At 34.0% G+C, this 72,089-nt stretch overlaps 2 protein-coding genes and 3 pseudogenes across 2 annotated transcripts; 4 read left to right on the top strand and 1 right to left on the bottom strand.

The window, feature by feature from the left end:
• The first annotated feature begins 2,558 nt into the window (after nt 1-2,558).
• LOC116131692 (probable UDP-3-O-acyl-N-acetylglucosamine deacetylase 2, mitochondrial) lies at nt 2,559-6,726 on the top strand. Its single transcript, XM_031417358.1, has 7 exons — nt 2,559-2,618; nt 3,031-3,339; nt 4,026-4,232; nt 4,515-4,616; nt 5,351-5,415; nt 6,097-6,241; nt 6,607-6,726. The coding sequence occupies exons 1-7, from the start codon at nt 2,559-2,561 to the stop codon at nt 6,658-6,660; spliced, it is 942 nt and encodes a 313-aa protein (XP_031273218.1). The 3' UTR covers nt 6,661-6,726.
• A 10,096-nt stretch (nt 6,727-16,822) lies between these two features.
• Nucleotides 16,823-28,003, top strand: LOC116131691 (annotated as a pseudogene).
• A 12,266-nt stretch (nt 28,004-40,269) lies between these two features.
• On the top strand, nt 40,270-45,430 carry LOC116131690 (annotated as a pseudogene).
• Nucleotides 45,431-46,213: 783 nt separating this feature from the next.
• LOC116131693 (E3 ubiquitin protein ligase RIE1-like) lies at nt 46,214-51,161 on the bottom strand. Its single transcript, XM_031417359.1, has 7 exons — nt 50,651-51,161; nt 50,180-50,359; nt 48,302-48,421; nt 47,681-47,813; nt 47,427-47,585; nt 46,680-46,835; nt 46,214-46,495 (listed from the first exon to the last, which is right to left on the bottom strand). Exons 1-7 carry the CDS (start codon nt 50,998-51,000, stop codon nt 46,454-46,456), a joined length of 1,140 nt encoding a protein of 379 aa, XP_031273219.1. The 5' UTR covers nt 51,001-51,161; the 3' UTR covers nt 46,214-46,453.
• A 4,971-nt stretch (nt 51,162-56,132) lies between these two features.
• LOC116131687 lies at nt 56,133-58,755 on the top strand (annotated as a pseudogene).
• The last annotated feature ends 13,334 nt before the right edge of the window (nt 58,756-72,089 follow it).

Here is a 72,089-nt window from a genome sequence, read left to right as displayed (position 1 = left end):
ACACCTACGGAAGGAGCAACATACTCTCTAAGATACTCAACCTCCCCACTCAAATGGGTCGAGCGAACATTCATATTCCTCCCAACTCAAGTTGGTCGAGCATTCACCTCCCAACTCAAGTTGGTCGAACAAATACCTCCAAACTCAGGTTGGTCGAGCAAACTCCTCCCAACTCAAGTTGGTCGAACAAATACCTCCCAACTCAGGGTGGTCGAACAAACTCCTCCCAACTCAGGATTGGTCGAGTGAACTTTCTCCAAATAACGGTCCATCCGACCTAACAAGCTGCTAGCATTGATCTGCTTAGTCTGCACTCATTCAATTAAATCTACTCTCTAAGCTAAATACCCTTTAACTTAGAGAGTGTGGGGCTAACTGTTAGGGCCAAAATCGTCTTGAGCCTGACAGGGCCCAATAATGAAATAAACATGTCACGACCCAAGGTCTCAGCCCAATCCCGATTGGGCCTACGCTTAAAATCACCTTGTGAACTACCCACTCTATGAGTTAGGCTATCCTATAAGTTAAGCTAAACTGGGTTTCAGCCCATTAGCCAGCAACAATCCATAAATAGGAAATCAGAATCCCATTCTATTTCCTCTTCTACTAAGATTTCAAATCTTACTCAAACTATTAAACTTAATCTGATAAAGTCTAGAAATCATATTTCTTTCCTGATAGGGATTATCCCCCAAAATAGGACTTAGTATCCTACTAGAATTCCAACCCCTTGGGTTCACTATAAAAACAGAGGTATGCCCTCTCATTAGAGGATGAATCTCCCATAGTCAATCTATACTACTCAAAACCATCTATTTGCTCCTAAAGTTCTTGTTCCCAAGAACCCAACGCCTCCGCTGTAGTCCTAGCCGTCGACAAGACTCCTGGTCTAGTAGATTGTCAGTAGCCTCAACCTCACGGGATCAGACCCTATTTTCATGACGGTAGATTTGTTGCATCCACAATTATTATTATGTGTTGTATCTACCGACCGATATTATACAATTGTAGTTAATAAAAGGAATTTATGAATAATAAAAAAAGGTTTCCTTTTCTGTTGGTTACTATATCCATTTTCTCAATTAAAGGAAATTATAATTGAGTAATGCTACCTTCACACCAGTTTTTTACACCATTCTCTTACTTTATGACAATTTTACTAAGAGTAAACAACATATTCACACCCAAGGTTTGACAAAATTTCAAGTTGGTACCCCAAGTTACATTTATTCTAGATTTCCACCCTTAAAGTGAAAAAAAAATGTTTGATGTAACAATAAAGGGGTAAATTGGTCATTTTACATGGGCGGCGCACGTTAGCAGACCACTGCCTCTAACAGTCCTTCGACACACGTTAGCAGACGGTGTCCCCAACGTTTTTTGCTCTTTTTCCGACGATTTTTTCACCCAAAATCACCCTTGTCACCACCATTTGAACCCCCATCTTCCCCTCTACAAAACCATACCCTTTACAACCCCTCATCACTCGCCGATCGCCAGCCACGGCAGGTGACTGCTTTTTGCCGATTTTTGGCCATTTTGAACGATGACAACCCCAACCACCACCACCACCACCACCATTTGACTCCTCACATCCTCCCCTACAAAACCCTTAACCTTTTCAACCACGACAGCTTAACGTTTGTCATCCACCACTTCACCAAAAAAGGGTCGATGAACACGAACTCTTGGCCGGCGAATGGCGACGAAACGGTTACTGGGGACATAGGGGTTTTTATAGATTTGGAGATGGTGGTTGCAATGATAGTGTCCAATTGGATTTCCGCCGTCAGAATCCGGTGAAGAACACCAAAACCCTAAGCTTAATGACACCGATGATTGGAAGGGGCAATGAGTCCGGAACTAAAGGGGTTTTGGATGGCGGACTACAGGGAAGGTGATGGAGGTGACCAGGCGGTTCAACGCCGTTGGAAACAGCCCATATCAGGCTGTTTCTGACGAGGGTGTGTAGTGACCGAGGGTGGTTTTGACATAATTTGAAAAAAAATGGTAAGTTTTATAATTCTACTAATTTAGGGGTTAAAACATAATTTTTTAATTTAGGGTTAAAGGCATTATGGTAATTGCACCCTCTAAACCCTAAAAATTGATAACACTGTTATTTTAAGGGTGAGAATCTGGAATAAATGTAACCTGGTGTATTAACTTGGGATTTCGTCAAACCTTGGGTGGGAATATGTCGTTTACTCTTTTACTAATAATAATTCTATTATAATATTAAAAATTCATAATAATTAAAAATTTGTTTGGATATGGCATATGCCATGTCATGATATGATAAAAATGGTGTAAAGGGTGGTGTAAAGGTAGCATTCCTCGTTATAATTTACCTTGGTTTGGTAAGAAGAAGGTTATTGAGACAAATTTGGGACAAAATAGTCATTGGAGGGAGTCTTTGTACAAATCAAATTAGGGTAAAGTACAGGGATCAAATGGTAATTACTGATTGCTTCCACTAGAGCTTCAACTTTCTCTTCTCAAGCATTCAAAGCAACGAACCTTCTTGTTAACAAAAGCAGTTGGAGTTACTCTCACGAATGACTGTGTTTGGCATCTTCAACGCACTCAAGTCCTCCAATCTCATCTCCTGGAAATCCGTACGCCCATTTACAAACACCCCCTCTTTTATGTATTTGTCTATCTGTTGGCTTCTGTTAAAATTTCTTATTGTGTTTTTCTGTTTGTTTGAAAAGAAAATTTTGAGGAAACGATATGATTAAACTCTTAAACCATTTCATAACTCAGTTGGGTATGCTTCGTTTTTGTGTTTCATTCAAACGCAGACGAAGAATTTTTACTAATTTTTCTCAGAATTGGAGACAGGGGATCTTGGTCATTGTAAAAGCATTCACAAAATACAAATTGTAACATAGATTGATAGTAGTTATAAGAGTATCAATCATGCCTTGAGAAGTTGTCACTGTAATTTTTGTAAGAATCTTTTAGTTACATAAAATTACTTTGTGCAGAAATTTATGATTGTCTGTACATCATTGTGTTTCATGACAGACGGGTAGGCTTCAGCAAACCATAGCTGGATGCATAGAGAGGAGTGGCAAGACTTTGCATTCGGGTGAGGTTTCAAGGGTGAAAATATGCCCGGGGTATGCTGGTGAAGGGAGGTACTTCGAATTTCAATCGAAATTGGTTTCTGCATCCATTGATTTCGCCAAAGTATCGCCCTTGTGTACCACGCTTTGTAAGGATGGAATTAGCGTCCGGACTGTTGAGCATTTGCTGTCTGCTTTGGAGGCTAAGGGTGTTGATAATTGCAAGATTGAGATTGAAAATTTGGACTGTGGCAGTCAAGAGGTTGAGGTTAGTGTTTTGAATTATTTTTCAGGCTCACAAATTTCTTGGGCTAAATGTAAGTTTGGACTGGTGGAATACGTAAAATTTGTAACCTTGTAATTTACTGTCTTGCCGGAATTGTCAACTTGGTCATCTTTGGTTTGACTTGAGAATGTGTTATTGAATTGTCGGTGTGTATGAATGGCAAGGCATGCACAATTATTTTGAACTCTTTTTCCAAATTTATGAGTCTCATCTCACACTTATTACTAAAATATGGACATGCTTTTCTGGTATATTGTTTAGAAGGGCATTAGGTTTATTAACTTTCTTCAACATGGTGACTAGATTTTCATCTGGCACTTGAAATTTCACTTATAGTTGCTGTAGAGGACCACCAGAGTCTCTTTTGCTACCTCATTAAGTTTTTATTTTGACTTCACCTTTGAAAGAGGGTGTAATTTGTCAGTGATATGACTGCTGTGTCATTTTCAGGAGTTTACTTTGCATCAGCTTGTTATAACTTGTGCTGTCTAAACCAAGGGAGCGAATTTTATTGGAATAAATTTGAATAATCTATTAATGTTCAATAGGAACAATTTATCCTTATATTGTTCTACATTAGCAAATTTTTGGAGTTGCATGAAGGCCAAGTGTTTTTATTCTTGAACATTGCATAGGAAGATTGATGATTTCCAACAAAACTGACACAGGTTCCTATTTTTGATGGGTCAGCACGTGCATGGGTGGAGGCAATAGAACAAGTTGGTCTAAAGGAAGCCTTGGATCAGCATGGAAACAATGGCGAAAAAGTTGCTCCGTATTTGAATGAACCGGTACATGTATGGAGGAATGATTCTTTTATAGTTGCTTTCCCTTCCACGAAGGTTCACATCACTTGTGGAATTGACTTTCCCCAGGTATGCAGCTATATTGACTGACTTGGTAGTGTACAACATTAAATATAATTGTGTAAAGTGGGTTTGAAGGTTTTGTTGAACTGCGTTGCTTATTTGAATTACATATTTTTGTTTCTGGATTTTCTGTTTGATATATTGTTTTGCCTGTAATTGCTAAAATTGTTTGCTGCTGGTAACACAATAGGTTTATGCTGACATTGAAATCTTCAAATGGTAGCACTTAACATCATATCTTAGGTAACAAGACTTGTTTTTATACAATTTTCCTTTCTGTTGTTTTAGGTGCCTGCTATTGGCTGCCAATGGTTTTCCTCAGCACCATTGGATGACTCTTTCTATGCAATGCAGATTGCATCTTCAAGAACCTTTTGCATTTATGAGGAGGTATTTTTCCATTCTCTCTAGCAGTAGCATTGTTATTGTTCCATATCAATAGTGTTTTGCTCATTATCTGGTTTGACATTTGCTCTTTTCTTTTTATATGCTATGAGTTATACTTTGTTGCTAATTGATGTACTGTCAAGCTTTATGTGACCGAAAAGCTGAGATGTTAATTTTTATTCGATTATTTTCTAGAATTGGTAGTTCTTGTAAATCACATAAGGACCCTTTTATCAGAGATGTTAGGTGTTTCCAGATGACTTGAACTGATGTGTTGGCAAGGTGGCATATAAACTTAAATTTGATAACTATTTTTATACATTTTTATGTCTTAATATATTTTGCTTTTCTTCTCAAGTATCAGACGAGATGTGTTAAATTTTTAAATACTATGGGTTGGTATTTTGCTGATTTTTCCGATTAGCTTAAGCTTTTGATATAAATGATAGTTTAACAGAACTGGGTACATAGTAATGAAGTATTCACCAGAATTATGGCTATATGATGTACTATGATGAAGGCAGATCTTATAGCTATTTTTATTTTTCCCCAGTACAACTAGCTGCTACTTGTATGAATTTGGAAGAAAGTTATTACTATTTCTAATTGAGCTATAAAATTCACTGAGATTTAAGCTGTAGAATATTTGTCACTAAATTTGATGAAGGTATTTTTAACTGTCCCTATACTATTTATTTACACTGCTGATACTTAATCTCTGGGGAATATTCTTTCAGGTGGAGTCTATGCGTGCTGCAGGACTAATAAAAGGGGGTTCATTAGAAAATGCCCTGGTTTGTAGGTGAGATTCTTCATTTATCTATGAATTATGAGGCTTTATGGATGAAAAATCAGTTGGATTGAAGTATGATAGTTTCCAAAATAATCATGGGATCGGCCACCTATGGCACTAAAGAATGCACATTTTTAGTGATGAACAGTAACGTCTAGGTCTCCCATAAAATTGTGAGAAACACAGAATATACCATCATGTTGACGTTAACACTAGTGACTTGGAAATAAAACAGTGATTTGGAAAATCTTTCATTTTGCCACGAACAAGATAATCGCATCTGTATTAATGGGCAGACTTTGAAATTGCAAACTTGCAGTGGATTTAAATCTAATTGATCTATTTAATATAAGTAACAACATTAATGCATATGATGTTTAAAATGTAGATAGTGGCAGGCTGGAGTGACACTGAAACTTGGATTCAGTTTATACATATACATCTGATGAGAGCTAACATAACATGATTCTTAAAGCATGTTGAATCTCTATCTGTTTCTCATCTTTCTATTTTGATCAAAGGAGCATCGTGTTTCTACTAGTTTCAATATAAACAAAAGAAAATTGTATAGAATTGTGCAAACTTCAATAGAATTCATCTTCTTGAAATGAACTTACATTACATTGTCAAAATCATACTAGTTGTCTTTCTCGTGCTCCTGGTGATATGCTTGTTCATCTTTTTCTGCAGTGCCAGTGAAGGTTGGTTAAATCCACCATTGCGATTCCCAAATGAACCTTGTCGGCATAAGGTCTTAGATCTTGTAGGTGACCTATCCCTATTTGCACGGAATGGTAGTCAAGGGCTTCCAATGGCTCACATAGTAGCTTTCAAGGCAAGTGTCTTTGCTTTCCCAATTGTCCACAATTTTAGTCATTAAGGCTGCTTAATTGTTCATACAGTTCTTCTAGCAGATTGAGTATGTAGATGATCTATCATGTGTGAACTTGAACATAATCATTATGCTATCATTATGAATCGGGCAGTTTGACATTAGTTTATGATTGTCCAAATCCAGAGATAGTACATGACCAATCTCCATCGTGACTTAAAAGATGACGCGAAAGAAATAAAAACTTGATTATAGTTGTATGATATTGCATGATCTTGAAGATTGTGTGATTGTCAAAAGCACTCTAGTTATTTCAATTATGGGGCTTCCAGTCAAGTTGCTGATTCTAATTTGTACTTGCAATTCAGGGAGGGCATGCACTGCATGCTGATTTTGCTCGTTGCTTATCGGGAATTATTTAGGAGGAAACGTTCTACTGTTGAGTTCTGTTCCTGGAGACTATAGGTGTACATATGATTCAATGTGGCTCAATCCTAGTAAGCATCTTGTAACTCAATGAAAACCGATATAAGAGGTGGGTACATCATCTGACATCTGTAACATTTTATGCTTCAAATTTTGAATAAGCACTAATATTAAAATCATGTTGAGCATGACTATTTCCCATTTGCCTAGCCCTTTATAAACATCAAATAGAATCTACAGCTATGGGAGTTTTGCATTATCAGATACTGCGCTTTTGTGTCTTGGAAAGACTATTTCCAGTTTGTTTCCAAAGGGTGTTCTACTAAGGTACTGGGGAGTAACCACTTGAGGGGTAGATCCAATGAAACATATAGATGGTAACATTATCCAATGTACCGTACTTAGTGTTACCGTATGAATTGATAAGTACCCACTTCAGCTTTCTTAAATGACCAGAGAGTAGATACTAAAAGTCAGTTTAGTTCAAGGCATTCCGAAATTCCTGGCAGCAAATTAAATATACCACAGCTTGTTTTCCTGCTCTATATGCAGTCGGAGTTCCTCAATACATTGTCAGTACATATCTCTAGCAATCAGATTCAGAGTACAATGCAAAGAAAAGCGAAGTTTCTGTTCATACCATACAACTACAAAACCAAAAAAGAAATAGAGAATAAACAAAGGCATAAAATAAAATCTGCAAATCAGTGGCTTCAGGTTTTGCACAAGTGCCTGAAATAATTCATATAGAGTCAAGAAGGAAATACAACTCCACAAGGCCAGTGAAGTGAATACTGAATATAAAACGAAGCGCAAACGCCAGTTGTATTTGTGGCAACTAGTTCTTTGAAAAAAAAAAAAAAAATTCTAGAATAATGGAAAACTTTTAGAATAAACCTAGCCTGACAAACGCGTCTCAACAACTTTCTCCCTACACATGGTAGTTGAGTTGACAACTTCTACTAAAACGATCGCAAAATAATTTCAACTAGACCTGAGAAACGGCTATTCCTTAGATGAGGAACAATCATTCCTTGGATGAGGAATGGTTGTTCCTTGGATGGAACAGTTGTTCCATGAGATGGAACCGGTGTTCCATCTTATGGAACAAGCCGTTCCATGAGATGGAACGAGTGTTCCATCTTATAGAACACCCATTCCATATTGATGGAATGGAACCCCCATTCCATCTCATGGAATGGCTCGTTCCATATAAGGAACAAACATTTCTCATCCAAAGAATTGTCATTTCTTATGAATGAACGGTCGTTTCTCTCTAAGGAACATTTATTCATATCTAATAAAAGTCATGATTTCACATGGTAAAGCCAACTTAGTGTCACGTCTGTGTTTGTGAGAGAAAGTTGTAAGATTCGTTTGTCAGCGTAGTATTACTCAAAGTTTTATCTGTTTACGGTTCTGAAAATTACACTTTGGTCTAATATTCTCGGCCTAATCAAAGGCAAAATAACTATTTATTTGTTTCCTTATTATAATTTCGGAAATTATTACATTCATCAATATTCTCAAATTTCACTCAATAATTGCCCAATTAATTTATTTTTTTTAACAAATAAAGATTAACCAACTGTATAATTATAAAAAAACATGGTTATATAAGCTATTAGTTTTTTTTTTTTAAATACAGAAATGGTCTTAATTAGTTGATTACAAATTAAATTAATTACAATAGTGTATAGTATCCTTTTATCTATTATTAGTTCAACTTGATTTTTTAATTAAACAATAAATGTACTGCAAAAAGTTCAATTTAACGTTGCCTAATATGTATAACTAAATTAATTAAAATACTAATGTTAATTGCATGGAGAATATACACAAACTCTCTCGTAAAAATTAACGTAATAAGTATTTTAAGATGATTGAATTACTTTAAATTAAAAATAAATCAAATAATTAAAGAAAAGTACATAAAAAACATATAAAAAAGTGAAATTAATTATAAATGTCATATATATATAATTTTATATAGTTTTGAGTGAGCTTGCGACCGAGTCTCCTGTAGTTTCATTGACTTTTCATGAAATTAATTATATTTAAAAATTTTCGATATGTGACTGTATGGATCGTTTCTTTTGACACTTTGCTTATAAAGGAAGAAAGTGGTAGAATGTGAACCAATCTCAAGTTCTTATAATTTTATAACATAATTTGACCAAAACGAAACTGGTCTTCCTGTTTGATATTTCCAGGGTGCAATCACTAATTAAAGTTAATACAATCAATGCAACCCTAATTGACACTAATTTATTTTAATGAATATTTGAATATTCATTAAACAAATATTTTTTTGGATAGAAACAAATGCACCCAAAAAATTGATTACTTTACTAATACTCTTTGTTTAATAATTCTTCGTTTTTTATTTTAACTATATAGATAATAATATTTATTAACCACTTTTATATAACAAATTATAATTAAATTAGATATGTGAATAGTTAAATGATTATTTAATTTTATATAATAAACTAAAAAAAACCTATGTTTAATTAAATTACATACTAAAAAATGAATAAAATAAATAATAATATTACTCATATAAATATACACAGACTAATATACAAAGTGATGTGTTACATCATGATTAAGAGAGTGAAAATATAAAGTCAACTTATTAAATTAAAGAAAATGAGTGGTTAATTATTTAATAATGTCACATCTAGGGCTACAAACGAACCGAGCTGTTCGTGAACAACTCGATGTTCGTTCGATAATAGCTCGATTAGACTTGATAACAAATGGTTCGCGAATAATTCGATGTTCGTTCGATAAGGTGTTTGATTCGAGTTCAAGCAAAGGGTGTTCGTTTGATTATGTTTGCAAACATAACTCCATTCGAGTGATCTATCCATTCGCGAACACTTTGTTCGCTTATTTATGTTTGAAAACATAGTATATAATATTATATATATTTATGTGGTGCTAAGTTTATCAATGATTTTATATGACTTAGTGTTAAAAATGCAATTCTTTTGACTTTAAGGTCTATAGTTCGAGTTGCATTAATATCATATTTATATTTTTTTCATTTTTTTTTAATAGTAATCAATAATGAAATATTATGATGCTTTTGTTTTTTTTTTTTTTTTATATATAATATGTTTGGATGGTTTTTTTTTTTTTTCAAATGTCATCAATAATTAAATATATAACATTTCAATTAATAAAGAATAAATTATCATGATATATAGTATGACAAATATAATAATATAATAGATTGTATAATCAAGTAATATACAACATAACAAATCTAATAACATAATAGCTTCATATTTTATCCAAATGCAATCAATAATTAAATATTATGATATAGCATTTCAATTAATAAATAATAAATATAGTATGGCAAATTGATGAATATAACATATTGTATAATCAAACTAATAACATAATATTTTAATTAAATATAGTATGACAAATTTATGAACATAACATATTGTATAATCAAGTGATATATAGCATGACAAATTTAATAATATAATAGTTTAATTAAACCTAAGTTATATATATATATAACAAATTAATCACACATATATATTGATCATATATAACAATAGACCCTCATTTCACTATAAATTTATAGGTATTGGTATTGATACAAAATATATATGGAGACATCTAAAATATTAATGATAATTTATGTAATGATAATATATACATGATAATCTATTATTTTGATAATTTAATAACATATTAAACACATTTAATCTATGATTAATATATATATATATATATATATAACAAATTAATCACATATATGTATTGATCATATATAACAATAGACCTTCATTCCACTATAAATTTATAGGTATTGATACAAAATATATATGTAGACATCTAAAATATTAATGATAATTTATGTAATGATAATCTATTATTTTGATAATTTAATAATATGATTAATATATTATTATATACACAATTACAAATTATATATATATAAACTCAATAACTAACCAGCTAACTCGGTCCAGCCCAAATTTTAAAACAAAAATCCAAAACTCAATTCCACATTTTCCCTTTTGCAAATTGCGATGGCCCTAATTTTCCCTTTTGCAATTTTGCTCAGCCCCCATTTTGCCTTTTTCCATTTTGCGCCAGACTCTAGAGGCCAAAAGAGATCAACGTAGCGTCACAACATCAAGAGCAAATCGATAAGGTTGAGAGAATGGTGTTTCGCTTATGCATTTTCAACATCCACATTTTCCCTTTTGCAAATTGCAACAGCCCTAATTTTCCCTTTTGCAATTTTGTTCAGCCCCTATTTTCCCTTTTACCGTTTTGGGCCAGACTCAGAGGCCAAAAGAGATCAACGCAGCACTCTGACATCTAGATCAAATTGAGAAGGCCAAGAGGAGGGTGTTTCGCTTGTGCATTTTCAACATTTTGAACATTTCGAATAGGAATTCACAAGTTATTTGAACGACTTATTCAAACGATTTCGAAATTTTTTGAACAACTCGTTTTGTTAATCGAACGATTTCAAACAATGATTTTGTATTCGTTTAAGTTCAAACACGATTTCAAACAACCCATTATACTTATCAAACGATTTTTGAATGAGGGTGTTCGTTCATGTTTGGTTCGTTTGCAGCCACATCACTTTGTAAACTTGACTTTATAAACAAATTTTGTAAGAATAGTACTAATCTAAAATAAGATGCAAGATGAAAGTATAATAAGGTAACGGATACTAAACTATTTTCAAAACAAAGTTTCATGCTCTTTTCCGTTTTTATTTCTGTAATTTTAGTATAATTAAAATAAAAAGTTAAAAAATATATATAATTAAACAAAGAGTATTTTAATATGTATTGGTAAACTATTCTAATTTTTTTTTAAATATATTTGTTCAATGTTTTAAAACCCAACCCAAGGTGAAACGCAACAAAGTTGTTGGGTCCCAGGTTGACCGGTTTGATCAGTCGATCAAACCGAGTGACAAAAATTCTAAAATTCAGCAAATACACCTCTAAAAATTCCAATTAAGTCCATAGAGGTTTGAAATTTAGCAAATACAACCCAAATACAAATCGGTCGTCGACACCCCAAATGCAACCCCAAACATCCTTTAAGCCTATTCCCCAAAAAATCTACCCAAGATCTGGCCAAAATCAGTTCAATTTCAACTAGATCTCACCGATGCTAGCGCCAACAACTCTCCCCATCACCCCGAAAATACTCCCTTCTGCCTCCCAACAAAAACCCACCTCACCCCACCCCCATTAGCCTCGCCAATCGCCAACAAAAGCCGACTGTTGCCGCTAGCTTTTTTTCGATTTTTGGTCGATTCACTCACCGAAAATCAACTCCGTCACCACCATTGCACTCACCGAAACTTTCTCTTCAAAAGCCCCAACCTTCCGGCCTTCAATTGTTTGTCGATCATTATCCCAATTTTTAGGGTTTTTGGTGAATAGTGAAACAAGTAATCCAGCTCAATGAAAGCCTCGGGTCCCAGTTGAACCAGGCCAGGTTTTAAAACAATGTATTTTTTACTCTATGAATCCTTCTTACTTTCCTCAAACCTTGAGGAGAAAATTCTTCTAGACCCCGATAGAATATGCATCCAATAGGAACTTTTTCCCACCCAAGGTTTGCCTTAATGACATTTCCCCACCCAAAAAGTTTCAAAATACTATTTTTCACCCAAAGACCAAAGTTTATATTTTGGGAACACCCAAAATACACTTTACTTTCTCAGTTGGCGTTTGATGAGTTATTAAGAGCCAGTGTAAGAGGGGTTTTGTAGAGTGGAGGTCGGTGGATCGAATGGTGGTGACTGATTGAATATTTGCACCAGGAATCAGTCAAAAATTAGCTAAGAACAAAAAGCCCTAGCTTTGCAGTCACTGGTAATTGGTGAGAAATCAAATGCCAGAGTGAGAGAGGTTTTGTATAGAGGAGACCAAAGATTCAAATGGTAGTGACAAAGAGAATTTTTGCCAATGAAATATTAATTTTGGGTGGTAAAGTGGTATTTTGAAACTTTTGAGTGGAAAATGGTCATTAAGGCAAACCTTCAGTGGGAAAAAGTAGTTTACTCTGTCCATAATCCATACAACAGGAACTTTCTCCCTCTTTCTTCCATTTATCTTCCTCTTTTTCTTTTCTTAACAAGTGAACTTAAAAGTAAAACAGAAACTCACACACGTCAAACATGACCTTCTTATACAAAGCATTTTAGTAGAATAAACATTTATAAGTTTGTTATGCCTAAAAAATGAGGGTTGATGTAAGTTTGCATCAGCTAGCTCCAATCAGAGTTCAGAAAGGTTTTGCGCTGTCCAAGAGTTGTCACGTCGCCCCAAGACAAAAAGAATACCGCTGTCACCAACTTGGCAAATTCAGGTTTTGTCTATGAGTGAATGGGAGCCGCACACTTGTCCAAGCCCCAGGTAATTTAAGGATATATCCTCAGTTATTAGCCAATGGGAGGAAAGGAAGGACTTGCACGGCACTTACCCACTTGTAGATTTGTAATCATTACCTTGAATTCCTCTACTATAAATAGAGGACTCCCCCTCTCATTTTCGGGATTTTTGATACAAAAACCCTCATTCTGATTGTAATCTATATTCTCATAGCAAAGATAACCTACGAGAAAGAGACTGACTTAATATTCTATCTGAATAATCAGTTATTGTACCTTTGCTCGTTGTTCGCTATACGCGACCTCTTGTAATATTTCATATATAAAAAAACAGTGGACGTAGGACTTGCGTTAAGCATCCAAACCACTTTAAAAATTGTCTTTCATTTATTATTCAGTTTTTGCATTAGATTATCTGCAATCATTCACGTGTAACTTCTAAGAGCAACTTAGCACTTGGACTTGCGTTAAGCATTCGAACCACTTTAAAAATTGTCTTTCATTTATTATTCAGTTTTTGCATTAAATTATCTGCAATCATTCATGTATAACTTCTAAGAGTAGCTTAGCACTTTGCACGTGCAAGTTGTTGGTGTCAAAATCAAGTATCAACGAAGTGCATTGATATTTTACCAAAATCTTAGTTTCATGGTCTTTCACATTTTCAATAGATTGTCTTATTGCTGGAATAAGATTATTTATAACATAGTAAAAGAGGTTGGAATGTTTTTTTTTTCTTTTTCTTTTTGGTGATTAGAAGAGTTCAGGCCAGCTTGTATGCACCTCGATTAGTCTTTCAAGGTTATGAAGCTAACAACAGGATAAATACATCTAAGAGTCTCTATCGGACCACCCGATCACCCAAGATGCTTAGGTTGGAATGTTGATGAAAGTTTTTGGGTTAAGATTTTTTGAAAAGAGTTTAAATGTGTTGTGTGCCTGTGTCCCTCAACTAGTAATGCATCTGCCCTTAGTGTGTATCTTTTAACATGGTAATAGCAAAGTAGGTGTTCTAAGTTGTCTTGGGTCACGTGGTTGCCTGATAAAACGTGTTATGATAATATTTATTTAATGATACTAGGAGTAAAGGACTTTTTCCCATCCAAGGTTTGCCTTAATGGCCTTCTCTCACCCAAAAAATTTTCAAAAGATCACTTTCCCACCCAAAGTTTATATTATGTTACTATCTAAAGCCGATTTAGGCTGCAAAAATTCTCTTCATCACCACCATTTGAATCTCTAGTCTCCTCTTTACAAAACCGCTCACACTCTGACGCCTAATTTCTCTTCGATTGTTGGCCATCGCAAAACTAGAGTTTCTTATTCTTAGCTAATTTTCGGTTGATTCCAGCGGTGAATATTCAATTTGTCACCACCATTGGATCCATCGGCCCCCCTCTTACATGACTCCTGGTAACTAGCTGAATGCCAGTTGAGAAAGTGAAGTGTGTTTTGAGTATTAATGGAATATAAGCTTTGGGTGAAAAAGTGGTATTTTGAAACTTTTTGGGTGGGAAAAAGTCGTTTGCTCTTATACTAGACAATAATATTGGTGACATACTTTAATATATGTTGAAGTGAATGCTCAAAACGACGACATATTGGTGATTAGTGGAACGGTGTCGTTTTGGACAGTTTTGAGTTGGATCAATGGTCCCTGACCATTGATCCAACTCTAATCCGATGGCTGAGATTACTCTACAAGTCAACACTATAAAAAGGCAGAAAAATTTCAGTTACACCCCAAGCCTTCTCAATCAAAAGCATTGCATTTTCTGTGTAAAAGGTTCACCGTTATTGTTTATGTTTTGGTATCTGATTTCTTGTGTAATCTGTGTGATTCTTGAGTGGTTTGGCTTAATCATTTGAGGAAGAGTAAGATTGTTCTTATTCTAGGGATTCCGTGGGTTAGAGTGTTCCTAGGGTCAGATTATGGGTTAGATTTCTGAGGTGTGATTTGGACGTATTCTTGATTAGGGCTGTAATTGTTTGATTCCTTAATAATAGTAGTACAACGAACTCCCCTTTTCCGGAGTTCAACGTAGATGTAGCTTGCTCAAAATTGGAGCAAGTGAACTACGGTAAATAGTTGGTGTTGTTTGTGTTTGTTTTCTTTGATTATGTGTATTGTGGTTCTTGGGTGCTTTTGGATTACAGCATAACAATATATTTATAAAATAATCATTGGAATTGAAGTACTTTCATATACAATATATTTATAAAGTAATCATTGGAATTGAAGTTCTTTCATATACAACACATTTTTTAAATAATCATTGGAATTGAATATTGTAAACAAGCAAGTAACCAACAAATTCCTGGCCATCCCAAGCAATTTCTGCGCCTATCCTATTTCTCTATATACATTTCCTCTATTCCCAGGTACAAACACATTCCAAATCTACAATAAGATTTGCTCAGAAAGAAAAAATGCAGTTGTTTGTAGACTTGAGATATCTCTTACCACCATTGGTGAACCTATTCTTCTCTGTGTTCCGAACATCCCAATTCAATATTTGGATAATACTTGAGTTCGATCAATACCCCTTTCTGAAACTCTCATTCTTGCTTCTTGCAATTCTCATGTTAACTCTATTCCTCTTTACATCCATCACCATCGAGCTTTGTTTCGCTCCCACTGCTTATCCAATCCCTTTTCAGTTCACTTTCGCTGCTCGTCCAATCGCAGTTAGAACTAGATACTTCTCAGGAGCCTTGACTGTATCATTGATGGCTTCAATCTGGGTACCGCCATAACTCTTCTGGATTGCATATTTGACTATAATAATCTTATGTCCGTGGCATGGCATGCTGTGGCATGTGGTCAACTACATTTTTAACTGGTTTTTTATCGGCCTACGTCCATGTTCTACTCTTGTCATCACTTGCAGCAGCACCCAAGACCAAGAGAACAACACTGAAGAAACAACAACTCCTGGACTTGCGGTTGAGTTTGTTACTTTGAAGCAAACCCCCCGCAAAATTAGCCCAGTTGGGAACATGACCTCCAAGTTTTATTTCCATTAAATAATGTAGATCCCTGTTAAAATAATTTTAGGTGTTATTACAGAGAGTCATAATCAATATTTGTATCTTCACATATGTATTGTGTTGCATTACATTATTGCAATCTTTTCGCTTGGTCTAACTGATCAAGATTCTGCAATGATAGTTGATAAAAATAATTAGTTATTGAAAGAATTTATGTACTAAAAATAGACACTAAAATCATAAATTCTGGATAATTCCAAGGGATTCAACTCATTATTCAGACAGGTTTGGGACAATATAGTCATTGAGGAAGCTGTGATTGGCACCTTCAAAGCACTTAAGTCCTGCAATCTCATCCTGGATATCCGTACGCTTACACACACACTCTCTCTCTATAGTCTATATGTATTTGTGTATCTGTAAGCTTTTGTTGGGGTTACTTCTAGTGTTTCTCTGTTTCTTTCACAGAAAAAAAAAACGAGGGAAAAATATGATTAATCTCTTAGACCCTTCCAAACTCAGTTGGGTATGCTTCATTTTTGTGTTTCATTCGAACCCAAATGATTTTACTAAATTTTCTCAGAATTGGAGACAAAGGGTTTTGGTCAATGCAAAAGTAGTAACAGGATATGAATTTTAACTTAGTACTGTGATATTAGTAATATGAGTACCAATCATGCCTTGAGAAGTTGTCTCTCTAACTTTAGTATGAATGTTTTAGTTAGATTTATGATTATGTATGCACCATTGTGCTTTGGTGACGGACGGGTAGGCTTCAACAAACCGTAGCTGGATGCATAGACAGGAGCGATAAGACTTTGAATTCGGGTGAGGTTTCAAGGGTGAAAATTATGCCCGGGTTTTACTGTTGAAGGGAGGTACTTTGAGTTTCGATCAAAATTGATTCCTGCATCCATTGATTTCGCCAAAGAATCACCTTATGTAAAGATGGAATTAGAGTCCGGACTGTTGAGCATTTAGTTGTCTGCTTTGGAGGCTAAAGGAGTTGATAATTGCAAGATTGAGATTGAAAATTTGGACTGCGCCAGTCAAGAGGTTGAGGTTAGTGCTTTGGATTAGTTTTCAGGCTCAAAGTTTGGACTGGTGGAATACATGAAATTTTTAAACTTGCAATAGTATGTTGCTGGAATTGTCAGCTTTGTAATCTTCGGTTTGACATGTAAATGTGTATGAATAGCAAGAAATGCACAATTATTATTTTGAATTGTTGGTGAATATGAACAGGAAAAACTGAATTTGGTCTTCATCATCTGTCTCAATTCTCTCCCCCTTCTCTTCTAATTTTTGTTCTTCATCTTAATTATGTTGGTGTCTTCCTCCTAAATCTCTTTCCTTCCCTTCCCTTCCCTTCCCTTCCAATCTTTTTCTTCCCTTCCATTCTTATCTTTTTCTTAATTCTTTTCTACCTCTCTTAATTCTTCTAGTCTTTCTATCTCTCTGTTTTTTGTCTGTTATCCTACATCAGAATGCTTTACAAAATTGATGAGGGTATAGTAAAGTCTAGATCTCCCATAAAATTGTGAGAAACACAGAATAGACCATCATGTTGACGTTGACACTAGTGACTTGGACATAAAACAGTGATTTGGAAAATCTTTTCATTTTGCCACGAACAAGATAATCACATCTGTATTATGGGCAGACTTTGAAATTGCAAACTTGCAGTGGGTTTAAATCTAATCCATCTATTTAATATAAGTAACAACATTGATACATTTGATGTTTAAATTGTAGGCTGGAGTGATGCTGAAACTTGGATTCAGTTTATATATTTTTTTAATCTAGAATATTTGTTTCCTTATCTCTTTCCTTATTATAATTTTGGAAATTATTATATTAATCAGTGTTATCAAATTTCACTCAATAATGCCCAATTAATTTAGTTTTTTAACAAATAAAGATTCGCCAACTATAGCTATAAAAAAAAAACATGGTTATATAAGGTCTTAATTAGTATATAATTAATCGATTACAAATTTAATTAATTACAATTGTGTATAGTATCCTTTTATCTATTATTAGTTCAGCTTGATTTCTTAATTAAACAATAAATTTACAGCAAAAAGTTTAATTTAATTTTGCCTAACTCAATTGATTAAAATACTAATGTTAATTGCATGGATAATACTTTCTAGAGTAAACGACATGTTTCCACCAAGGTTTAGTGAAATGGCAAGTTCGCATCCTAGTTTCATAAATTCTATATTCTCACCCTTAAATTAACAAAAAAAAATACATTTAATATAACGGTTAAAGAGTATTTAGGTTTTTTTTATCCCAAATTTTCTCAACCCAAACCAACCCTTCCTCAACTCCACCACCACCACCCACACCAACCGACCACCATCTCCCAGCCGTCGCAAAACGCACACCATCTCCCAGTCACCGCAAAACCCCATCTTTGCGACTTTTCGCCTTCTACAACCGCGCGACATTCCAGCCAGCCTTCAGTGCCAACCTGCCGATACACCCCGCCACCCACACCATAATTCCAGAACCTGTACCTCTTGTTGACCACCCCAACACCGTACGACAGTCGCGTGCGCTTTGGGGATGGAGGTCACTGACTATGACCTTTTGTCGAACACATTGTGTGCGTGCTAAAAAACGTCGAAGAAGGGAACCTTGAGAGTGCCTACGACCGAGAAAAAACCAACAAGCCCCAAACACTTCTAAAGTAACCTCAATCGGCTTCCAAACAACACAAACCTCCAACAATTTAAAACTCCAATCATCATTTAACTTAACGAAACCCTAGGGAGAGGGCCTTCAATCAACGGTGAAAAGAGGGTGAATAGGGTTAGGAAATATGGGGGTTTTGGAGAGGGAGGCTCAGTGAGTCGAATGGCTGGGTGGAGGATGATTTCCGGTGGAGAGGGTGGTCGAAAAAAGGCTGGGACGTTGTGGCAAAAAATGCAAAACCAAAATAGGAATGGGGTGGTTTGGAAAGTGTTGTGGTGATTGTTTGGAATTGGATGGTATAAGGACAGTTTGTAATAGCACTTGTAAAAGCTCCATAATCACTAAAAAGTCATTTTAAGGGTGAGAATCTGGAATAAATGAAACTAATAGTGAAAACTTGTCATTTCGCTAATCTTTGGGTGGAAACATGTCGTTTGCTTTACTTTACAAACTCTCTCATATAAATTTATGTATTTTAAAATGATTGGATAACTTTAAAATAAATTAAATAATTAAAAGAGATTATACAACAAACATGCAAGAGTGAAATTAATTATAAATGTCATTTTTTTTATAATTTTATATATTTTTGAGTGAGTTTGCGATGGAGTTTCTTGTAGTTTCATTGATTTTTCAAGAAATTAATTATATTTAAAAATAATATTTTGATTGATCGAAATTTATTTGTTAAAATTGTGATGCATGATACGAGAGTATGAATAGTTTCTTTAGACACTTTGCTCAGAAAGGAAGTAAGTAGTAGAAGAATATGAATCAATCTCATGTTGTTATATAATTTTACAACATAATATGACCAAAACGCTGGTCTTCCTAGTTCGTATTTCCAGGGGTCAATCACTAAGTTAATACATCCAATGCAACTGTAATTGACTGTATTGATTAGTATAAATCTACACCAAAAACAGTATAATTTTATATGTAATAGTATAAATCTACACCAAAAATAGTATAACTTCAATCCAATGGACACTCAGAAGATGGAATAAGACAAAACTTCATTTAATGAATGACCCAAATATCCCATTTACCGACCCCACCCGTTGAAACTTTAAAGGTAGTGCCCCACCCACCACCAACTATGCAACTCCAAAACCCATTTTAAACACTACTCTTGGCTCAAGTTGCATAATAAACCTCCAAAACCAACCCAATACAAGAATTATACTATACGTATATTATTTTTATATAATTTGATATAATAAAATATAATTGATTGATTTTAAATTAAAAATTTATTAGATTATATAAAAAATATTGTATGTATAATATTACTCGTAATAAAATCACTAAGTTAATACAATCAATGCAACTCTAATTGACTGTATTGATTAGTATAAGTCTATACCAAAAACAGTATTATTTCATAAGTAATATAATACCAATCCAAAAATTAACTTCAACACAAAATTTTAGATCTAGTTTTCCATATTGATTAACACACTTTTAACACAGTATTTCTCATGAGTAATACTACACTTACAAACTTTTTATACAAACTGATGTTGTAAAAGATGATTGGGTGAAAGTTTATTTTTAATTTAAAATCATTCAATCATTTTTTGTCATATTAATTTGTATAAAAAAGTTTAGAGTATAGTATTATTCATTTTCATTTCTCTTAGAATGATTGCAAGTAGTTATGTATTTTTTGTTAATTTTTTTTCATGAATGATTCTTACTCAAGTTAACTCAAGTCTTTTCTTCAATTGATGTATACACATGGATTGGCTTGTTCTTGTTTAGAAGGTTTCAGCATCTTAACTGCTTTCACACTTGGTAATAGTTTAGCAAATTATTTATTATTACAGGTTTATTTCATTTTTCTACTCTGAGATTGTTTATTACTATATATATATATATACTAAATAGTCTCAATGGAAAAATAAAACGAACCCTTATCAGTTCCATAGGTTACCAAGATGAAAGAGATTTCACTCACTGACGGGCTTTGGACTTTTCTTCCTCCACATGGTGCCTTTCATATTAATCGGTTTGACGATTTGAAATTGGTTGCTTTGTTTTTTTTTTTTTTAAATTAAGTAAAAAAATTTCAGATTGGTTTCCTTTTAAATTAAAAAAAAGAAAATATTACATATACAATCTTTTCTCTTAAAACTTCAATGTGACAGTTTGTTATTGGTTAGTTCACAGATGGATAAATGGAACTCATACAAACAAGCAAGACTCATTTTATAAATTGACTAATAATAAATTATTACGTCGAGATTATGAGATAAAGTTTATAAAAAGATATTATAGATATAATATTACTTTTAAAAAATCCAATCAAAAAAAATTTTTTAAACACCGATCTTGTTTTGAGTTTTCTTGACAATGATATATAGTGTAGGAATGTTTCAATATATTAAAATAATAATACTGCACTCAATTTTTTTATACAAACTTTTTATATTAAAAATATTGAAACAAAACATATTCAAAATTCCCTCCAATTATAGTTATTAAAATAAAAAATTTTAATTAGAAGAATAAGTTGGTTCTCAATGTTTGTCCTTAAACTTTATTAAGTTCAATCCGGTGAACACTCAAGTGAGGGAATATGGGTTTACAATATTTTCCTCGACTTTTCAAGAAACTAACAAATACAACAAAGGGTTTCAGACAGTAATAAATGCAACCGAAAAAATTGATTACTTTACTATTATACTCTTTGTTTAATAATATATTTTTTTAGTTTTTATTTCTTCAATTTTTATTTTAATTATATAGATAATAATATTTACTAATCAATTTTATAAAACAAATTATAATTAAAATAAATATATGAATAGTTAAATAATTATTTAATTCAATATAATAAACTAAAATAAAAAACCCTAAGTTCAATTAAATTACATACTAAAAAATGAATAAAATAAATAATAACATTACTCTTAAGTCTATATACAAAGTGATGTGAGAGAGTGAAAATATAAGGTCAACTCATTAAATAAAATAAAAAAAGAGTAATGTTATTCTTACAATTGAGTTATACAAATAGACAAAAAATAAAGGATAAAATAGTCATTTTACATTAATTTTATCTTTTTTTTATCTGTTTATATGACTAATCAATATTAAAAGAAAAATGATATGTCAATTATTTAATAATACCACGTCATTTTGTATACTTCACTTTTGTAAATAAATTTTGTAAGATTAATATTACTCTTAAGTAAGATGAGAGATGAAAGTATAATAAAATAAAAGGAAACTAAATTATTTTCAAAACAAAGTTCCAGATTCTTTTCAAATTTTTTTTTTTAATTTTATATACTTAAAATAAAAATTAAAAAAATATATATAATTAAACAAAGAGTATTATAATTTGTATTGGTAAACTAATTTAACCTCTCTCCCTAAGAGAACCCTTAACCCTAAACTTTAAACCCTAAACTCTAAACCCATTCGAGAGAAAATACTGTTCCTAGATAATTTAGTATTGGCTACGTATCATACAAGCTGGCCTGTATGATACGTAGCCGCCCACCAACACATTCAAGAGAAAATACTGTTCCTAGATACACTTTAATTAGTTAACGCTTATTTAATGTACCAAATTAATCCATTGGTTACATATTTTTTAATTTATCTAATGAACCAAACTCAAAAGAAAATAAAAAGAAAATTGTTAAATAAACCCTGCACACAAAAGGAATATTATAATCAGTATTTTCATAAATAGCTATCTCAATACTTCAAAATAATAATAATAATAATAATAATAAAGTAAGGTTTCGTCTAAATAATAAAAAGAACCTGGACTTGAGTTGACTATTCTTAATAAAAAGTAGTGAAGGACCCCTTTTTTTTTTTTTTTTTTTTTTTTAAAATGGAAATATACATTAAAAAAAAATAAGAATACTTGTACACACTATTATTTACTTCATTGCCCCCAAGCCCATCCCCTCCCCCTTCATAGACTCATGCTCCCTGATTTAGACTTAAGTTCATTCAGAACTCAGTAACATTTACTCACAGAAAATGCAATTCTCAATAGACTTGAGATATCTCTTCCTTCCATTCTTCAACTTCATCATCTTCCTTGTGCAGCAAGCTTCCCATTTCAATGTTTCAATAATACATGAGTTCGATCAATATCCCTTTTTGAAACTTATATCCTTGCTTCATGCGGCTCTTATGTTAATTTTATTCCTCTTTACATCTATCACCATCAATCTTCGTTTGGTTTTACCCCCTCATCCAATCGCCGTTCGTGTCATTTTTGCGGCTCCTCCGGTCACTCTTCGATTTGGGTTCTTCCCACGTCCCTTGACTTTGTCATTGCTGGCTTCAATCCCGTTATCACCGCCACTCTTCTGGGTTGCATATTTCATTATGATAATTTCATCTCCATGGCATGACATGCTGTCGTATGCGCTCAACTACATCTTCGACTGGTTTGTTGTCGGCCTACGTTCAATTTCTACTCTTGTCATCATCTTCGATGCCCAACACCAAGATCTTGGACTCAGAGATGAGATCGTTTGAAGGTTTTTATTCTCGCTTATGAGAGATCAGGAAATCAGGCCCGGCTTAACCCCTAGGCAGGGGAGGCCCCTGCCTAGGGCCCCCCAAAAAAGGGGTAAAAGAGGGGCCTCAAATTATTTTTTAAAATATTAAAATATATCAATCCCACCACTCGCCTATGTCTATCTTTATCCAAGATTTTTTTTTAAGAGTATTTTAATATATCAATTCCCATCAATCTCACTTGTCCAATCAACCATGCTTACTTAAAACACAAATTGGCGGCTATTTTTCCGTTGAAAATTGATACAATTTCACGGAATCTCCAACTCTCAAATATCAAATCACATCTCTTCTCTCCCCCAAATCTTTTATATAAACCTCATTTTACTTCAACGTTTTCTCATTTTTACTCTCATCTCTCCTTTCGCATCTCTCTCTTGTCTCTCCTTTCTCATCTCTTGTCTCTCATTTTTTAACTTTATTACATAAATTTATCAAGAACATTGGAAGAATGTACTATTAAGAATTATAGCGGTTGTAAAAAATCTTTCAAAAAATAATTTGGCATTTCGTGGTACAAATGAGAAGATTTATCAAGAAAATAATGGAAATTTTTTGAGTTTAATTGAAATGATTGCTGAGTTTGATCCAATAATGCAAGAACACCTTAGACGTATTCAAAATGGAGAAATTCATACTCCTTCTCTTGTCTAATATACAAAATGAGTTGATAAATATTTTAGCATTAGAAATAAGAAATACCATTATTAAAAAATCAAAGAATCAAAATATTTTTCAGTTATACTTGATTGTACCCCAGATACAAGTCATCAAGAACAAATGTCTTATATTAAGATGTGTAGATATTTCAATAAGTCCAATAAAAATAGAAGAGTACTTTATAGATTTTATAAAATGGATGATACTTCTGGCAAGCCTTTTTAATGTTCTCACAACTATATAAAAAATCTTGAACTTATGTAAATAATGTGAGAGGACAAAGATATGATAATGGGTCTAATATGAAAGGTAAACATCAAGGTGTGCAAAAAAGATTAAGATTAAATTCTAGAGCATTTTATACACCATGTGGTTGTCACAGTCTTAATTTAGTTCTTTGTGATATGGCTAATTCATGTACTAATGCTATTACATTTTTTGAATGACACAACGTATATATACTCATTATTTTCTTCTTCTACAGAACGATGGAAAATTTTGCAAGATCATGTTTCTAATTGACACTTAAGCCATTATCACAAACACGTTGGGAAAGTCGTGTTGAAAGTGTTAAAGCAATAAAATTTCAAGCTCCACAAATAAGAGATGCTTTATATCAATTAGCAGAAACTAGTGAAGATCCTAAAACAAAAAGTGAAGCTATTTCTTTAGTAACATATGAGATTGAAAATTTGAATTTCTATTAGGCATGAATATGGTATGAATTTATTTGCTGTTAATACGGTTATAAATATTTACAATCTAAAATATGACATTGTTGTTGCAACAGATCAGTTGAAAGGTTTGTTTCATTTTTTAAAAAATATAAGAAAATGGGTTTACATCTTCTATGATTCTACTAAAGAGAGCAGCATAATGATAGAACATATGAACCAAAATTTCATGAAAAGCATATAATAAAGAGAAAAAAACAATTTGATGAGGATGAAAACGAAGAGAAGAAATTGTCTACTGAAGAATCTTTTAGAATAAATTATTTCACATTTGTTTTGATCATGCCATTTCCTCACTTCAAAGTAGGTTTGAACAATTTGAAATATATAGTAATAATTTTGGTTTCATTTATAATATAGAAAAGTTAAAATTCTGCTGATGATGTTTGCAGAAACATGTTTAATCTTGAAAACTTTTTAAAACATGACATGCTCTCTGATATGATGGTTTAGATTTATATTCAGAATTAAAAATTTAAAAGAAATTAACGTGGAAATTAAAACACCACTTGAGATACTAGATTTTATAAAAAAAAGTGAATTCTTTTCCAAATGCATGGATAGCTTATAGATACTGTTAACTATTCCTGTTACTGTAGCTTCAGCAGAAAGAAGTTTTTCAAAATTAAAGTTAATAAATCTTTTTGCGTTCAACTATGTCACAAGAAAGATTAGGTAATTTGGCTATATTATCATTGAAAAAATTGGTTTCTAAACTGAATATAAAAATTTAATTAGTGATTTTGCATCTCAAAAGGCAAGAAAAATAAATTTGAAATAATTTTTAATATTTGCTTATATATTAGAAGGCCCCTAAAATAAATCTTGCCTAGGGTCACAAATGTTCTAGAGACGGCCCTGCAGAAATATCTAACACTCATGCTCTTAAAACTATCCGGGTTTTTTATTAGTTATTATGGTTGCTTGATAGTTCATGCACATTAATTGTACACCAGATATGATGACGGGAATTTGTATTGTACGGTTCAGGACCTTCAGGTGTTACTACAGAGGGTCATAATTATATTTGCGTTTTTATATATGTATTGTGTTGTATTACTGCAATCAAATTCTGTATCGGTAGTTAAAAAAAAAAATGTTTTGAAAGAATTTATGTACCAAATAGACACTAAAATCTAAACAATTGTGGATAATTCCAAGGGGATTCATCTCATTATTCAGACAGGTTTGGGACAATATAGTCATTGTGAAAGTATTGGATTATTTAATTTAGGGGAAATTCCAATTGTAGAGGACGGGCAGAATTTTTTTGCTACCTAATCAAGTTTTCACTTTGGCTTCAGCATCATAAGAGGGTGTATTGATTAGTATAAGTCTGCACCAAAAACAGTATTATTTTATATGTAATACAGTCCTATTGAATATAATACCATCTAATTTTATCCCAAAAAAGCAATGCCGTCAATACAACTCTAATAACTTCAACAAACAGTCATCGACATCTTATTTATTGTGCTGAAAATTTTCGAAATGAAGCCTTATCCATGCGTTGCTTTGATGGGTTTTAAGTTTAACACCGCACGGTCCAATAATGAAGCCTTTATCTGACTGTGAATTCGTGTATCTGTAAGCTTTTGTTGGGGTTACTTCTTGTGTTTCTCTGTTTCTTTAACAGAAAAAAATGAGGGAAAAATATGATTAAACTCTTAGACCATTTCATCAGTTGGGTATGCTTCATTTTTGTGTTTCATTCGAACCCAAATGAAGAATTTTTACTAAATTTTCTAAGAACTGGAGACAAGGGGTTTTGGTCAATGCAAAAGTAGTTACAGGATATGAATTTTAACTTAGTAGTGTGATATTAGTAATATGAGTACCAATCATGGCTTGAGAAGTTGTCCCTGTAACTTTAGTATGAATCGTTTAGTTAGATTTATGATTTGTGTATGAATAATTGTGTTTTGGTGACAGACGGGTAGGCTTCAACAAACATAGCTGGATATACAGGAGCAGTAAGACTTTGCGTTCGGGCGAGGTTTCAAGGGTGAAAATATGCCCAGGTTTTGCTGGTGAAGGGAGGTATTTTGAGTTTCGATCAAAAAAATTTCCTGCATCCATTGATTTCGCCAAAGAATCACCTTTGTGTACCACGCTTTTTAAAGATGGAGATAGAGTCCAGACTGTTGAGCTTACTGTCTGCTTTGGAGGCTAATGGAGTTAATAATTGCAAGATTGAGATTGAAAATTTGGATTGCGCCAGTCAAGAGGTTGAGGTTAGTGCTTTGGATTTGTTTTCAGGCTCAAAGTTTGATGGGTTAAATTTAAGTTTGGACTGGTGGAATACATGAAATATACTTTACAAAATTGATGAGTCTTATCTCACGCTCACCAAAGAGGAGACATGTTTTTCTAGTATATTGTTTAATTGGGGATTAAGCTGATTTGCTTTCTTTAACTTGCTAATATATTTTCATCTGGCACTTGAAATTTCAATTGTAGAGGACGGGCAGAATTTGTTTTGCTAACTATTCAAGTTCACTTTGGCTTCAGCTTCATAAGAGGGTGTATTTTGTTAGCCATTTTCATGAATACACTTTGGATCAGCTTGGTATAACTTATGCTGTCTAAACTGTGGGAGCGAATTTATTGGAAAAAATTTGAATAAAGAACATTTTAGTACTAGATAGGAACAACTTATCACCACTCTGTTCTGTATTAGTAATTCGTTGGAGTGGGAGAAGGCGAATAATTGAATATTCTTGAACAGTACATAGAAAGATTGATGATTGCCTACGATTAACTGACTCAGGTTCTTATTTTTGATGGGTCAGCACGTGCATAGGTGGAGGCAATACAACAAGTCGGGGTAAAGAAGCCTTGGATCAGCATGGAAACAATGGCAAAAATGTTGCCCCATATTTGAATGAACCGGTACACGTTTGGAGGAATGATTCTTTTATAGCTGCTTTCCCTTCCCCGAAGGTTCACACGACTTGTGGAATTGACTTTCCCAATGTATGCGACTATATTGGGTGATTGATAGTGTGCAACATTAAATATGATAATATAAAGTAGTTGGTTTGGAGGTTTTGCTGCTAGTTACCTGATAGGTTTATGCTTACATTGAAACCTTCAAACCATTCGACATCATCTTTTAGGTACCAAGAATCTTGTTTTTATACATTTTCCTTTTCTGTTGTTTTAGGTGCCTGCTATTGGCTGCCAATGGTTTTCTAATCTTCAGCCCCTTTGGATGTGTCTGTCTATGAAATGCAGATTGCATCTTCAAGAACCTTCTGCATTTATGAGGAGGTTTATTCCCTTTCTCTCTACCAGTAGCCTAGTTATTGCTCCATATCCAGTTGTTTCTATAGGATCATCTATGCACGACAATGGTGATGGTATAACCACCATCAAATTCAAATCTCCAGGAGCTCCCAGTGCTCCAACTGTAAATTTCTGTAGAACACAATTCATGATCACTCCCATCTCACCGGTTAAAGCAATCAGTGAACCTGGAGGATTCTTCTTGAACATTTGAGACAATGGAGTAGCGATCCGAGAAATGTCGGGGATAACGAAATAACCAGTACATTAACTGATTAAAGTACTAATTTCAATCATTCTCACCCGCCCAAGCATTAAATGTAAAGTTAACAGTATAGGCTTAGGCCCAATCAGTTGGCCCAAATAAAAAACTAAAGCCCAACTAATCCCAAATATGGCCCCTATTATTTCTCTAACAGCTCTCTAGTATTTTAATCTAGAGTAATTTAAAAGTTCATTTTTTAACGGTTCTGAAAATTACGCTTTGGTCCAATATTCTCGGCCTAATCATTAATTATTTATTTGTTTCCTTATTAACTTATTTTGGAAATTATTACATTCATCAATATTCTCAAATTTCGCTCAATAATGCCAATTAATTTAATTTTTTAACAAATAAAGATTCGCCAACTATAGTTCTAAAGAAACATGGTTATATGAGGTATTAGTTAGTTTCAAAATACAGAAAGAGTCTTCATTAGTATATAATTAATTGATTACAAATTTAATTAATTAAAATTGAGTATAGTATCCTTCTATCTATAATCTGATATTAGTTCAAATTGATTTTTTAATTAAACAATAAACGTACTGCAAAAAGTTTAATTTAATTTTGCCTAACATATATAAATCAATTGATTAAAATACTAAGGTTAATTGCATGGGTAATACCTCATACAAATTCACATATTTTAAAATGTTTGGGTAACTTTAAATTAAATAATTAAAATAGATTACATAACACACATGTAAAAATGCAATTAATTATAAATATCATATTTTGCTTTTCAATTTTATATAGTTTTGAGTGAGCTTACGATGGAGTTTCATTGATTTTTTAAGAAATTAATGTAAAATACATTCATATTCCAATATTCATATAAAGTTGATAATACAATCAATTTCAACATACAATTTCCATGGAATATATGCTGAAGTAAATGACAAACCTCCAACCATAGTAATTGTTGTTTGATCTTCTTGCTCCTTCAAATACATGATCTTCTACTGACTGTAATTTTAGAGTGATGGTTTTGAATCTAAAATAAAAACTGCGTCACATGGGGACCTGTAAAGTCTCCTTCTTATATGCAGTTGTCTTTCTATCAAAGACAATTGCTCAAGAGACACAACCGTATGACCACATCAGTCCACATCAGGAAGGACCAAAATGGAATTATATTAAAAGTGTAGGACCATATGGCAAAAAGTCTAACATTCTCCCACTTGGTCCAAACTTTTATAATATAATCCAGAACACAAGAGATGTATATGCAGTATGTTCAATTAGAAAGACGAAATTACATGAATCATATCGGTAAGTCCATTTTAAACAAGTATTACCTTCCATGTATTACAATGCAATTTTTCTCTTTCTAAATAAACGCTTAAATGTGAAATATCACTTTATGAACAAACCTCAAATGTTTGTTCCAGGTCCTCTAGAATGTTTGTTTGTCTCCAACCAAAATGTATACAACTTAAAAGAGAAAACAAACTAAATTACAAAATTTCAGACAATAAAAGTATTACCTCTTATAGTGACAATGCGGGACATAGTCCCATTTGAACAACATGATCCTTGAACGTCTTTGGTGGCATGCCTTTTGTTAGAGGATCAGCAATCATCTGCTCGGTATGTATGTGTTCAATGAACACTTCTTTAGCTTTAACGTGCTCCCTTATTGCTAAGTATTTAATGTCGATGTGTTTACTTCGACTTCCACTCTTATTATTCTTAGCAAAGAATACAGCAGCTGAATTGTCACAATATAGCTTTATTGGCCTAGAGATAGACTCAACAACTCCAAGCCCAGAAATGAAACTTCTCAACCAAATACCCTGTGTAGTTGTCTTAAAACAGGAAACAAACTCAGCTTCCATGGTAGAAGTGGCAACTAAAGATTGTTTGACACTTCTCCAAGATATAACACCTCCGGTGAGCATAAAAACATATCCGGATGTTGATTTCCAAAAATCAACGCAGCCAGCGAAGTCTGAGTCTGAATATCTGACGACTTCTAAAATGTCGGACCATCTATAAGTAAGCATGAAACATTTAGTTCCTTGAAGATACCTCATGACCTTCTTTGTAGCTCTCCAATGATCCAAACCTGGATTACTTTGATATCTTCCTAACATGCCAACTGCAAAACCGATGTCAGGTCTAGTACAGACTTGAGCATACATTAGGCTTCCAACAGTTGAAGCATAAAGAATAGTTTTCATTTGTTCCTTTTCAATCTCAAGTTTAGGACATTGGTTCAGATTGAACCTGTCACCCTTAACAATGGGTGCAACACTGGGTGAACAATCTTTCATCCTAAATCTCTTAATAATTTTATTAATATAGGCTTCCTGAGATAGTCCCAAAATATGTTGAGATCTGTCCCTATGAATCTTAATGCCAATGACATAAGACGCCTCCCCCATATCTTTCATACTAAAATGTTGAGAGAGAAATTATTTCACCTTATGTAGCAAACCCAAATCATTGGTTGCAAGTAGAATATCATCTACATATAACACAAGAAAGATGATTTTACTCCCACTAACCTTGTGGTATATACACTGATCCATGATATTCTCTACAAAACCAAATGAAGAGATAACAGTGTGAAATCTTAAATACCACTGACGGGAGGCTTGTTTAAGTCCATAAATGGACTTCTTAAGCTTGCAAAACAAATGTTCACCATCACTTGAAAGGAACCCATCAGGTTGTTTCATATAAACCTCTTCCTCCAAATCTCCATTGAGAAAAGCTGTTTTAACATCCATTTGATGTAAATCTAAATTGAAATGGGCAACTAATGCCATTATGATACGAAAGGAATCCTTTTTAGAAACTGGAGAAAATGTTTCTTTGTAATCTATTCCTTCCTTTTGCGTGAACCCCTTGGCAACAAGTCTAGCCTTGTATCTCTCAATGTTGCCTAATGAATCATTTTTGGTTTTAAATACCCATTTACAACCAATAGGTTTCTTTCCAGTAGGCAACTCAACAAGGTCCCAAACTTCATTATCCGCCATAGAATTCATCTCGTCTATCATGGCATTATACCATAACTCAGATTTACTACTGTTCATAGCTTGTAAAAACGTGTCTGGATCATCCTCAATACCTATGTCACAGTCAGATTCTTGCATATACACTTCATAATCAGTAAGAATTGCTGATCTCTTTGTTCTAGTAGATCTCCTTAATGTTGTATCAACAGTCTCTTATTGAGACTGTTGCACAACTGGTTATTCCTCCTGTAGCGGAGGTTGTTCAAAATGATCTTCTAAAACAATCTCATCAGAATGTGGATTTTGATTGAGTGGTTCCTCATTATTCACCCTGTTTGGATGAACAACCAACATTTTACTTAATGTAGAAGCATTGTCTAAAACATCAATTTTCTCAAGGACTGGGTCTTTGATTTGATCACTCCCACTAACCACATCATTTTCAAGAAATTTGGCATTTCTTGATTCAACAATTCTACTGGAATGGTTCGAACAATAAAACTTATATCCCTTGGATTTTTCCGCATATCCAATAAAATATGCACTAATAGTCCTAGGATCTAACTTCCGTTCTTGTGGATTATAAACTCTAACTTCAACTGGGCAACCCCAGATGTGTAAATGACTTAAACTTGGTTTCCAACCCTTCCATAATTCGAATGGCATTTTGGGAACCGCCTTAGTTAGAACTCGGTTTAATATATATGCTGCAGTTTTGAGAGCTTCAATCCACAAAGAATGAGAAAGTTTGGAGTTACTCAGCATACTCCGTACCATATCCATTAATATTCTATTTCTCCGTTCTGCTATACCATTCTAAGATCAATACCGTGCTCTTGAAGAAATTTAGCAAATGGACCAAGTGCTTGTCCTGTACCAGTGCATCTACCATAATATTCACCACCTTTATTAGATCTCACGATCTTAATTTGTTTTCCACATTGTTTCTCTACTTCTGCTTTATATATTTTGAAAGCATCCAACGCTTCATCCTTGTAATAAAACAAATAGAGATACATATATCGTGAGTAATCATCAATAAAGGTGATGAAATATTTCTGACCACTAGAGCTCATGTCAAGGCAACAAATATTTGTGCGTATGATTTCTAAAAGTTTAGAACTCTTCCTGGCACCCTTCTTGGATTTGTTAGTCTGCTTTCCCTTAATGCAGTCTACACAAGTATCAAAGTCAATAAAGTCAAGAGTTTCAAGGACTCCAGCATTTACCAACCTTTTAATCCTATCAATAGAGATGTGTCCTAATCTCTTATGCCACAAAAAATAAGAGTTTTCATACATAATAGTACGTTTCATACCAGTGTTAGCATGTGAAGCCATAAGACAATAAAGAACATTATCACTTAAATGAATTTTAAACAAACCATCAACCAAAGTACCATTTCCAACAATAGATGAGTTCTTAATTAAATTAAAAGAACTACCATAAAAGTTAAAAGAGTATCCACAAGGTACAAGTTTAGAAACTGAAATTAAATTCCTAGAAAAACTAGGAATATAAGATGTTCGTTCCAAATCCAAAACATAATTAGTATTTAAAATAAGTCTAAATGTTCCAACGGCTTCAACACGTGAAGGCATCTTATTTCCCGAATAGATGCAGCATTCACTTCCCAATGGCTTCCTTTGATCCAGAAAACCCTGTATGGTATTAAAAACATGGATTGTAGAACCAAAATCAATCCACCAATCATTATGTGAAACACAAATCATATTAGATTCATAACACACAAGAGATAAAAGGTTACCTTTCTTGTCAAGCTAGGCCTTCCTCTTAGGACAATCATTCTTCATGTGTCCCGTCTTTTTACAGAAGAAACACTTGATATTGTCCTTATTACCTTTGCTCATAACCTCATGCAGCTTGCCTTTTCCCTTCCACTTCTTATTCTTGTTTGAAGTGTACTTGACATTTCCTGTCACCAGATATGCAGTTTCATTCACTTTCTGAAGCAGTCTCTCCTCCTCCTGAACACACATGGTCAAAAGCTCATTGATTGACCATTTATCCTTCTATGTGTTATAAGATATCTTGAAAGGAGTATAATGAGACGAGAGAGAGTTCAGGACATAATGCACCAGGAAATCATCATTAATCACCATATGAAGGGATCTCAACTGAGCAGCGATGTCCCGCATTTTCATAATATGCTCACGGACTCCTTTAATGCCAATGAACTTCATGGATGTCAATCTACTCATTAGGATGCTACCTAATGCCTTGTTTGATGTTTCAAACTATGCATGAATTGCCTCCATCAGATCCTTGACATTTTCACACTCCGGTATCGACCCATGGATACTAGTCGTAATGTGAGATTTGATAAACATCATGCTTAAACGGTTGGATCGCTCCCACCGTTCATACAAAGCAATCTCAGCTTGAGAGCTAGTATTTGTAGGTGTAGGTGGCTCTTCCTTACGAAGAGCATAGTCATGATCAATGCACCCTAAATGAAGAAGGACAACCTCTCTCCAGGATTTGTAATTATCACCATTTAAACTAGGAACCTTATCCTCAACCATCATCAAAGTTTGATCAACTGTAGGTATATCAATAGACATGCTTATTAAATAAATAATGAGGCACAAACCATCAATAACAATTATAAGTTTACTAATGTAAAACAAATAATAAATCATAAATGAATCGCCATATCATAAAATCTCCCTATGGGTAAAGACATTACATATTATGATTCATTTTCCTTTAATGATGAACTATAAATTATTAATATTTCATAATACCTGTGGGCTAATTAAGAAATAAGAATAATTTCTATTTCATCCCTAATTAATCATGAAAATATAACATTCCTTGATGGTAAAATGATTATATTAATATGATTAATTGCAAAACGATATTATTAACCTTAATATGATCATAAATAATATTACTTAATGCATATATTATCATAATTTAGATGCTGCGGCTACTCTAAATTAATCAAATATATAAGATCATAAAACATCAAATAATTTATAACATGAATTATATAATATAACACAAATCAATACAAGAATAATACATTATTTATGCATAACAAAGCAATATATGACATAAAAACCATCATACAAGTTGTCACCGACTTCCACGCGCCACCGTGACTAAAACACGTGTCCCTATGCACCTTCACGCGTCGCCAGAAGACAACACACATTCCCACGCTCCTACATAGCACCTTCACGTGCCGTCACGCGCTCACACGCGCCTAGGCACACATCCTCACAAGCCTAACGCAAGCATAATCTCCCTCACGCGCCAGCACGCACCGTGTCCGAATCTGGGTCGGTTTGACCCGGTTCAGTCCATTGGGCTAGTCTGAACCGTTGATCGGTTCATTGACCGATCTGACTCGTTGACTGGGCTGACCCATTGACTGCATTGACCGAGTCGGGTTGATCTATCGGGTTTTGGGCTTGTTTGACCCGTTTATCCTATTAGGTCGGTTCTTCTTGACCCGTTTCTGCAACTTTTTACCCACGTTTTCTGCAACTTTTTAACAACCTGTTTCCGACCATTTTTCCGGCATTTTAAAGGGGAAACTTAAATGTGAACATATAACCTATATCGGTGACATCCCAAATGACAATTTCGTCCTAAATCGGTGCCGTAAATGGCTTCCGAAAACACCCAAATAATAATTTTTAACCAAAACTTTAAACTAGCATAACTTTGCATCCAGAACTTCGTTTTTGACAAATAATATACCGTTGAAAGCTTTTTCAACAAGGATTCCAATGACATCAAAATCGAAAACAGATTTTATTTATAATAAAAGTTATGCTTGATTTACAGTATGGGTTTTAATGGAAAAAATCCCAAATTTTATGCAATATTTTTTCAGATTTGCAACAAACAACTTCATGCTAGGCAGAGATTCAAACAATGCTCTGATACCAAATGTAAAATACATTCATATTCCAATATTCATATAAAGTTAATAATACAATCAATTTCAACATACAGTTTCCATGGAATATATGCGGAAGTAAATGACAAACCTCCAGCCATTGCAATTGTTGTTTGATCTTCTTGCTCCTTCAAATACAGGATCTTTCACTGACTGTAATTTTAGAGTGATGATTTTGAATCTAAAATAAAAACTGTGTCACATAGGGACCTGTAAAGTCTCCTTCTTATATACAGTTGTCTTTCCATCAAAGACAACTGCTCAAGAGAAACAACCGTAAGACCACATCAACAAGGACCAAAATGTAATTATATTAAAAGTGTAGGACCATATTGCAAAAAGTCTAACAATTAATTATATTTAAAAATAATACTTTTATTGATCGAAAATTTGGATGTATAACTGGATGAATCGTTTCTTTAGAGACTTTGCTTAGAAAGCAAGAAAGTGGTAGAATATCAGCCCAATCTCAAGTTGTTATAACATAGTTTAATTTTGTTAATAAACGACTCATATATTCCATTTACCGATCCCACCCGTTGAAACTTAAACCGATAACACAACGAAACGATAATTGCTTCCATTCCACCTACTTTACTTTACTGCTCTAAAACACAACTTTTCGCTCAAGTTGCATCAATAAACTTCCAAAACCTACCCTGTAATACGTACAAATACACAATCACTAGTCAAAGTTAATACAATCAATGCAACACTAATTGACTGTATTGATTAGTATAAATCTACACCAAAAACAGTATAATTTTATAAGTAAATATAATACCAATCCAAAAAATTAATGCAGTCCAGTACAACTCTAATAACTTCAACTAAGACATCTTATTGTGCTGAAAATTTTGGAATTTATCCAATACTTGAAAAAGAAGTTGCCGACCCCACCCGTTGAAACTTTAAAGGTAGTTGCTTACGAGCTGGCCTATAATATATGATACATAGCCACCAACACATTCAAAACTATTGTCCTAGATACACTTTAGTTAGTTAACGCTTACTTATTGTACCAAATTAATACATCGGTTACATATTTTTTAATTTATCTAATGAATCTAACTCAAAAGAAAAGAAAAAAAAAATGTTAAATTAAACCCGGCACACAAAAGGAACGGTTCAAGAAGAATATTGTCCCAATGATTCTTAATGAAACATATAAATAACTTATGTTTGTTTCTAAATTCTAATTTCCTCCCTATTTCTTTCTGGTTGAAAGGGAAGACCTGACCAAAAACTTTATATGTGGCCCTTGCACCACAGATTGGGTATAATTATTGTAGACGTAAAAATCTACCTGCACGGAAAGGGGGGTCTGATCCCGTGAGGTTGAGGCCACTAGCGATCTGCTGTACCTGCACACGTAGAGAAACACACGCGTGAAGCGAACGGGAAACACCAAGGTGGTGTTTGCCGTAGGCACTCCGACGCTCAAGTCAGCAAGGCTGAAAGACTAATATAGTGAGGGCTAGGGAATGAGAGATTACCGGAAGTCTAGTCGGGGACTGTGACTACGGCGAATAAGCGAAACTCTCAATTAAAGAGTCTCGGGTGTGAAGGTGTAATGTCGATATCCTTTGTGAGAGGGCTGGCCTCTGCTTATATAGTGGTCGTCTGGTCTTCCAATCCTGGTGGGAGCAGGAGTCGTAGTGTGACTCTGATGCCAACCCTAGAAGAATCAGGGCCGTAATCAACTGTCTTTATCAGTGTCTAGATAGGAAGTTAATCCCATTTAGGAGAATGACCCCCAAGTGGGAAAGTCGCCAGGAAAGAGGAAGACCACCTTGAATAGGGGATTGATCAAGAAATGGGAAAATGTTGAAGGGGCTATGGGCTCTGGACTCTGGACTCACCCATAGGCCTAGAAATTGGACAGGGCTTAAGAGGCTCGCGCCCATGTAGTTCGGGCCGGCTATACTTCGTATCAAATAGGGCTAATCCTAATTGGGCATCTGCAAGATTGGGCCTGGTCATTCTTCACCAGTGATCCTGTTTCCCTATTTGGGCCGAGGACGATTTTTGGCCCTAACAATTATGTTGATGGAAAAAACATTTGTTAATATCATTTTCGTAAACTGTTATCAAAATGAAGAAGAAAGTTGTGACACAATGAGGAATCAAAATCTTTTTAATCTTTGCTTTAATGTTTTTTTTTTTTTTTTTTTTTAAATAACACGCACGGTAGCCTATCAAGAGTCTAGTTAATGACATTTTCATCCTTGAGGTTTGAAGGAAGTGATTATAGTTTCAAGCTGAAATGTCTTATTCATATTCATAACTTAGAAAATATTCAATTACGTAAGTTGGTCAAGTGGCAGAAAAATTGTCAGCAAGAGGGTCCAATAAATCCGTCGAAACTTTTTTCAAATATCAATATTATTCAATCAGATTACTTACTTGCCATACTGTCACCAAAATATCAATTTGTTTTTAGAATAATACTATACCAACAACTCTTTCTTATAAATTTTTTTCTCACAATCCTGACGTAACAGTTCACAACAAGTCTCACATGGGTCCTGTATAAATCTCACTAATTAATTGCAAGCTGTCATATCAAGGTTATGAGAGAAAATTTGTAAAAAATTTATGAATTACCGACTAATTCTGATCATTTCTACGTTATTGTGACAGATTTCGGCAATCGTCGATAGTAGTTGTCGGAATCTGACAACTATGGGTGGGTGGGGATATTTTTGTTAATTTTTAAATTTTTTTCATGGATATTTAATTAAATTAATAAATTTAAAGAGTTTAAAAATAATTAAAAAATAAATAGTATTTTCCAATTAATTAAACAAACATGTATTTTAGGAATAGAATGGGAAATAATAAAACAAACGCACCTTTTACTATTCAAATTTTTTGTTCATACTATTCAAACTTTTTTCAAGCATGAGAAAGACCAGCCTTACCATTTGTCATTGAGCTAAACATCAGGGCCCAACCCCACTTTATTGGCTTAAAGAAACACGCTTTTCTTCTGAAAACCCCAATGAGATCAAACGACTCAGAACCAAACCTGGAAACCTCAACTTCTCTATTAATACCCTCCTCCGCATCTACGGCAAGAAACAATCCATCCTTTTTATCCTTGAAGAGAAAACTTAGCATCCATACATACAGTGAGAGAGAGAGACAGGGAGAAATAGTTCTTCACATATCTCCATATTGTAAAGAGTGAGTGAAGTTGATTATCATCATCGATTATGTGTAATCCAAAATAAGATTTGCCCGGAAAAAAAAATTGCAGTTGTCTGTAGACTTGAGATATCTCTTCCCACCATTGGTGAACCTCTTCTTCTTTGTGTTCCGAACATCCCAATTCAATATTTGGATGATACCTGAGTTCGATCAATACCCCTTTCTGAAACTCACATTCTTGCTTCTTGCAATTCTCATGCTAATTCTATTCCTCTTTACGTCCATCGCCATCGAGCTTTGTTTCGCTTCCACTGTTTTAATGGGTTTTTAGTGGTGTGGGACATCAGTAATGCGTGCTTTAATGGGTTTGATTTTGAAAAAACCTATCGACATTCAATATAACTAACGTTGCTTTAATGACATCCATCATACCATTTGTCTTAATAGCAAGAATAAATATAGAATAAAAAATGAGGACTTTGGAGATTAATATAATAAAATTAAAATGAAATAAAAAAGAATATAGTTTATGAAAAATTAAAAACATTTTGACAACTAAAATTAAAGATCTAAAATAAAAATCTCTACCTTCAAAAACAAAAACAAAAAAAATATTCTCATATAAATTTTAATTTTTAATTTATTGTCCTTTATTAAATTTCGATTATCAAATTTTGTTAAATTTTAAGTTTTTTTTTTTTTAAAAAAAAACCTTATAATAAGTTCTAATTTTCATACTATAGAATAATAAAGTATGTTTCCGATTTTGAAGAAATTAACTCTATTGATAAAAAAATAAAATAATCAATCAATATCACTTGATCATCAAACCTAGGGTGGTTCAAAAGAACCGATTGGAACCGGAATTGACGGATATTCGGGGTTTGGTTTCGGTTTTGGTTCTTATAGTTAGGAATCGGAATCGGAAACCGAGACTAATATAAAATAAAATTAAAGAATAGAGGGTTAATAAAAAATTTTGTAAAAAATGTAACATGAATATATTTATATATTACAGAACATTTAAAGTCAATTGGTTTGATTTTTGAGAATCTACGGTTACAAAGTAATAGAGTTTATAATTTTGAATTTATAATTTGTAATTTTTTTTTTTTAACAAATGTCAGGTTGAGGGTATTTGTAAATTTTTAAAGATTTTTTTATTATTTTAAAATCTTTTAGAGGATCATTATAATTTTATTGGATACTCATAACCACAGTTCCGATTTTGGTACTAGTAACCGGAACCGTCGTTCGATCTACAAATCTTACTGTAATATTGGCTCGGTCTAGCCTTGACCCTTGAAAAAAGAACCTTTCCTCCCTCTTAATCTCTTTCTCTCTCTTACTCTTACTTCTTTCTCACTCTTACTCTGGTTCTCTTTCTCTCTCTTACTCTCTTTTTCTCTCTTACTTTCTTTCTCTTTCTCCCTCTTACTTTCTTTCTCTTTCTCTCTCTTACTCTCTTTCTCTTTCTCCCTCCTTCTTTCTTTCTCCCTCTTTCTTTCTGGGACTTACCTATATAAGACATGCAAAATCCAGCTCCCAACTCATTCAAAACTCACTAAGATTTACTCAGTGAAAATGCAGTTTTCAATAGACTTGCGATATCTCTTCCTTCCATTCTTCAACTTCATCAACTTCCTTGCGCAGCGAGCTTCCCAATTCAATGTTTCGATAATACATGAGTTCGATCAATACTCCTTTTTGAAACTCATATCCTTGCTTCATGCGGCTCTCATGTTAATTCTATTCCTCTTTACATCTATCACCATCAATCTTCGTTTGGTTTTCACCCCTCATCCAATCGTCATTCGTGTCGCTTTCGCGGCTCGTCCGATCACTCTTCCGTTTGGGTTCTTCCCACGTCCCTTGAATTTATCATTGCTGGCCTCAATCCTGTTACCGCCAGCACTCTTCTGGGTTGTATATTTCTTTATAATAATTTCATTTCCATTGCATGACATGCTGTGGGATGCGCTCAAATACATCTTCGACTGGTTTGGTGTCGGCCTCCGTTCATTTGCTTCTCTTGTCATCATCTTCCATGCCCAACACCAAGATCCTGGACTCAGAGATGAGATTGTTTGAGGGCTTTTAATCTCGCTTATGAGAGATCAGGAAATATCTAACACCCATGAAACTATCCAGGTTTTTTTATTAGTCATTATGGTTGCTTAATTGTTCATGCACTTTACTTGTACACCAGAATACGTAGATGATCTATCATGTATGATGACGGGGATTTGTATTACACGGTTCAGGTGTTATTACATAGGGTCATAAATAATATTTGTATTTTTATATATGTAATGTGTTGTATTACTGCAGTCTTTTTTAGATTCTGTGACTGTAATGGTAGTTACTGAAAGAATTTATGTACTAGAAGTAGACACTAAAATCTAAACAATTGTGGATAATTCCAAGGGATTTATCTCATTATTAAGACAGGTTTGGGGCAATATAGTCATTGAGGAAATATTTGATTATATTTCAATTTAGGGTAAAAAAATTACCCATGTACCAAAATTCCAACTCACAGCTTCCACTCGAGCTTCAATATCTCATCTCAATGTGGGACATCATTTATGTGTGCTTTAATGGGTTCGATTTTGAAGAAACCTTTCGATATTCAATATGACTTACGTTGCTTTAATGATATGAATATCCATCATACCATTTGTCTTAATAGGAAGAATAAAAAATGAGGACTTTGGAGATTAGTATAATAAAATTGCAATGAAATAAAAAAGAATATAATTTATGAAAAAATTAAAAACGTTTTGACAACTAAAATTAAAGATTTTAAATAAAAATCTCTACCTTCAAAAACAAAAATAAAATAATATTCTCATATAAATTTTTAATTTTTAATTTTTAATTTATTGTCCTTTATTAAATTTCGATTATCAAATTTTGTTAAATTTTAAGTTTAAAAAAAAAAAAACCTTATAATAATATCTTCACCCTTGTTCTAATTTTCATACCAGACAAAAGTATGTTTCCGATTTTGAAGAAATTAACTCTATTGATAAAAAAATAAAATAATCAATCAATATCACTTGATTGTCAAACCCATCTTTACGGATGGGCCCTCACACCAGTGGCAAGGGCATTTTTGCAAATCTTGCAGTTGTAGTATTGGTTCGGGCCCTCAGTCACTCCTGACTGGGATAGGCACCTTCAAAGCAATTAAGTCCTCCAATCTCATCTCCTGGATATCCGTACGCTTTCACACACTCTCTCTCCATAATCTGTAAGCTTTTGTTGGGTTTACTTCTTGTGTTTCTCTGTTTCGTTAACAGAAATAAAAATGGGGGAAAAATATGATTAAACTCTTCGACCGTTTCAAACTCAGTTGGATATGCTATTCGAACCCAAATGAAGAATTTTTACTAAATTTTCTCAGAACTGGAGACAAGGGGTTTTGGTCAATGCAAAAGTAGTTACAGGATATGAATTTTAAATTAGTAGTGTGATATTAGTAATATGAGTACCAATCATGCCTTGAGAAGTTGTCCCTCTAACTTTAGTATGAATCTTTTACTTAGATTTATGATTTTGTTTGCATCATTGTGTTTTGGTGACAGACGGGTAGGCTTCAACAAACCGTAGCTGGATGCATAGACACGAGCGGCAAGACTTTGAATTCGGGTGAGGTTTCAAGGGTGAAAATATGCACGGGTTTTACTGGTGAAGGGAGGTACTTTGAGTTTCGATCAAAATTGATTCCTGCATCCATTGATTTCGCCAAAGAATCACCTTTGTTTGCCACGCTCTCTAAAAATGGAGTTAGAGTCCTGACTGTTGGGCATTTAGTTGTCTGTTTTGGAGGTTAAGAGAGTTGATAATTGCACGATTGACATCGAAAATTTGGATTGTGCCAGTCAAGAGGTTGAGGTTAGTGCTTTGGATTAGTTTTCAGGCTCAAAGTTTGATAGGCTAAATTTAAGTTTGGACTGGTGGAATACATGAAATTTTTAACTTTGCAATAGTATGTTGCTAGAATTGTCAGCTTTGTAATCTTCGGTTTGACATGTGAATGCGTTATGAATTATTGCTGTGTATGAAAGGCAAGGAATGCACAATTTTTATTTTGAATTGTTGGTGAATATGAATAAGAATTACTGAATTTGTTCTTCATCATCTCTCTCAATTCTCTCCCCCTTCTCTTCTGATTTCTGTTCTTCTTCTTATTTATGTTCTGTCTCCCTCCGAAAATTTCTTTCCTTCCCTTCCATTCTAATATTTTTCTTAATTCTTTTCTACCTCTCTTAATTCTTCTAGTCTTCCTATCTCTCTATTCTTTGTCTGTTTTTCATTCTATCCTACATCAGAATGCCTTACCAAATTGATGACTATTATCTCACGCTCACTAAAGAGGAGACATGTTTTTCTAGTATATTTTTTAGTTGGGGGTAAAGTTGATTTGCTTTCTTTAACTTGCTGATAGCTTTTCATCTGGCACTTGAAATTTTAATTGTAGAGGACGGGCAGAATTTTGCTACCTCATCAAGTTTTCACTTTGGCTTCAACTTCATAAGAGGGTGTATTTTGTCAGCCATTTTCATGAATATACTTTGGATCAGCTTGGTATAACTTATGCTGTCTAAACCTTGGGTGCGAATTTATTGGAATAAATAATATTTTAGTACAAGATGGGAACAAGTTATCACCACTCTGTTCTGCATTAGTAATTCTTTGGAGTGGGAGAAGGCAAATAATTGAATATTCTTGAAGTACATCGAAAGATTGATGATTGCCTATGATTAAGTAACACAGGTTCCTATTTTTGATGGGTCAGCATGTGCATGGGAGGAGGCAATACAACAAGTCAGGGTAAAGGAAGCCTTGGATCAGCATGGAAACAATGGCCAAAAAGTTGCTCCATAGTTGAATGAACCCGTACACGTGTGGATTGTAGAGGAATGATTCTTTTATAGCTGCTTTCTGTTACCTGAAGCTTCCCGTCACTTGTGGAATTGACTTTCCCAAGGTTGCAGCTTATTGGGTGATTAATAGTGTACAACATTGAATATGATAGTATAAAGTAGTTGGTTTGGAGGTTTCACTGCTGGTAACTTGATAGGTTTATGCTTACATTGAAACCTTCAAACCATTGGACATCATATTTTAAGTACCAAGATTCTTGTTTTTATAAATTTTCCCCATTCTGTTGTTTTAGGTGCCTGCTATTGGCTGCCAATGGTTTTCTTCAGCCCCTTTGGAAGAGTCTGTCTACGAAATGCAGATTGCATCTTCAAGAACCTTTTGCATTTATGAGGAGGTTTTTTTTTCCTTTCTCTCTACCAGTAGGCTAGTTATTGCTCCATATCAGTAGCGTTGTGCTCATTTTATGGTTTGATACTTTGCTTCTTTCATGTTATATGCTCTGAGTATGAGGTATACTTTGTAATTACACATGTTATATATGGTAGGAACCTTTTATCAGAGATGTTAGGAGTTTCCTGATGACTTGAACAGATATGTTGGCAAGGGTGGCATATAAACTTAAATTTGATAACTATTTTTATACATTTTTGTGGTCTTAAAATATTTTGCTTCTTTTCTCAAGTATTGGAGGAGGTGAGTTAAAGTTTAAATACCATGGCTTGGTGTTTTGCTTATTTTTCCTATCAGCTTAAGCTTTTCAGATTAATGATAGTTTAAAAGTATTGGGTGACCTTTTTCAACATAGCCATGAAATTTTCACCAACATTATGGTCATATAAGACGCCCTGTCCACATCTCATAGCTAATTATTTAAAAGAAAGTTATTATTATTTCTAATTGAGCTATAAATTTCTTGGAGATTAAGGCTGCGGAACTGTCAGTTATATTTAGTTTTCCTGGATATTTTTAATCATTTAATTTGATGATGGATTTGGTATTTTTAACTGCTGACACTAAATCTCTGTGGGAATTTTTGAGGTGGAGTCTATGCGCAATGCAGGACTGATAAAAGGGGGCTCATTAGAAAATGCCCTTATTTATAGGTTAAGACTCTCCATTTATGTATGAATTATTAGGCTTTGAGGATGAAAAATCAATTGATTGACTGGAACCCAGTATAACATGTTCTGAAATAAACATGAGATTTACCACCTAGGGCACTAAAGAATGCACATATTTAAGTGATGAAGGTATAGTTAAGTCTTGGTCTTCTATACAATTGTGAGAAACACAGAATATATCATCATTTTGACTTTGACATTGTTGACATGGAAATAAATCAGTGATTTAGAAAATCTTTCATCTTTCCATGAAAAGGATATAAGAAAACCGTATAAAATTATGCAAAGTTCAATATAGTTTTTCTTCTTGACACGAACATCATTACTTTATCAAAGATCCAAAGTCATAGTTACTGTCTTTCCCATGCTTTTGATTATATACTTGTTCATCTTTTTCTGCAGTGGCACTGAAGGTTGGTTAAAGCCACTGCAGGTTGGTTAAATACACTGCTGCAATTCCCAGATGAACCTTGTCGTCGGCACAAGGTCTTAGATCTTGTGGGTGAGCTATCCCTATTTGCGCAGGATGGTAGTCAAGGGCTTCCAATGGCTCACATAGTAGCTTTCAAGGAAAGTGTCTTTGCTTTTATCAATTGTGGACAATATTAGTCATTATGGTTTTGCTTAATTGTTCATACACTACTTGTACCAGAATAAGTATGTATATGATCTATCATGGGTGAACTTAAGTGCTCTTATGAATATGGCAGCTCGATATTAGTTTATGATTGTACAAATTCAGAGAATAGTGCATGACAATCTCTATTGGGACTTAAAAGACAACGGGGAAGGAATAAAATATTGATAATAGTTATATGGCATTGCATGATCTTGAAGATTTTGTGATTGTTAAAAGCAAACTCTAGTCACATAAATTATCAGACATCCGGTTGAGTTGCTGATTCTAATTTATACATGCAATTCAGGGGGAGCATGCACTGCATACTGATTTTGCTCGTCGCTTATCCGGAATTATCTGGGAGGAAATGTTATACACTGTAGAGTTCTGTGCCAGATGACCAGAGGTGTACATATGATTCAATATGCAGCTCTACTGGTGTACATCTTCTAATGTCTGTAACATTTAATTCTTCAAATCCTTGAATAAGCGGTAATATTAACATCTTGTTGAGAATGAATTATGTACCATTTGCCTCTCTCTAACATCATATAGGCTTTTACTGAGATCTGCAATATTAGATTTTTGCAATCAAGGCTACGATTTTGCGTCTGGAAACTGACTAGTGCCAGTTTGTTTCCGAAGGGTTCTACTGAGGTACTGAGGAGGAACGTTAACCTCCTTATGTGCCATTGGATCAGCCACGGGGCCTACATAAGGGATGCCATTCTCCTACAGCAGAAGTAGATTCTGACTTTCTATTTAAATAAAGGAAAGACTGAACACTATTCCATAACACAGCTAGGCTTAAAGGCCAACAACTGGATATACTTACTACTTACTATTATTCTAAAGCAGAGAAAGTCTTCAAGAATGTAAAAACAAGTGCCGTCCCCGATTCCTCTTACTGGAGAACTAGTCTAGTAGAAAGAATATTAACCGGCGAATTCCATTAGAGTAGAGCCAAGCCCTTCTAAATCAATTCCAACCTTTCACCCAGTCACTAACCTATCTTTTCAGGTCCCATAAGATATTTATTCTTAAACTATGAACTGATAAGTACCCACTTTGGCTATCTTAAATACCAGAAAGTATATACTAAAAAGTGATTATAGCTCAAGCCGTTTCGAAATTCCTGGCAACAAAGTAATAATACCACATCTTGTTTTCCAGCTCTAGATGCAGTCAAAGTTCTTCAATTGCGCAAGAAAAGCAAAGCTGCTGCTCAATACATTGTCATTACATATCTAGCAATCAGATTTAGAATACAATGCAAAGAAAAGCAAAGCTGCTGTTCAATATATTGTCATTACATATCTAGCAATCACCAATGAGACTTAGAACACAATGTAGAGAATCCATCGCAGTACGCCGCCTATTATTTCTATCACAAAGGTACACTGTATGTAAAACTGTAGAATTGACATAACTATAAAATACATGAAACCATTATTTTTCATCCTATACAAATACAAAACCAAAAAAGAAAAAGAGAACAAAAAAGGCATAAATTAAAACCTGCAAATCAGTGGCTCCAAGTATTGCACAAGTGCCTGAAATAATTCATACAAAGGCAAGAAGGAAAAAATAACTCCACAAGGCCAGTGAACATAAAAAGAAGCACAAAATGCCAAATGCAGTAACTCGTTCTGGAAAAAAAGAGTTTCGAGAAGCTTTGTTCTTACTGCCTTCATTTCTTTGGTATATACAGAGTGGTCAAGTGGACCCTTCTTATACCTGTTCATTTCCCTTGAGAATATTGTACTTGCAGAGAGGACATGTCGCATTCATCTTAAGCCACTTCACAATGCATGTGGTATGGAAATGATGATTACAGGGGAGAGCATGAAGCTCTGCACCGTCCTCATAAGGGGAGAGACATATACAGCATTCCTATGAAAAAGATAAAGAGATGCTTAAATTAACTTACCAAAATCAAATCTTTGATCAAGACTTTTTGTATAATAATGTGGGAGTTCAATGCTCTAGAAAATAATCAACTTATACCATATGTTCTCTACAATATTCCTATATCTTTAGTACTTAAAATTTTTTCAACGGCTTCATCAAAGCATCTCATGTTCAATGCTTGAATTAGACTTGACATATCATATACAATGATTCAACTCTTGCTGAAGTTGTGAAACATCATAAACTGCACTCACTAGCCTGACTCTCACCTATACAACTGCATCAAACCATTAGACTAAAACAAAATTGGTCTTACTGGTTCATATTTCCAGGGGTTCAAAACAACTGGTATGGTTTTGTTTCAGTGGAAGGGTTCATAGAACCAAGCCAACATATCAAATGTTATGGCTTTGTTTGTCATGAGGCGCAAATGTATACAAAAATGATGGAAAAACAACAGGCCAGATGGTAAAAGGCTGCAATTTTAGTTGAATACAATGTGATGGAACACCACAGCAATGGGCACTAAAATTGTGAAAACTGAGTATTTTTCATAATAAAACAATAACTTACTGCATCCTCAGGTAAGAGTATACGTTCATTTGCCAAGTATCCACTGCTTGTTTCTAGAGGAATCATTTTCCCAGCTCCCACACCAGGCTTTTCATCATTGTTCAATATTTGAAATCTGTATTTTGGAAGGATACTGAGATCTGCTTCTGATGCACCTTCCTAATCAGTCAGTAAGACAACACTAGTAAGCTGTTTCACCCTTAATTTGTTTAAGATCAATGTGTCAGTCATAGTTCATAAATCTTTCTTCAAACCTGTCCCGCAACAGCATAGAGAATTGCAATAATGCATGGCAAGCAGCAACAAAGAGCAATCCCGATCAAACATGCCAAAACAACACAAAAGATGGCAAAGAACACATCAAATGCCAGAAAAACCACAGCCAACCTGCAAATATGAAGAATTAGAGATTCCAGCAGTCTTTCTTCAGCAAATACTACAGCATAAAAGAAAAACATTTCAAATCAATCTTGCAGGATTATGGTCAATCAAGTTAATATTAGAATTTGATCAAATTTCAGTAAATTAATTTTACTTAATATAACAACTAGGATCACAGTAAGATGAAATATTTCTGAAATCTCAATTGTCATTGCAGTTTGCATATAGAAGGAAAACCAAAATGTAGTTAAATCTTGAGCTTCATATTCTTCGTTTTTGAAATAAGATATAAAATGAAAAAACCCCAAAGACTGAAAATATTAAATACGAAGATTCAAAAACAAACAAACAGGCTTTAGTACTTACATTTTAAAGACTCAAACTGAGGTTATACCTTTTCTGTGTTAGAGGTGGAAGGAAACAAAATTTAAAATACATAACATGTACAACTAATTGAAGATTTTTGCCATAGAAACAATAGGTTAAAAGCATACCAGTACAAACGAGGAGCATCCTGCAGGAGTACATCTCCACCAGAGACTACCCAGTAAAATCCAACTATCCACCAGAGAAATGATGCCATTGTATTTATCGATTCACATCGTTTAGTGACACTAAGCCATCAATCATCGAATCAGTAAAAAGTCAGTAATCTTATAAACCTCTAGTAGAGTTACTAAAACGGCATATAAAAGCCAGCTTACTTCCTAAAGTAATGGTACATGCATCATTTATTTTTATTTTATTTTTTTGGATAACAAACAAGTATTATTAAATTAAAACATGAGAAGAAATCTGCAGGTGTTGACAAACGATACAAAATACCAAGAAAGGGGAAATAATTCTTTACAAATTGCAGTAACAGTCTCTCCCCTGGACAAAATCCCCAAAACCTAGAAAAGTCAACCAATAACCACTTCCCAATCAAGGTGAATAAAGAAAAAAGATAAAACTTGAAACTCCTTCGCAACTGATACATGCATTGTTTGGTCAAACTAGCAAAGTATTGGAACATCTCATCACTGACCAGCTGAACATAAAATGAGTAAATCATTTTCTATGCTTACATCCTATCCAGTTAAAATATCAACCAAGAATCAAAAAACCTCAAATAAATGTGAGTGCTTGCATCTAGATGTTCACATAAGAATTTACAATTTGCTGTTTCTTTAACATCAATCTGCAATCAAGATTGTGTATCATACTATAATCCTGGAATCATTTGTAAGGTTAAATAAACAGGCTAGAAATTCATGATGGGCCAAAGGTTGCATGTTTTCACACAGACTTGAAATCCTAAGATTCTTTGCATTATTATATTCTTTTTTTTTAACAATAGTAATACATCATTACTGAGAGTTATCAGTCCTTCATTTCATATGGCCAGATTGCCAATTATGAATCACTAGTGGAAATTTTGAAGTAATACAAGTTCACTGTGCCAGTAATATGGGGAAACCCAATAACATCATAATACACACACAACTTGGGATAATCCACAAGAAACTCACTTTAGGAATAAGTGATCACATGGCCCACATGAAGCAACCTTAGATTATTTTGAGATCTCCCCGCAAGAATTCCCATACAAACGAAGATTTCAACCCTTTTTCCTTAATATTGAAATACAAATATCGATGTGGGAATACTCTTTCCACCATAGTCCCCAAAACTCAACACCCTAACCTGTTTAATCCCCATTTCTTTCTTACTCTGTCTCCAATAAGTCTATGTATGATGTTGCTCTAGACCTTCAGCAGCAATGGCTACCGCATTACATCTCTTAAAAACTCTTTTTCCGTCTTCCCCACTCATGTAATCTAGAGAGGTTAGACTAAATTTTAACGAATGTGAAAAAGATGGAAGAGAAACCCTGGATGTAAGGTTACACAACACACTACTTGGGTAAACAAACTGTTTCCAATCTCATCCAATAATATGCCTCTAGTTCATGCATGTATATCAGCAGAGATATCCACACAAGTCCTTGAATATGCAACCAAACTTTTGCCACTTGGGATTCCAACCTTTTCAAACTCCAGCTCCCTCAAAAGCACAACCAATGAGTACTAAGGTTAACCAAGTAGATTCTTACTGGTATCAATAAATATACTAATAATACTGGATATACAACCAATCAAATAAAAACCCTTTCACCTCTTCAAAATACAAATAAAAAAAATCACCAGCATGACTTTAAACAAGAAAATCATAAGTCAAACACATACGCAAATAAGATCAAAACCCTAAATCAATTATCCAACTCAAACTTAAATTTCAATCAATAGAACTTAACATCAATTTAATTTATCAATTTAATTCAAAACTAAACTTCCTCACTTAAAACAACTCAAAATCAAACCAAAACTCACCTGGATCTACTCGAACTCCCAGATCCTCCACCATCCTCTTCCTCCTCCTCATCCTCACTGTCATTATTCACATCCCCCATATCGCCGCCACCCCTCCCATCATCCCTGACTCTCCTTGTGTTTCTCCTCCTGTACTCCAACCACACCAACACCACATGCACCAAACACTGCAGCGCATACCTGTCAGTCAAAAAATGTGCATCAAAATTTCAAATAGTCTACTTAAAAGCAACTCAAGCATTTTATGTTATTAAGCTGCTGTTCCTCATAATTCTACCAAAACCATTGATCCAAGTATCCATACCAGGACGCAAGTTAACATTAACCAATAAATTCATGGACAAAATACGATGCTGGTGCATAATTCAGTAACGTCACCGCAATTAAGCTCCGGTAACATAACAATTTCCCAAATTTGAATACAAATATCATCTAGGTCAAACGACTTAAGAACAAAACTAATCAGTTTACCCGCAGATCCATAACCTAATCGGCGTGTTAGGATTCTCATCAATAGTAATCATCAACATCACCACCGAAACCACCACGAACGCGGTATTCCACAACATATCCAGCGCAACAACGGGCTTCGAGTAGCCCCAATCCGCGCGTCGCTCTTCCAGCTCACGCGCCGCGGTTTCTCGAACGAGCATGGAGGGGCCTCGGCCGCGGCCGGTGGCGCGGCCGAGCAAGAGTGCAAGAGTGGCGGGACGGGCGGCAGCAGCAGTAGGTGAAGGAGTGGAATCTCGGGGACGGAGGAGAGGCGCGTGGTTGTCAGAGCCATCGTCCGCCGCCGCGGCGGAGGTTTGCGAAGACGACATGAAATTGAATGAAACGAAATCAATTGAGCGAGAAGCTTAATAAGAGAAGACGAAGCACAAAGTTTCGTTAATAAATGAATAAATAATTCAGATGACTTTGTTGTTTGTTTGTTTGGTTGTGTGTAGAAGATACAGTAAAGAAAGAAAGGTTTTTGTTGTAGTGAGTTGAATGGTAGATGAAACAGAGAGAGGTGGCTAGGATTTGAATTGCCGGGGGTGGTTTTTAACAATAATATTTAAAAATAATAATTTTATTGATCGAAAATTTGGATGTATAACTGGATGAATCGTTTCTTTAGAGACTTTGCTTAGAAAGCAAGAAAGTGGTAGAATATCAGCCCAATCTCAAGTTGTTATAACATAGTTTAATTTTGTTAATAAACGACTCATTATTCCATTTAACGATCCCACCGTTGAAACTTAAACCGATAACACAACGAAACGATAATTGCTTCCATTCCACCTACTTTACTTTACTGCTCTAAAACACAACTTTTCGCTCAAGTGCATCAATAAACTTCCAAAACCTACCCTGTAATAAGTACAAATACACAATCACTAGTCAAAGTTAATACAATCAATGCAACACTAATTGACTGTATTGATTAGTATAAATCTACACCAAAAACAGTATAATTTTATAAGTAAATAAATACCAATCCAAAAAATTAATGCAGTCCAGTACAACTCTAATAACTTCAACTAAGACATCTTATTGTGCTGAAAATTTTGGAATTTACCAATACTTGAAAAAGAAGTTGCCGACCCCACCCGTTGAAACTTAAAGGTAGTTGCTTACGAGCTGGCCTAAATATATGATACATAGCCACCAACAATTCAAAACTATTGTCCTAGATACACTTTAGTTAGTTAACGCTTACTTATTGTACCAAATAATACATCGGTTACATATTTTTAATTTATCTAATGAATCTAACTCAAAAGAAAAAAAAAAAAAATGTTAAATTAAACCCGGCACACAAAAGGAACGGTTCAAGAAGAATATTGTCCAATGATTCTTAATGAAACATATAAATAATTATGTTTGTTTCTAAATTCTAATTTCCTCCCTATTTCTTTCTGGTTGAAAGGGAGACCTGACCAAAAACTTTATATGTGGCCCTTGCACCACAGATTGGGTATAATTATTGTAGACGTAAAAATCTAACTGCACGGAAAGGGGGGTCTGATCCGTGAGGTTGAGGCCACTAGCGATCTGCTGTACCTGCACACGTAGAGAAACACACGCGTGAAGCGAACGGGAAAAACCAGGGTGGTGTTTGCCGTAGGCACTCCGACGCTCAAGTCAGCAAGGCTGAAAGAAATATAGTGAGGGCTGGGAATGAGAGATTACCGGAAGTCTAGTCGGGGACTGTGACTACGGGAATAAGCGAAACTCTCAATTAAAGAGTCTCGGGTGTGAAGGTGTAATGTCGATATCCTTGTGAGAGGGCTGGCTCTGCTTATATAGTGGTCGTCGGTCTTCCAATCCTGGTGGGAGCAGGAGTGTCTAGTGTGACTCTGATGCCAACCTAGAAGAATCAGGGCCGATCAACTGTCTTTATCAGTGTCTAGATAGGAAGTTAATCCCATTTAGGAGAATGACCCCCAAGTGGAAAGTCGCCAGGAAAGAGGAAGACCACCTTGAATAGGGGATTGATCAAGAAATGGGAAAATGTGAAGGGGCTATGGGCTTGGACTGGACTACACCATAGGCCTAGAAATTGGACAGGGCTTAAGAGGCTCGCCCATGTAGTTCGGGGCGCGTATACTTCGTATCAAATAGGGCTAATCCTAATTGGGCATCTGCAAGATTGGCTGGTCATTCTCACAGTGATCCTGTTTCCCTATTGGGCCGAGGACGATTTTTGGCCTAACAATTATGTTGATGGAAAAAACATTTGTTAATATCATTTTCGTAAACGTTATCAAAATGAAGAAGAAAGTTGTGACACAATGAGGAATCAAAATCTTTTAACTTTGCTTTAATGTTTTTTTTTTTTTTTTTTTTTAAATAACACGCACGGGTAGCCTATCAAGAGTCTAGTTAATGACATTTTCATCCTTGAGGTTTGAAGGAAGTGATTATAGTTTCAAGCTGAAATGTCTATTCATATTCATAACTTAGAAAATATTCATTACGTAAGTTGGTCAAGTGGCAGAAAAATTGTCAGCAAGAGGGTCCAATAAATCCGTCGAAACTTTTTTCAAATATCAATATTATTCAATCAGTACTTACTGCCATACTGTCACCAAAATATCAATTTGTTTTAGATATACATATACCAACAACTCTTTCTTATAAATTTTTTTCTCACAATCCTGACGTAACAGTTCACAACAAGTCTCACATGGGTCCTGTATAAATCTCACTAATTAATTGCAAGCTGTCATATCAAGGTTATGAGAGAAAATTTGTAAAAAATTTATGAATAACGACTAATTCTGATCATTTACGTTATTGTGACAGATTTCGGCAATCGCTATAGTAGTGTCGGAATCTGACAACTATGGGTGGGTGGGGATATTTTTGTTAATTTTAAATTTTTTTCATGGATATTTAATTAAATTAATAAATTTAAGAGTTTAAAAATAATTAAAAAATAAATAGTATTTTCCAATAATTAAACAAACATGTATTTTAGGAATAGAATGGGAAATAATAAAACAAACGCACCTTTTACTATTCAAATTTTTGTTCATACTATTCAAACTTTTTTCAAGCATGAGAAAGACCAGCCTTACCATTGTCATTGAGCTAAACATCAGGGCCCAAACCCACTTTATTGGCTTAAGAAACACGCTTTTCTTCTGAAAACCCCAATGAGATCAAACGACTCAGAACCAAACACTGGAAACCTCAACTTCTCTATTATACCCTCCTCCGCATCTACGGCAAGAAACAATCCATCCTTTTATCCTTGAAGAGAAAACTTAGCATCCATACATACAGTGAGAGAGAGAGACAGGGAGAAATAGTTCTTCACATATCTCCATATTGTAAAGAGTGAGTGAAGTTGATTATCATCATCGATTATGTGTAATCAAAATAAGATTTGCCCGGAAAAAAAAAAATTGCAGTTGTGAGACTTGAGATATCTCTTCCCACCATTGGTGAACCCTCTTCTTTGTGTTCCGAACATCCCAATCAATATTTGGATGATACCTGAGTTCGATCAATACCCCTTTCTGAAACTCACATTCTGTTCTTGCAATTCTCAGGTAATTCTATTCCTCTTTACGTCCATCGCCATCGAGCTTTGTTTTCGCTTCACTGTTTTAATGGGTTTTTAGTTGTGGGACATCAGTATGCGTGCTTTAATGGGTTTGATTTTGAAAAAACCTATCGACATTCAATATAACTAACGTTGCTTTAATGACATCCATCATACCATTTGTCTTAATAGCAAGAATAAATATAGAAAAAAATGAGGACTTTGGAGATTAATATAATAAATTAAAATGAAATAAAAAGAATATAGTTTATGAAAAATTAAAAACATTTTGACACTAAAATTAAAGATCTAAAATAAAAATCTCTACCTTCAAAAACAAAAACAAAAAAAATATTCTCATATAAATTTTAATTTTAATTATTGTCTTATTAAATTTCGATTATCAAATTTTGTTAAATTTTAGTTTTTTTTTTTTAAAAAAAAACCTTATAATAAGTTTAATTTTATACTATGAATAATAAAGTATGTTTCCGATTTTGAAGAAATTAACTCTATTGATAAAAAAATAATCAATCAATATCACTTGATCATCAAACCTAGGGTGGTTCAAAAGAACCGATTGGAACCGGAATTGACGGATATTCGGGGTTGGTTTCGGTTTTGGTTCTTATAGTTAGGAATCGGAATCGGAAACCGAGACTAATATAAAATAAAATAAAGAATAGAGGGTTAAAAAAAATTTTGTAAAAAATGTAACATGAATATATTATAATTACAGAACATTAAAGTCAATTGGTTTGATTTTTGAGAATCTACGGTTACAAGTAATAGAGTTTATAATTTGAATTTATAATTTGTAATTTTTTTTTTTTAACAAAGTGCAGGTTGAGGGTTTGTAAATTTTTAAGATTTTTTATTATTTTAAAATCTTTAGAGGATCATTATAATTTTATTGGATACTCATAACCACAGTTCCGATTTTGGTACTAGTAACCGGAACCGTCGTTCGATCTACAAATCTTACTGTAATATTGGCTCGGTCTAGCCTTGACCTTGAAAAAAGAACCTTTCTCCCTTTAATCTCTTTTCTTCTCTTACTCTTACTTCTTTCTCTATCTACTCTGGTTCTCTTTCTCTCTCTTACTCTCTTTTTCTCTCTTACTTTCTTCTCTTTTCTCCTTACTTTCTTTCTCTTTCTCTCTCTTACTCTTTCTCTTTCTCCCTCCTCTTTTCTTTCTCCCTCTTCTTTCTGGGACTTAATATAAGACATGCAAAATCCAGCTCCCAACTCATTCAAAACTCACTAAGATTACTCAGTGAAAATGCAGTGTTCAATAGACTTGCGATATCTCTTCCTTCCATTCTTCAACTTCATCAACTTCCTTGCGCAGCGAGCTTCCCAATTCAATGTTTCGATAATACATGAGTTCGATCAATACTCCTTTTTGAAACTCATATCCTTGCTTCATGCGGCTTCATGTTAATTTTATTCTCTTTACATCTATCACCATCAATCTTCGTTGGTTTTCACCCCTCATCCAATCGTCATTCGTGTCGCTTTCGCGGCTCGTCCGATCACTCTTCCGTTGGGTTCTTCCACGTCCCTTGAATTTATCATTGCTGGCCTCAATCCTGTTACCGCAGCACTCTTCTGGGTTGTATATTTCTTATAATAATTTCATTTCCATTGCATGACATGCTGTGGGATGCGCTCAAATACATCTTCGACTGGTTTGGTGTCGGCCTCCGTTCATTTGCTTCTCTTGTCATCATCTTCCATGCCCAACACCAAGATCCTGGATCAGAGATGAGATTGTTGAGGGCTTTTAATCTCGCTTATGAGAGATCAGGAAATATCTAACACCCATGAAACTATCCAGGTTTTTTATTAGTCATTATGGTTGCTTAATTGTTCATGCACTTTACTTGTACACCAGAATACGTAGATGATCTATCATGTATGATGACGGGGATTTGTATTACACGGTTCAGGTGTTATACATAGGGTCATAAATAATATTTGTATTTTTATATATGTAATGTGTTGTATTACTGCAGTCTTTTTAGATTCTGTGACTGTAATGGTAGTTACTGAAAGAATTATGTACTAGAAGTAGACACTAAAATCTAAACAATTGTGGATAATTCCAAGGGATTTATCATTATTAAGACAGGTTTGGGGCAATATAGCATTGAGGAAATATTTGATTATATTTCAATTTAGGGTAAAAAATTACCCATGTACCAAAATTCCAACTCACAGCTTCCACTCGAGCTTCAATACTCATCTCAATGTGGGACATCATTTATGTGTGCTTTATGGGTTCGATTTTGAAGAAACCTTTCGATATTCAATATGACTTACGTTGCTTTAATGATATGAATATCCATAACCATTGTCTTAATAGGAAGAATAAAAAATGAGGACTTTGGAGATTAGTATAATAAAATTGCAATGAAATAAAAAGAAATATAATTATGAAAAAATTAAAAACGTTTTGACAACTAAATTAAAGATTTTAAATAAAAATCTCTACCTTCAAAAACAAAAATAAATAATATCTCATAAAATTTTAATTTTAATTTTAATTTATTGTCCTTTATTAAATTCGATTATCAAATTTTGTTAAATTTTAAGTTAAAAAAAAAAAAACTTATAATAATATCTTCACCCTTGTTCTAATTTCATACCAGACAAAAGTATGTTTCCGATTTTGAAGAAATTAACTCTATTGATAAAAAAATAAAATAATCAATCAATATCATGATTGTCAAACCCATCTTTACGGATGGGCCCTCACACCAGTGGCAAGGGCATTTTGCCAATCTTGCAGTTGTAGTATTGGTTGGGCCCTCAGTCACTCCTGACTGGGATAGGCACCTTCAAAGCAATTAAGTCCTCCAATCTTTTCCTGGATATCCGTACGCTTTCACACACTCTCTCTCCATAATCTGTAAGCTTTGTTGGGGTTACTTCTGGTTTCTCTGTTTCGTTAACAGAAATAAAATGGGGGAAAAATATGATTAAACTCTTCGACCGTTTCAAACTCAGTTGGATATGCTATTCGAACCAAATGAAGAATTTTTACTAAATTTTCTCGAACTGGAGACAAGGGGTTTTGGTCAATGCAAAGTAGTTACAGGATATGAATTTTAATTAGTAGTGTGGAATAGTAATATGAGTACCAATCATGCCTTGAGAAGTTGTCCCTCTAACTTTAGTATGAATCTTTTACTTAGATTTATGTTTGTTTGCATCATTGTGTTTGGTGACAGACGGGTAGGCTTCAACAAACCGTAGCTGGATGCATAGACACGAGCGGCAAGACTTTGAATTCGGGTGAGGTTTCAAGGGTGAAAATATGCACGGGTTTTAATGGTGAAGGGAGGTACTTTGAGTTCGATCAAAATTGATTCCTGCATCCATTGATTTCGCCAAAGAATCACCTTGTTTGCCACGCTCTCTAAAAATGGAGTTAGAGTCCTGACTGTTGGGCATTTAGTTGTCTGTTTTGGAGGTTAAGAGAGTTGATAATTGCACGATTGACATCGAAAATTTGGATTGTGCCAGTCAAGAGGTTGAGGTTAGTGCTTTGGATTAGTTTTCAGGCTCAAAGTTTGATAGGCTAAATTTAAGTTGGACTGGTGGAATACATGAAATTTTTAACTTTGCAATAGTATGTTGATGAATTGTCAGCTTTGTAATCTTCGGTTTGACATGTGAATGCGTTATGAATTATTGCTGTATGAAAGGCAAGGAATGCACAATTTTTATTGAATTGTTGGTGAATTGAAATAAGAATTACTGAATTTTTCTTCATCATCTCTCTCAATTCTCTCCCTTCTCTTCTGATTTCTGTTCTTCTTATTTATGTTCTGTCTCCCCCGAAAATTTCTTTCCTTCCTTCCATTCTAATATTTTTCTAATTCTTTTACCTTCTTAATTCTTCTAGTCTTCATCTCTCTATTCTTTGTCTGTTTTTCATTTATCCTACATCAGAATGCCTTACCAATGATGACTATTATCTCACGCTCACTAAGAGGAGACATGGTTTAGTTTATATTTTTTAGTTGGGGGTAAAGTTGATTTGCTTTCTTAACTTGCTGATAGCTTTTCATCTGGCACTTGAAATTTTAATTGTAGAGGACGGGCAGAATTGCTACCTCATCAAGTTTTCACTTTGGCTTCAACTTCATAAGAGGGTGTATTTTGTCAGCCATTTTCATGAATTACATTTGGATCAGCTTGGTATAACTTATGCTGTCTAAACCTTGGGTGCGAATTTATTGGAATAAATAATATTTAGTACAGATGGGAACAAGTTATCACCACTCTGTTCTGCATTAGAATTCTTGGAGTGGGAGAAGGCAAATAATTGAATTTCTTGAAGTACATCGAAAGATTGATGATTGCCTATGATTAAGTAACACAGGTTCTTTTTGATGGGTCAGCATGTGCATGGGAGGAGGCAATACAACAAGTCAGGGTAAAGGAAGCCTTGGATCAGCATGGAAACAATGGCCAAAAAGTTGCTCCATGTTGAATGAACCCGTACACGTGTGGATTGTAGAGGAATGATTCTTTTAAGCTGCTTTCTGTTACCTGAAGCTTCCCGTCACTTGTGGAATTGACTTTCCAAGGTTGCAGCTTATTGGGTGATTAATAGTGTACAACATTGAATATGATAGTATAAAGTAGTTGGTTTGGAGGTTCAATGCTGTAACTGATAGGTTTATGCTTACATTGAAACCTTCAAACCATTGGACATCATATTTTAAGTACCAAGATTCTTGTTTTTATAAATTTTCCATTCTGTTGTTTAGGGCTGCTATTGGTGCCAATGGTTTTCTTCAGCCCCTTGGAAGAGTCTGTCTACGAAATGCAGATTGCATCTTCAAGAACCTTTTGCATTTATGAGGAGGTTTTTTTTCTTCTCTCTACCAGTAGGCTAGTTATGCTCCATATCAGTAGCGTTGTGCTCATTTTATGGTTGATACTTTGCTTCTTCATGTTATATGCTCTGGATGAGGTATACTTGTAATTACACATGTTATATATGGTAGGAACCTTTTATCAGAGATGTTAGGAGTTTCTGATGACTTGAACAGATATGTTGGCAAGGGTGGCATATAAACTTAAATTTGATAACTATTTTTATACATTTTGTGGTCTTAAAATATTTTGCTTCTTTTCTCAAGTATTGGAGGAGGTGAGTTAAAGTTTAAATACCATGGCTTGGTGTTTGCTTATTTCCTATCAGCTTAAGCTTTTCAGATTAATGATAGTTTAAAAGTATGGGTGACCTTTTTCAACATAGCCATGAAATTTTCACCAACATTATGGGCATATAAGACGCCCTGTCCACATCATAGCTAATTATTTAAAAGAAAGTTATTATTATTTCTAATTGAGCTATAAATTTCTTGGAGATTAAGGCTGCGGAACTGTCAGTTATATTTAGTTTTCTGGATATTTTTAATCATTTAATTTGATGATGGATTTGGTATTTTTAACTGCTGACACTAAATCTCTGTGGGAATTTTTGAGGTGGAGTCTATGCGCAAGCAGGACTGATAAAGGGGGCTCATTAGAAATGCCCTTATTTATAGGTTAGACTCTTCATTTATGTATGAATTATTAGGCTTTGAGGATGAAAAATCAATTGATTGACTGGAACCAGTATAACATGTTCTGAAATAACATGAGATTTACCACCTAGGGCACTAAAGAATGCACATATTAAGTGATGAAGGTATAGTTAAGTCTTGGTCTTCTATACAATTGTGAGAAACACAGAATATATCATCATTTTGACTTTGACATTGTTGACATGGAAATAAATCAGTGATTTAGAAAATCTTCATCTTTCCATGAAAAGGATATAAGAAAACCGTATAAAATTATGCAAAGTTCAATATAGTTTTCTTCTTGACACGAACATCATTACTTTATCAAAGATCCAAGTCATAGTACTGTCTTTCCCATGCTTTTGATATATACTTGTTCATCTTTTTCTGCAGTGGCACTGGAGGTTGGTTAAAGCCACTGCAGGTTGGTTAAATACACTGCTGCAATTCCAGATGAACCTTGTCGTCGGCACAAGGTCTTAGATCTTGTGGGTGAGCTATCCCTTTTGCGCAGGATGGTAGTCAAGGGCTTCCAATGGTCACATAGTAGCTTTCAAGGCAAGTGTCTTTGCTTTTATCAATTGTGGACAATATTAGTCATTATGGTTTTGCTTAATTGTTCATACACTAATTGTACCAGAATAAGTATGTATATGATCTATATGTGTGAACTTAAGTGCTCTTATGAATATGGCAGCTCGATATTAGTTTATGATTGTACAAATTCAGAGAATAGTGCATGACAATCTCTTGAGGCTTAAAAGACAACGGGGAAGGAATAAAATATTGATGATAGTTATATGGCATTGCATGATCTTGAAGTTTTGTGATTGTTAAAAGCAAACTCTAGTCACTTCAATTATCAGACATACGGTTGAGTTGCTGATTCTAATTTATACATGCAATTCAGGGGGAGCATGCACTGCATACTGATTTTGGCGTCGCTTATCCGGAATTATCTGGGAGGAAATGTTATACACCGTAGAGTTCTGTGCCTGATGACCAGAGGTGTACATATGATTCAATATGCAGCTCTACTGGTGTACATCTTCTAATGTCTGTAACATTTAATTCTTCGAACCTTGAATAAGCGGTAATATTAACATCTAGTTGAGATGAATATGTACCATTTGCCTCTCTCTAACATCATATAGGCTTTTACTGAGATCTGCAATATTAGATTTTGCAATCAAGGCTACGATTTTGCGTCTGGAAACTGACTAGTGCCAGTTGTTTCCGAAGGGTTCTACTGAGGTACTGAGGAGGAACGTTAACCCCTTATGTGCCATTGGATCAGCCACGGGGCCTACATAAGGGATGCCATTCTCCTACAGCAGAAGTAGATTCTGACTTTCTATTTAAATAAAGGAAAGACTGAACACTATTCCATAACACAGCTAGGCTTAAAGGCCAACTACTGGATATACTACTACTTACTATTATTCTAAAGCAGAGAGAAAGTCTTCAAGAATGTAAAAACAAGTGCCATCCCCGATTCTTAATGGAGAACTAGTCTAGTAGAAAGAATATTAACCGGCGAATTCATTAGAGTAGAGCCAAGCCCTTCTAAATCAATTCCAACTTTCACCCAGTCACTAACCTATCTTTTCAGGTCCATAAGATATTTATTCTTAAACTATGAATGATAAGTACCCACTTTGGCTATCTTAAATACCAGAAAGTATATACTAAAAAGTGATTATAGCTCAAGCCGTTTCGAAATTCCTGGCAACAAAGTAATAATACCACACTTGTTTTCAGCTCTAGATGCAGTCAAAGTTCTTCAATTGCGCAAGAAAAGCAAAGCTGCTGCCAATACATTGTCATTACATATCTAGCAATCAGATTTAGAATACAATGCAAAGAAAAGCAAAGGCTGTTCAATATATTGTCATTACATATCTAGCAACATCACAATGAGACTTAGAACACAATGTAGAGAATCCATCGCAGTACGCCGCCTATTATTTCTATCACAAAGGTACACTATGTATGTAAAACTGTATAATTGACATAACTATAAAATACATGAAACCATTATTTTTCTCCTATACAAATACAAACCAAAAGAAAAAGAGAACAAACAAGGCATAAATTAAAACCTGCAAATCAGTGGCTCCAAGTATTGCACAAGTGCCTGAAATAATTCATGCAAAGGCAAGAAGGAAAAAAAAAACTCCACAAGGCCAGTGAACATAAAAAGAAGCACAAAATGCCAAATGCAGTAACTCGTTCTGGAAAAAAAAGAGTTTCGAGAAGCTTTGTTTTACTGCCTTCATTCTTTGGTATATACAGAGTGGTCAAGTGGACCCTTCTTATACCTGTTCATTTCCCTTGAGAATATTGTATTGCAGAGAGGACATGTCGCATTCATCTTAAGCCACTTCACAATGCATGTGGTATGGAAATGATGATTACAGGGGGAGAGCATGAAGCTCTGCACCGTCCTCACTAAGGGGAGAGACATATACAGCATTCCTATGAAAAAGATAAAGAGATGCTTAAATTAACTTACTAAAATCAAATCTTTGATCAAGACTTTTTGTATAATAATGTGGGAGTTCAATGCTCTAGAAAAATAATCAACTTATACCATATGTTCTCTACAATATCCTATATCTTTAGTTCTTAAAAATTTTTCAACGACTTCATCAAAGCATCTCATGTCAATGCTTGAATTAGACTTGACATATCAAATACAATGATGCAACTCTTGCTGAAGTTGCAAAACATCATAAACTGCAGTCACTAGCCTGACTCTAACCTATACAACTGCATCAAACCATTAGACTAAAACAAAACTGGTTCTTACTTGTCATATTTCCGGGGTTCAAAACAACTGGTATGGTTTTGTTTCAGTGGAAGGGTTCATAGAACCAAGCCAACATATCAAATGTTATGGCTTGTTTGTCATGAGGCGCAAATGTATACAAAAATGATGGAAAAAACAACAGGCCAGATGGTAAAAGGCTGCAATTTTAGTTGAATACAATGTGATGGAACACCACAGCAATGGGCACTAAAATTGTGAAAACTGAGTATTTTTCATAATAAAAGAATAACTTCGCATCCTCAGGTAAGAGAAGACGTTCATTTGCTAAGTATCCACTGCTTGTTTCTAGAGGAATCATTTTCCAGCTCCCACACCAGGCTTTTCATCATTGTTCAATATTTGAAATCTGTATTTTGGAGAGGATACTGAGATCTGCTTCTGATGCACCTTCCTAATCAGTCAGTAAGACAACACTAGTAAGCTGTTTCACCCTTAATTTGTTTAAGATCAATGTGTCAGTCATAGTTCATAATTTTCTTCAAAACTGTCCCGCAACAGCATAGAGAATTGCAATAAATGCATGGCAAGCAGCAACAAAGAGCAATCCCGATCAAACATGCCAAAACAAACACAAAAGATGGCAAAAACACATCAAATGCCAGAAAAACCACAGCCAACCGCAAATATGAAGAATTAGAGATTCCAGCAGTCTTTCTTCAGCAAATATACAGCATAAAAGAAAAACATTTCAAATCAATCTTGCAGGATTATGGTCAATCGAGTTAATATTAGAATTTGATCAAATTTCAGTAAATAATTTTACTTAATTAACAACTAGGATCACAGTAAGATGAAATATTTTGAAATCTAATTGTCATTGTCGTTTGCATATAGAAGGAAAACCAAAAGTAGTTAAATCTTGAGCTTCATATTCTTCGTTTTGAAATAAGATATAAAATGAAAAAACCCCAAAGACTGAAATATTAAATACGAAGATTCAAAAACAAACAAACAGGCTTAAGTACTTAGATTTTAAAGACTTACAGAGGTTATACCTTTTCTATGTTAGAGGTGGAAGGAAACAAAATTTAAAATACATAACATGTACAACTAATTGAAGATTTTTGCCATAGAAATAATAGGTTAAAGCATACCAGTACAAACGAGGAGCATCCTGCAGGAGTACATCTCACCAGAGACTACCCAGTAAAATCCAACTATCACCAGAGAAATGATGCCATTGTATTTACGATTCACATCGTTTAGTGACACTAAGCCATCAATCATCGAATCAGTAAAAGGTCAGTAACTTATAAACCTCTAGTAGAGTTACTAAAACGGTATATAAAGCCAGCTTACTTCCTAAAGTAATGGTACATGCATCATTTACTTTATTTTGTTTTTTGGATAACAAACAAGTATTATTAAATTAAACTATGAGAAGAAATCTGCAGGTGTTGACAAATGATACAAAATACCAAGAAAAGGGGAAATAATTCTTTACAAATTGCGTAACAGTCTCTCCCCTGGACAAAATCCCCAAAACCTAGAAAAGTCAACCAATACCACTGGACATTTCCTGTCACCAGATGTGCAGTTTCATTCACTTCCTGAAGCAGTCTCTCCTCCTCCTAAACACACATGGTCAAAAGCTCATTGATTGACCATTTATCCTTTTGTGTGGTATAAGATATCTTGAAAGGAGTATAATGAGACGAGAGAGAGTTCAGGACATAATGCACCAAGAAATCATCATTAATCACCATCTGAAGGGATCTCAACTAAGCAACGATGTCCGGCATTTTCATAATATGCTCACGGACTCCTTTAATGCCAGTGAACTTCATGGATGTCAATCTACTCTTTAGGATGCTTCCTAATGCCTTGTCTGATGTTTCAAACTATGCATGAATTGCCTCCATCAGATCCTTGACATTTTCACACTCCGGTATCGACCCATGGATACTAGTCGTAATGTGAGATTTGATAAACATCATGCTTAAACAGTTGGATCGCTCCCACCATTCATACAAAGCAATCTCAGCTTGAGAACTAGTATCTGTAGGTATAGGTGGCTCTTCCTTACGAAGAGCATAGTCAAGATCAATGCACCCTAAATTAAGAAGGACAGCCTCTCTCCAGGATTTGTAGTTATCACCATTTAAACTAGGAACCTTATCCTCAACCATCATCAAAGTTTGATCAACTGTAGGTATATCAATAAACATGCTAAATAAATAAATTATGAGGCACAAACCATCAATAACAATTATAAGTTTACCAATGTAAAACAAATCATAAATCATAAATGAATCGACATATCATAAAATCTCCCTGTGGGTAAAGACATTGCATATTATGATTCATTATCCTTTAATAATGAAACTAGAAATTATTAATATTAATATTTCATAATACTTGTGGGCTGATTAAGAAATAAGAATAATTTCTATTTCATCCCTAATTAATCATGAAAATATAACATTCTCTATGGTTAAATGATTATATTAATATGATTAACTACAAAACGATGTTATTAACCTTAATATGATCATAAATAATATTACTTAATGCATATATTATCATAATTTAGATACTGTGGCTACTCTAAATTAATCAAATATATACGATCATAAAACATCAAATAATTTATAACATGAATTATATAATATAACACAAATCAATACAAGAATAACACATTATTTATGCATAACAAAGTAATATATAACATAAAAAACCATCATACAAGCTGTCACCGACTTCCACGCGCCACCGTGACTAAATGACGTGCCTCCACGCGCTTTCACGCGCCGAAGGTAGCACACACTCCCACGTGCCTTCACGCGCCCACACGGCACCACCACGCGTCGGCACGCGCTCGCACGCGCCTAGGGACACATTCCCACGCGCCTGACGCAAGCACAAGCTCCCTCACGCGCCGGCTCTGAATACGGGGTAGTTTGACCCGTTTGACGTGTCAGGTTGACCTGGTTTGGCCCATTGGACCGGTTCGTTGATCGGTCTAACCCGTTGACCATGTTGACCGGGTTGGGTTGACCTAACGGGTTTTAGGCTTGTTTGACTGGGTCGGTTGACCTGTTTTGACTGTTGACTTTGACTGAGTCAGATTGACCCGTTTATCCTATTGGGTTGGTTCTTCTTGACCTGTTTCTGCAACTTTTTACCTAGTTTTTTCAGATTTTCAACAGCACGTTTCCGGCCATTTTTCTCGCATTTTAAAGGGGAAACTTAAATGTGGACATATAACCTATATCGGTGACATGACAATTTCATCCTAAATCGGTGCCAGAAATGGCTTCCGAAAACACCCAAACAATAATTTCTAACCAAACTTTAAACTAGCATAACTTTGCATTCAGAACTCCGTTTTTGACAAATAATATACCGTTGGAAAGCTTTTTCAACAAGGATTCCAATGACAGCAAAATCGAAAACAGATTCTATTTATAATAAAAGTTATGCTTGATTTACAGTACAGGGTTTAATAAAAAAAATTCCAAATTTTATGCAATATTTTTCAGATTTGCAACAAACAACTTCATGCTAGGCAGAGATTCAAATAATGCTCTGATACCAAATGTAAAATACATTCATATTCCAATATTCATATAAAAGTGATAATACAATCAATTTTAATATAAAATCTCCATGGAATATATGCGGAAGTAAATGACAAACCTCCAACCATAGCAATTGTTGTTTGATCTTCTTGCTCCTTCAAAAATTACAGGATCTTCCACTGACTGCAATTTTAGAGTGATGGTTTTGAAACTAAAATAAAAACTGCGTCACATGGGGACCTGTAAAGTCTCCTTCTTATATGCAGTTGTCTTTCTATCAAAGACAACTGCTGAAGAGATACAACCGTTTGACCACATCAGTCCACATCAGTAAGGACCAAAATGTAATTATATGAAAAGTGTAGGACCATATTGCAAAAAGTCTAACACAAACTGGGTCATTTAATATTTTTGATTTTTTAGTCAAATCGACTCGGCTCGATCACTGGTTCCCGATTCAACCGATCTGGGCCGGGTTAAAACCATCCATATAATGGCCAAAATACCCTTACCCCCAACCTTTCACTACTTGAAACTATTTAACACATTTTCATACAAATTTCTCTACATTTCAATCAATAAAAATCATTCAAAATTAGTTAAACATCTCTCATTTGAAACATGTAAACACTATATTCAGGTAAGATCGTCAATTTTATGTTTTGTGGAAATTTTTTGATAGTTGGGATGATTTTTAAGTAGATGTGAGGCTACATTTTGACGTTTTGTTATATTTTAATATAATACTACACATACAATATTTTCATACAACATGATATGATAAAAGGTGATTGACTGATTTTAAATTAAAAAAAATACTTTTATTCAATAATCTTTTACCACATCATATTATATGAAAATGTTATATATGTAATATTACTTTAAATTTTATGTACGTATAATGTTCATTTGATGTTAATTTATCATGTATTAGTTTTGATGTTGTGAAAATTGTACAAACGAAGTGCATGTGATAAACTGAAGTGGGAAAACGAAGAGAAAAGTCAATTAATGTGAAACTTTCCAATCATTGCGAATTTTTTTCAATCAGTGCGAAAATTTCACACTAACCAACTTTTAGTTTTCTGATAATGCGAAAATTTTAGACGAACTACAAAAATTTCACATTAACTAGATTCATTACACGCGAACTAACTTCTTGTTTCCCAATTAGTGTGATAATTTCATACTAATTTATTTTGGTTGATGCCAACTTGGTTTTGGTATTGTTGGTGACCTTTAATTCCTTAATCTTAATTCTATCAATCATATATCTAATATATATATATTTTTTTTTTTTTTATTAAGATGTCCAGACCAGTTTACGCGTATCTCGACTAGTCCTTCACAACCTTAAACAAGGCAAGTCCTACAATTCGTGGTCAACAATATTAATAGTCATTCTTGTGATTCAAACCTAAAACCACAGGGGGAACAAACCCCTTAGTCTCAAACCTTTACCACTCGACCAACCTATTGTTGGTTAATGTATATTATACGTTGTTGCTCGCAAAAATCATTCAAAATGGAATAATTTGAAAAAGAATCTCCTTACCTTAACAAAATTAAAAAAGAGTAATATTACATATCTTAAGAGATATTTCAAAAAAAAAAAAAAATCATTTAAAATGAAATAGACAGGTCGATGTTTCATTTACCCAATAATTGTTTCATTTCATATCTAATAGTGATGTTATAAATTTATCAACACCATTACAAGTTTTTCCAGATAAAATTAAAAATTAAAAAATTATTTTTGTACGCATGGTGGTGAAAGATCCATCGTTATAATTAAAACAAACAAACAACCTAATCATCAACTTATTGTATGCGGGTTAACAACCCAAACTAGACCAAGTAAAGTTATACGTGATCGTTTAACTCATTTGACTCTTTATATATATATTTTTTTTTATTTTTTTATTTTAGTAATAAATTATTTAAAATAATAATAAACATGGTGGATATTCTTCCTAATTTCTATTTTTATTCGATAGCGGAAAGTAAAGTAAAATAAAAATCGTCCTCTCAAATCCTAACATTATTACTTTTTTTCTTTTTTAAGATAAGGAAAATAGAATCCTTCCTACTATTATTTAGGCATGGTAATGAGGTGGGGTGGGGGTCTCATTCACTGTACCCATCCCCATCCTCAAAATCACTCCCCACCCCCGCCCCATCCCCTTTACAGGGATGACAAAAATTCTCCTTCCTCGCGTCAAAGAAGAATGTTGGAAGCCCGTCCCCACCCTGTTAATTTTATATAAACATAAATTAATTTGATTATTATCAAACACAATAATTAACTCTCGTCCACATGACAAACACTTAAATTAATTGTTTAAACATAATTAATTATACATAAATATGGGCCAGGGTTTGTTCTTGTTCAATTGTTTAAGGTGAGAGAAATTGAGAAAATATGGGTTTATATAGGTAGGATAATTGTGTAATTAGGTGAAATATAGGGGTATTAGTGAAAAGTATATATATATATATATATATATTTTTTTTTAATTTTATATATTATATACGGAGTGGGGCGGGGGAAAGACATCACCCACCCCCGCCCCCATCCCCGAGGACAGGGATTAAAACACCACCCACCCCCACCCCTATCCCCAAAAAAACGAGGGCGGGAGGACGGGTCCCTAAAATCTTGGGAAATATTGCCATGCCTACTATTATTTGCTTAATTGGGAATGTATTTTCTGTATTTGAATTTTTAATTGCATAACTATTGGTTTTCAAAATAATTTAATATATTTTGATGCTATAAGATTATCTGAACATTTATGCATTTGGACATTTTATATCTTTACTTATCTAGTTTATAATTACAATACAAAGTTACTTATAAGAGTTCAATCATATTATTTTTTATTGTTTAACAAGAAAAGGAAAAAGATGGGGCAAGGTTTTAACAGGTGGAGTTTGGGTAACACATTAAAATACAATTTCTGTTGTGGCTTTCATACTTCAACCCAATCAACTATTGGGTAAGGTTCGGTTTAAACTTCAAAACTATTGGATTGGGTTCAGTTTTGAATCTAACACTACATCTTTAAAACTATTGGATTGGGTTCAGTTTGAATCTAACACTACATGGATGTGGTACAACATGAAACCGCGCCAATTCGACCCATTACCAAATATGGTCATTAAAATATATCAATATAGAGAATATTACCCTAAGAGCATTTGTAATGGTGTTTTTATTTTAAAGAGTATCTTCATTAATTTCTAATATAAGGAACAATTTTTTTATTCAAATCTAATTGATTCTTTAAATTTAATAAAGATACTCTTTATTTTCAAGAAAGAGACTTAATAGGAGAGAGAATTAATAAATAAAATACATAGAAATTTATAGTTTATTAATTAAAATTATGATAGAGAGTGAAATTTGACTTTCTAGATGTGGAGAATCAAAGTCACTCTTTAATTTATATTAAAAGGATAAAGAGTTTGTTGGACTCTTATTTTTATGAATAAACTCTTTATAATAAAGAGTTTTTAGATTATATAAAAAGTCATGTGGAGATGCTTTAACCCCCCTAAGGTCTTCCATAAATAAATGAACTCCCTATGGTATCCAAAATAGCTCTCAACACTTTGTTATCTAACAACCGATAGCACTTTTTATGGTTAATTTTAACAGTTGTATAGTAAATGGGTAAATGACTAATTAATAACAAAAATAATTGAGTGATAATTTATGTAAAACCTTATATGGCAATTACTCCTAAAAGGGGGGTTAAATAAGAGTTAACTAAAATTAACATGGAATTTCAAACTTCAAACCACCATAATGCTTAAAACAATAAGTTGCAATAAATACAAGCATTCAATGTGCAATAAATTAAATGATATTGAGCCCCCATGTGTTTTGATGTGTCAAAACTAACCAAAAAGTTGATTGGTTCTCTAACAAATATGCTAAGGTATGACAAGAAGTCTAACCAAAAACAAAATGCACTTTTCCTAGTTAGTACGACTGTGCAAAACAAAGGAATGATCGTTCCTTGTTTCACAAAGTTGCCCAGATGCATGTTCCTCTCATCACGACATCATTCCATATGATCATGCATGCTTTTGCCCAAAATGGAGTCAAGTCGCTCACAATAGCACGACCAAGCAACATGCTTGTTCCATCCAAGTCAAAAGTCAAAGTACTCAGAATCCAAATATTTCACTCATTCGACAAATCTTGGAAGACAAGCCTTAAAGATCAAGTTGAAGTTCATGTATCTAAAGTGGAACGACCGTTCCTTGTGATGGAATGACCGTTCACACTCAAAGATCGTTTTTGGCAGAACGTCATTGTTTCAGGAAGACGTGCATGCTTTCGGAATTCTTATGGATTTGTAAGGAGCCAATGGGCCAACCGTTCCCCATGGTGGAATGCCTGTTCTTGATGGTGGTATGATTGTTCGCGATGATAAAATGACCATATACCAGAAACCTTAAAGTTGTACGAAATGATTGTTGATGTTCGGAACGACCGTTCACGATGATGGAACGCTCGTTCCTCTTTGTCTGCAGGCTTTTCAACATTAACTACAACAATGACTCTTTGCTTCAAAGAGAAGAGATGAGCAATAAATAGGGTGTTTTATTGCTAAGAAAGATGGAGAGAATACCAAAGATACAAAGTCATATAAAAAACATTCTCACATAACCATTTGAGCTAAAAATCCAAATCAAATCATCACTCTCTTGTACTCATTTGAAATCATTTGAGAGTACTATTTTTGTTGTATCTTCAAGCCTAGTTTAAGAGGCAATCTTTTACATACTTTTATTCAAACATCTTGTGGGCGAAATAGTGTCAAACTAGTGTAATTGACGCAATCTGATTCTAGTGAAACTTCAAGAAGGTTGCGTTGAAGAAGTGGATGTAGGAGGCTTTTGGATTAAGCTTCGAACCACTATAAATCTCTAAGCATTTCTTCTCTCTCAACTTATTTATTATTCCTTGCATACTTACCTGAAGCATCATTATCATTTGCACTTATTCATTACTTATATTTATAACTTTTTCTCATTTATTGCTTAACATTGTTTATCCTTATTGTTTAGCATCATTCTCATTTATTGTCTATCTTTGTTGGTGTTTTATGTTCATAACTTGTTTGGGTTGATGAAAGTTTTTATTCTGTAATTATTTTTATAGATTCTTATTCACCCCACCTTTAGGAATATTTGCCATATAGGGTTTTACAATTGGTATCAGAGCTTGGGCTCTTATGTAAAAAGCCCAATGGTTTTAAGAGTTAATCGATCTAGATATGACTAGTACATCAACATGTCTCTTTAATGAAGGTCATTGTACTACAAGACCCTTATTGTTTTGTGGTGTAAACTACACACAATGGAGAATTATGATGAGACTTCATATTAGGTCCATAGATTACGTTTTAAATTAGAATAGTAGAGCAACGTTGATCCACACGAAGACAATCCGAATAACTAAAAGTTAATTTGCTAGAACAACTTTAATGGCTTCAAAAATCAGGAAAACATAATTTTGTTCACCAAAATTGATAAACACGTGAAAAGGAGAAAAAGGGTGGCTAGGGTTTTTGCTAAAAGTTTATTATTGTTCTATGTTTTAATTTAAGTTGCACTTATATAGTGCAACTAATTAAAACCCTATTTCATTTAAGAATAGTCATGGATTCCAATATTAATCCATCATTGTAGCCAAACAAGCAACATTAGTATTTTAATTATTAATTATTATTATTATCATTAAAATCTGTAAATATTAATACATCAAAAATATATTAATATTAAATAATAATAATCCTTTTAAATATATGTACACATATATTTAAATATATGTAATCTCACCAATTTTAATTTGAATATTAAAATTGAATATAGGTAACAACCTTAGCAAATTTAATTACATTGTGAGATTACCAA

The sequence above is a fragment of the Pistacia vera genome, unplaced genomic scaffold, assembly GCF_008641045.1.
Source record: "Pistacia vera cultivar Batoury unplaced genomic scaffold, PisVer_v2 Contig238, whole genome shotgun sequence".
Taxonomy (NCBI): Eukaryota; Viridiplantae; Streptophyta; class Magnoliopsida; order Sapindales; family Anacardiaceae; genus Pistacia; species Pistacia vera.
The sequence above is the reverse complement of the archived record's forward strand: the minus strand, read 5'-3'. Positions and strand labels throughout refer to the sequence as shown.

Bases quoted from the DNA above. Each gene is read 5' to 3' on its own strand.
- LOC116131692 (XM_031417358.1), top strand. From the start codon at position 2,559: ATGACTGTGTTTGGCATCTTCAACGCACTCAAGTCCTCCAATCTCATC. The intron at 2,619-3,030 runs GTACGCCCATTT...GTTTCATGACAG, and splicing joins ATCTCATCTCCTGGAAATCC to ACGGGTAGGCTTCAGCAAAC. The intron at 6,242-6,606 runs GCAAGTGTCTTT...CTTGCAATTCAG, and splicing joins CTCACATAGTAGCTTTCAAG to GGAGGGCATGCACTGCATGC.
- LOC116131693 (XM_031417359.1), bottom strand. From the start codon at position 51,000: ATGTCGTCTTCGCAAACCTCCGCCGCGGCGGCGGACGATGGCTCTGAC. The intron at 50,360-50,650 runs GTAAACTGATTA...TTTGACTGACAG, and splicing joins ATTAGGTTATGGATCTGCGG to GTATGCGCTGCAGTGTTTGG. The intron at 47,586-47,680 runs GTTTGAAGAAAG...CTGACTGATTAG, and splicing joins TCTATGCTGTTGCGGGACAG to GAAGGTGCATCAGAAGCAGA.